The 72,089-nt window shown below is 41.2% G+C and overlaps 1 protein-coding gene across 2 annotated transcripts; it reads left to right on the forward strand.

Moving 5' to 3' along the window:
- The first annotated feature begins 10,287 nt into the window (after positions 1–10,287).
- On the forward strand, positions 10,288–13,208 carry LOC148038759 (peroxidase A2-like). 2 transcript variants are annotated; one of them, XM_087674604.1, is made up of 4 exons: positions 10,290–10,595; positions 11,841–12,032; positions 12,257–12,422; positions 12,588–13,208. In XM_087674604.1, exons 1-4 carry the CDS (start codon positions 10,362–10,364, stop codon positions 13,037–13,039), a joined length of 1,044 nt encoding a protein of 347 aa, XP_087530730.1. In that variant the 5' UTR covers positions 10,290–10,361; the 3' UTR covers positions 13,040–13,208. The 2 variants fall into 2 exon arrangements, with proteins under 2 accessions (XP_087530731.1, XP_087530730.1); XM_087674605.1 differs by lacking the exon at positions 11,841–12,032 and having other exon boundaries at positions 10,288–10,595.
- The last annotated feature ends 58,881 nt before the right edge of the window (positions 13,209–72,089 follow it).

Here is a 72,089-nt window from a genome sequence, read left to right on the forward strand (position 1 = left end):
GTGGTTTAGTGTTGTACTAGTGCATTCCCTCGACATGTACCATGAGATTGCTAATTTTATGTAGTAAAGAGAATCTAAGGTCGAGGAATCTCAACAAATAGAGTTGAGTGCTAAAGTATTTCGACAGAACGAAGAAAGGGCAGATTATTTTCATCAACTAGAGTTTTTGAGGGCCAAGGTATCTCGATTGACAAAGTTTATTGCTCATTTATTTCAGTAAAGAGAGAGTGGAGTTGTTCTTATGTAGTCAATAGAACAGAGGACTAAGAATCTTCAGCCAAAAGAGTTGAGTGCTATGCATATGCAACAAGTCTTGAGTTTTTCAAGGGAGCAAAGAGAGGCCACGGTTAACACTATAAAAACATGGATCTAGAACATGGCTTAAGGCGGAAGCTATGGAGGTTGGAAGAGTAAGAGTGAGTTCATGAAGACACTGACATGACTAAATGTTACACAAGTGAATTAGGTTCCAAGATGGAAGCTTGGACTCATAACACAATCTTGTGTATAGATTGACAATGACACAGAGGCTTTACTAAAGGACAAAAGTACTATGATATTGCATTCGAAAAGAGAGCAAGTACAATGCTTTATAGGAAATTGGATGGTAGCACTTCTCCTACTGTGCTTATGGGATTCTAGTCCTTAATCCTCATTGCTCCTTCCAGAGAGACTAAAGTAGGTGTGATTGTAAGCATCTCAACACCCTTCCTCAATCACAACCATCAGTACAAAGTGTGTAGAGGCTTTAGTGAGAGCAACACCTACAAAGTGTGGGCACACCATAGACATGGCAAAACACTAGAGACTATCGCAAAAAAGGATAAGTGTGGGTACCATAAACATGATGGACATCGAGAGGTTGTAACAGGGGCCTCACAAATTGTACAGAGGCTGTAGTACAAGGCTACATGAGGATTTTATAAGCTTATGTCAGAAGCATTAGGGCTAGGCAATACAAGGCTAAAAAAGTCTATCTGAATAGAATGACTGATGATGTTTGTCCTTCTCTTGGTGGTCTTCCTTGTCTTCTTTTGCTCCATGTTCTTCTCCTTCTTTAACAACAACTAGATAGGCCTTTTGGGACCTCTTTCCGGTGTGGCAAAACTTCTCGGTGTGTCTGGTCCTTTTACAAAAGTCATAGAAAAGCTTGTCCTTCTTGCCTTTGTACCTATTGCCAACATATAATGCTTGTTCATCTCTAGAGGTGCTTGGTTCTTCCTTAGTTTTTGTCTTCTTTTCCTCCTCTAATAGTGATGCTTGGATATCAACAAGCTCAGGGTTTTGGCATATTGATTAGGGTTGTTGACACATTATTATATTCAAGAGGCAAACTTTTGAGCAGAACACCAATGCAAACATCTTCTTCCATTTTAATGTTGATTCCTGCAAGCTGGGTTAGAAGTCCTTCCATGTAATTTAGATGTGTGGCAAGTGATGTGCTGGACTTCATTTCAAGCCTAAAAATTTTGATTAAGAGACCATACTTTGATGACTTAGACTGTGCACCAAACAAAGTCTCAAGTCTCTTCCATGTATCCTATGAAGTATCACAGTTATCCACAAGGTGGATATAGTTGTCATCTAGCTCCAGTTTGATAATGGCCTGAGGCCAAGTGACTGCAAGGTCCACATCACGAGGCTTCTTCTCTTTGCCAATGGTGATGGCCCAAAGACCCTTCTTCATTAGGATGAGTTTGATGTGGATCTGCTAGGTGTAAAACCCGACCCCTTTGAAGTGAACTGTCAGAGAGTCCTTGCCCATGCTAGAGTTGAAGAATCAACATCAAATCAGCCTTCAAAATTCTTTGATTTTAGTAGCAGAAGACTTGATCTTGAGTGTACTTGATAAGCACAAGTGCCAAAAGACACTAGATGAATAGTATCAAGAGATATTGATGCTTGTGGTTCGAAGCTTGAGACATTTAGAATTTCCCCTCCTTGATTTGATGCTAAAAAAATTGCTAGAAAAATTTAGATTCAGTGGATCAAAGTGGTAGAGGATTGGTTTGAGTGTCAGGAGAGAGAAAATAATTGAAAGATGAAGCTTTGAGTTCTTGGTTATGGCAGTCACACTTAGGGTTTGCAGGGCAGCCTAATTTTTCATAGATTGTAGAAGCTATACTGCATCATTTCCAAATTTTTTAAAATAGAAATGAAGCTTACTTCATGGGCTATCAATGCCCTATGATGGCATTCAACATTACTGTGAGGTGCCCGCCCATCGGCTTTCTAGGCACTCTTTTAGCGGTCTATCGAGAAACGAATCTAAGCGTCGCTGCCCGGCACTCCCAGGGAATGTTTCGAGTTTTGTCGCCTAGGGTTTCCCGAATCCGCCTCACAACGGAATATTCATGATCGAACCCACTAGGATCGACCTGAAATTCGGGTTCCTAGTTGTCAAGGTCTCCTGTTAGCATTCTAGCATTGGATCTTCGACATCCTACTTTACGCAGAGATACTCAATTCGAAGCAGATCCATGCCGCACTTGGTTCAAAGAGAATGGGAAACGAAAGGGATGCGTTGCTCAACCTCTCTGCCCATAGGGCATAGTCCCATTTCGGTCCCCTAAAATGGCATGAATCGAGGTTCTATCCTAACAATTTCTAAGGTCGAAGACGGTAAACCTTGTGAGAAGCCTCCCAGTTCTCTGGGACTACCCTGCCGTAGGATGGACCCGTCGGGGGTTCCGCCCACCCGCTTCCCTTAATAGCTTTAGTTTTCTAATTAGGTCCTACCACATTTATGTGTGACACTTAAAATCAGCTTCATTAATTAAGCCTTTTAGGGAACAGGGTTCGTTCGCATAACTTATAGCACAGACACGAAAACAGAGCAAAGCAGTCTATTGACAAACAAGTTCAAACAAGTTCCTTAACTTATCTTCAAGTTAATCTTTGTCTCCCGCCCATACATGAGAAATTATGTTTCCCTTTTCTCCAACAGAAGTATCCCTTCTGCCCAGCAGAAGTAACTGGTCCCATTCACATGGTACCACAAACTCAATCCTTTATCTAGAATAGGATCTCCCAACATGCCCAGATGTTGGGGGCCACGGAGGTCTTCAACTCCATTCTAGACCTAGCAAGGGGTGTCCAGAGCTCCAATTGACCCGCAAGCTGTCTAGGAGCGAAACATCACTCCCGTGGTTGGCCTTTTCACCACTCGACCTTCGGCCCATGAATCGAGCAGTGCCCTCTCGGGTTAATACGCGGCGTGACCATGGAGGTGATCCACCCGTACAATATATCATTCCTTAATTAAATCCTTTAAGAATCAAGCACAAACAAGGCATTCAGCCTAATATCATTTTCCAAGAAAACATTCCTTTATTCCCATGGCGACTTGTCATCACAGACCCTTGCCATGCATTTACCATAAATCACAAGCACTTGGAATAATCATCCAAACAACAACTAACAACCAGTTGAATGTAAAAGCATCTAGGATATTGTTCGATCAACCAACAAAACCAATTGCATTCTTTCCAAAACAATGCAAGAATAGGTGATATAATATTTTCCATTGCATATTTGCTCTCCCCCTTGGGATCTAAGAGCAATACTATGCAAAAATGTTTATTAACACTTCCTTCCTTCAGTTAGGGCATATGTTAAGGGTTCAGACACTATTCATGATGTAAGTTCTATAGGTCACTTACCTTGATTGATAACCCAACCCTGGATTTGGATTGGCAAAAGTCATCGTTATCCAACGGATCTCAAGGCATCCTAGCTTTAACCCTTATGATGAATTTCTTGTACTAGCTCCTAGTCAAGTCATGAGGCAACTAGAAAATTATCCTCATATATCAAACATGTTATAGGCATAATGTGTAAATACTTAATAAGATAAGAGCGAGATGATCTCAAGTAATTAGACTCCTAGGCTCTTAGGCTAAGTACTTTTGAAGTTTCTAAACTTTAAAACTAGTACTTTCTATTCATGAATCTCAATGTCATCTTCTTTTAGTAATTATGCCATTTGTAACCCTTGACTATACTTTAATCTAGCACTTGTATGCACAATCTTTTAATGTCGTTATTTTGAGGACTATGCCATTCATAACGCTTGACTGATTCTTCCTTGTAATCGCTCTACTAGCAAATAAGTCATATGTAACTAGGTGCAATTATCTTCCCTTGATATATGCACTTCACAAACTCCATCTTTCGAGTAGGCGAGATGAAATTTATCCTTTCCCATGACCTATTCTCGTGCAATAGTATGGGGCCTAACGTATCTCATACGAGAATCAAAGCAAGCATCTATCAATTTGAAAATACATTACTTACGATCGGAACCACAGTTGGATTGACAGTGATGCATTTGCCCGAAGCCTTGTTGCTAGTTGCAAGATTGTCATCCGCACGCGACATTCTTCGCTTGGAGGCCATCGTCCGCAAGTAGACACAAGAGATTAAGAAGGTAGAATAGATTCAAGATGGGAGAGCGTAAGAGAAGATGGTTAAGTCGAGGATCGAGATAGAGGGAATTGAGCTAATTCCCTTCCTTACAACCTCTCGGGGTGACTCTTCTCTCTCTCTCTCTCTCTCTCTCTCTCTCTCTCTCTCTCTCTCTCTCTCTCTCTCTCTCTCTCTCTCTCTCTCTCTCTCTCTCTCTCTCTCTCTCTCTCTCTCTCTCTCTCTCTCTCTCTCTCTCTCTCTCTCAAGCTCTCTTTCAAGCTCTTCCTCACAATCTCTTGGAGGAGTATCCTTCTCTCTACCTCTCTCTTACAGCCTCTCAGGGTCTCCTTATGCTTTCTATGCCTCTCCCATGCCTGATATTTATAGTGAATTAGAGAAGAGGGCTTGTGGTTGAGAAGTGGAGTTCTTTGTGGAGGGGGATTTTGGAAAGATCAGTGATCTGATGCTCAGATCATAAATCTGATGATTCCATTGGCTCCGAAAGGGGGATAAAACTCCAAGACACTTGTTTAGAAAGCTCTCAGTTCACTCCTTCTTCTTTTCTCTGTTCGAAGTGTTGTCTACTACTTGTAAACTGCGATTGCGGCGCGCGCAATTTTGCCAGTCACTTTTCTTTATTTTTCTTTTTATAAAATCTTCAAACTAACTAAAATATCACTTGTCTTTTCTTTTAAATGACATCCAGTTCTAAAAATCTCCATATCTTTTTTTTAAAGGATAATATCTAAAATATACTAGTTTTGCCCAAAATCTAATATTTTTAAACTATCCAAACTATACACATTTATCCTAGTGATTAATATAACTCATAAGTTTTGTTCACGTTGTAATTTACGTGAAGGGTGACTACGGTCCTTGCCAATTCGAGAAAAATATCGAATTTACGACTCTTGATTTTTCTAAATAAAAATTATTAATAATTAATGTTAGTTAGTTTTTACCTTAGTTAGTCTTTAGTTAGTAATTTTACTAACTTATTGATTGACTAACTAACTTTCAAACTAACCAACTAACTTTTATTGTGCGGAGATATTACAATTGCATTGCGTGGAGAGAGATCAGGGCGTACAATCAGCATAGGCATAGTTCTGGACAGCGTGACAAAATTTCAGCAATGCTGAAGCATATGATGGGCAATGTTGCACTCTAAGGTGCCAATAACCAGAACCTTGAGTAAAGAAACAAGTACCCAGAAGGAATCGTGAGTTGATATGGGCTGGATTTGGAGATATAAGAGCTCCAAGCAAGGTTGGTATTGCTTGGCTGGCTGCCATGGAAGGTTGGTGAAGATAGAGTAAGAAAATGAACTCATTGGTTCGACTTGAACTAAGTGGAGAGAGGTTGGAAGGGATGTTTACTAATTTGAACTGATGTATGCCATGCTCACCATGGCTCTGATACCGTGTAAAAACGTAGATCTAGAATATGGCTTGAGGTAGAAGCTATGGAGGTTGGAAGAGAAATAGTGAGTTCATGAAGACACTGACATGACTGATTGTTACACAAGTGAATTAGGTTCCAAGATGGAAGCTTGGACTTATAAACACAATCTTGTGTATAGACTGACAATGACACATAGACTTTACTGAAGGACAAAAGTACTATGATATTGCATTAGAAAAGAGAGCAAGTACAATGCTTTATAGAAAACTAGATGGTAGCACTTCTCCTATTGTGCTTATGGGATTCTAGTCATGAGCCCTCATTGCTCCTTACAAAGAGACTGAAGTAGGTGTGATTGCAAACATCTCAACAAACACTAAGTACAAGACAATGGACAAGAAGGTGAAACCGATTGTATATGTTTTTACATGTACAGTGATAAGGGGGTTAAGAGAGCTGATAAGTAGCCAAATTTGAGGGACTCCAAGAAGATTAAGCATAAGTTTTCAACATAGACATTAGCAAAATTAAATATTGGGAATGAAAATTTCTTATTGCCTATAGAGAGGTAGTGTTTCCTAGAGATTTTGGAGCAACATGGAAGAGCTTTTGCATTCTATCTGCATGAGATTGGTAGTGCTAGTCTAGAGATTGTTGCTCCTACATTGATTTTCACTATCCCTCATATTTCATGGAGCCTCCTATTCCAATTCCTAGAGCACATATTCCAAAATTGATTGATTTGCTTAATGAGAACATACAAATGGAAATTCTAGAGCCTCCTTCTGCACCTTATTGTAATCAATGGTTTATAGTACTAAAGAATAATGGGTCAGTCAAGTTTATACATGATATGCAACTATTAAATAGGGTGACTATTAGGAATTTTAGTACAAAGATTATTGTGGATGAATTTGTCGAGGCATTTGCAGGTGATGCTATCTATTCTCGAGGAGATCCTTATTTTGGTTATGATCAGTTTCAACTTGCTTTGGAAAGTAGAGATAAAGACCAATAGGACTTAAGAAGATGTATCGCAATAGGGACCTAGAACTCAGTAGTACACATGATGAACACTATGAATAAGGTCTACAAGAGTATATGCCTCAACTTACTATTCTCTTCCTTGATGATGTACCTATTAAAGGTTGTGCGGAGACAAAGAAGGATGAAAGCCTAAATGAACAAGGATATAGAAACTTTGTTGCAGATCATATTTCTAATTGTGAGAAGATCTTGATGAACCTAGAAGAGGTGAACTTGACTCTATCAGGACAAAAATCAATCTTTTGTATGAATGAGGTGCTTATTATGGGTCATATGTGTGGCTACTATGGTTGGAAGCCTTCTTCTCCTCACTTTTTCCGTATTACAGATGTATTATGTTAGTGAAAGGGGAAGAAGTTCTTTTGGGATGAGAAGCATGCTAGAGCTATGAGGAAATTGCGATGATTTACCCCGAAATTGAAGAAATTGCTACGATTTTCCTTGACTCTTAGAAAGATAGATTATACTTGCGAAAGACCTATTGTGATGACTATAGATACCAACCCTATTGGGATAGGTTGGGCTATAATTGGCCAAGATGATGGGGAAGGTAATAGGTATGCTATATGATTTGGGGAAAAAGTCCTAAACAAGAGATGAAGAAGGTACCCATAGATTAAAAGAGAACTTTTGGGGAATAGTGACAGCCCTTAAGAGTGATAAATAATACTTCATTGGGGCTTCAATAATAGTTGAGACTAACTATTTACCTTTGTTGAAAATGATTACTAGTTATTCTAATCTCGATATAGGAATGCTCAGGTTGATTGTTTATATAAAGTCCTTAAACCCAATGTTCAAGCATATTGCAGAGGTAAACAAAATCCAGTTGTTGTTGATATGCTCTCTAGAGCTAGGTATGATGATGAAGAGTCTCTTCTTGTAGATGATGATGAAGAGGCCGTGATTTCAATAGCTAGGGTGGATCATGTGTGTCATACACCTATTATTGAGGTATTCTCAAAAAAACTTTGGACAAATGAATGGTTGTGTATAGGATAGTATCTGAGTACACTGGCCAAGATAGAAGAATGGTCAGATGCAGACTAAGAGGATTAGGTGAAAATTCCATGGTTATTTCTTGAACACAAATGGATATGATGGACATGGACTACTTAAATGCATAGGGAAGTCATAGACTAGTCATGTCTTTGTATATGGACTAGTCTAGACTAGTATACTAGTCCATACCAGTCTAGGCTATATATATGCATTGGGTACACGTTCAAAAATTTGGGACACTATCTTATGGCTTTCAAAGTTTTGATCAAAATTGGCCGACAAAGTATTAAGCACATTCTTTTCCAATGTTTATTATAGAATGGGAATGTTTCATGCAATCTTTTTGTCCTTTGATTTACTATAAGCTAGAAGAAGCTAATTTAGTTACCAATGCATTAAATATATATAAAAATATTACTTACATATCTCTCATTGCTATAAAATCTTTTGATGTTATGCAGAGTAGTTTTATGTGATCTTGATTTTAGTGATGTGTGAAATTTGTACGAACTTGATATTTTTCTCCTTTTAATGGTTTCTCTACATTTTATGGTTTGTATATTTTTTGATAAATTTTCCTATCTAACTTATCCATCTAGAAATATCATTTTACGAGATATACATCAGCCACCTTATTCGGGACATAGCATATTAACCACTTTAAGAAGCATTGAAGAAGATGTTGATTTCATAACTAAATGCATTTTTTGTTAATGCATCAAGTGTCATCATGGAAGAGAACATGGTTTATTATTGATGGCTTTAGAACTTTTGGATGATCCCTAGAAACATATATCCATGGATTTTATCATCAGTTCTCAAATCACACCGCCAAATAATGACATGGACAACCATTGATATGTTTAGCAAACATGCTTACTTTATTATCTATTCAAAAAATATTAATGAAATCTCAAGTTGGTTCCCTTTATATAAACCAAATTTGTTCATGATGATATGTCTAAAGTCATCGTGTCTACTTAGTATAGTAATTTATATAATAATGTTTGAACACGCCCATTTCAAAACTTAGAAACTAATTAGAGCCACAAATACTACTCTCTAAATCTTATGTCTCACACAATTCATATAATAACGTTTGAACACACCCCTTTCAAAACTTAGAAACTAATTAGAGCCACAAATACTACTCTCTAAATCTTATGTCTCACACAATTTCAAATAGCTTTAATTCTAACCAACATCTATATCTTTTGCAATTTGCCTATAATAATACTCCTCACACCTCTAGAGGTAAGCACCATAGGAAGTCTTGTATAGCACTAGACTACCAATTCCTATCATGACCTTTCTTTGTATGCAATCATTAGACTACTAGTATTCTTTCTAGTTTTAATAATTCATAAAAAGCTAAACTCTCATGAACATGCCATTATATGCATGGCCAAGAATACATAAGCAACATTTTGCATGGAAGAAATGCCTTTTCTACAAAAAGTTATAATAGCCTTGTGGATATGGATGAAGCATAGAAAGCTTTGAAAATGATCATGGGAAAGTAATAAAGGTGATGATTAATAGGTGACACCTAAAACTTTAATGACAATAAAATTAAGAGCCACTAAGGTAATGTAAGAATGTTTGAGATCAATAAGGTGTTTTAAATATATAGATGATGTTACTACACACTGGATAAACACTATCTAGGTGCGCACATGGAAGTATTGCACATTGTGAGGCATGTGTGTTTGTGCAACTTGTGTTAGTGCACATTAACTAAGTGGCACCATTATGTGCATGTGGATTTAGTGCACATTGAGTGTCACTTTAATGTTAGCATGCCCCACTAGCTAAGATTAATGTTGTTCTTTATATTGGAAAGTTGTAGTGTGATGATAGCCCAAGTCTTTGTTATGAGCATTCATGGGCTTCAGCCTCCTTCATGTACCCACTTACACTTTATGATTAAAACGATCTGTGGTTCTTTCCTCCTTGGTATACCAATTAAGGTTGTAGTGCTGCCAAAAGCATTTATTAATACGAGGCATGTGGTGTAGAAGTGATCTCCTAGAGTGAAAGAAAAGACTATTGTGAATGGAGACTCCTAAAGGCATGTGGTGTAGAAGTGATCTCCTAGAGTCAAGGGACTCTTGAAAAAAGGAAAAGACTATTGTGAATGGAGACTTGGGACAACATAGAGTTGAGTGCTATTCCTTAGACTCTTGGAATGAGTATAGGCTATTGTTAGAGAGAGAGAGAGAGAGAGAGAGAGAGAGAGAGAGAGAGAGAGAGAGAGAGAGAGAGAGAGAATTGGACTTCATATTTGTTTGATGTTAAAGAAACAACCCAATATAAAATGATTGGATAGGAGCCATACTGCCATAGTTGGAGAGGCATGCAAAGGCTGAAAGCTGCAAAAGGGAGTGGAAGGAGAGATGAGTGGAAGGAGAGATGTGTATATAAGTAACAAGGGTGGGGGATGGGGATGAAGAGGGAGAGGTGTGGTAGGGGGCTAGGGAGAAAGGCTATAGACAGCTGGGATGGCGGCTATGGCGTCGGTGCTGGTGCTGGTGATGATGTTGGCGGCTCATCACGGGCTTGTGGCTGCTGCGCCTGCAGCAGGCTATGGAGCGACGCTGAGAGCAGGCTTCTATTGGAGTTCTTGTCCGCAGGCTCTCCAGATAGTAAGGTCCGTCCTCCAGCAAGAGGTCGCCAAGGACCCTCGCGTCCCGGCCTTCATGCTGCGGCTTCACTTCCACGACTGCTTCGTCAATGTAATGAAACACACACACACAAACACACACACTCTCTCTCTCTCTCTCCATCCATCCACACACACATTTTAGAAGATCAACTATACTAGTCTTGTATCTCCTCTCCTTTGTTTGATTGCCCTACTATCTAGTATCGTGCATACTTTTTGTCTCTTGTTTTGCAATGGCATGGTCCAACCACCCAAACATGCCACCCCATCAACCCTAATGTAAGAGCCTCCTATTTGTAATGTCATGGTATCCGCTACCGCCCATATATGCTACACCCTAAGAGCCTCCTATTTTCAATGTTGTGGTATATGCTGCCACCCATATATGCCGCATGCTTAACCCTCATGCAAGAGTCACACATGACTCTGGAACTACCACACTTGCTATCTTGAGGCATCTGCCACATTGGACAGTGAAAGGACATAGAATCTTATGCCTTGGGAGTTGTGCTAGACTAAAAAAGGACCTACAATCTTGTAGAAGCACAAACTAGGCAACAAGGCTAGTTAATAGAAGAGCCACACTTGACTAAGGAAGAACTTGCAATCACAAAGACTTCAATGGTAATGTCCTTTGAATCGAGGCAATGTTGGCACATACATACAACAAACTAGATTGTCCCTCTATGGGACCATAATAGGATTGCAATTGACATGAGGACATTTATAAATGCAAGCATTTAGTCACTTAAGCTATCACTTTGCACGCTACATTGCCTCCATTACTTTCCTTTAGAAGTAAGATTATCTATAATTTATGAGCTTAGTGATTAATAAACCTTTTAAAAGGGACAACAAGTATCTAATATTTTGCAAGTCAATAGTGGGGACAATAACTACTAGCATCCTATCTTTCCTCGCATACCAACCTTTTATCTATATTAAACAAGTTAGGGTTCTAGTAGATTACAATATTTCCCATTGTACATTTCAACTTAAGCATGTGTACATTAAGAGAATTCTAGTATCTTGTAGTTCCTTTACATAGTCAGGTATTGAGAAAATTGGTGTTAATTTACTTTTCATCTCAAAGTGAAACTATGTGTGGCATAGATTGGTTGCAATAACTCAAAACCTAGATAATAATTGTGTAGGCATCTAAAAATAACTAAAAATAATAACGACTTGGTTGAAGTGACTAAGTTGTTTTTCTATCATTCTTCATGTTTTAGAGCTATAATTAGTTCTAGTCCTATTCATGCTCTTAATAAGGGGTAAGGTCACTTTGGGTGTAAGTTCAAACATGTCTTGGCAGGGTTGTGATGGATCAATCTTACTAGATGATCAACCGAGTTTACTAGGGGAGAAATCAGCATTCCCAAATTTGAATTCCATTCAAGGTCTTGATGTTGTTGATAACATGAAGACTGCTTTGGAGGCCAAGTGTCCGGGCATAGTGTCATGTGCTGACATTCTTGCAATTGCAGCTCGAGATTCCGTTTATTTGGTAAGATAGATAGAGTAGATGGTCATAAATCATTGAAGCATATATTCAATAAAGACATAGTAGTTTTTTTTCATTATAAATGGATACTTTAATAATGTTAGTACCTCATTTTATAAGATTAAAATATTTTTAAAAATTCCATCTAGTTGTTTTATTATTCTAGCAGAATTAGTGAGACTTTACATGGATGAAGTAATGTTTATCTAGCTATATTGGCATGCTAGGCAGGAGGCCCATATTGGCAAGTTATGCTTGGAAGGAGGGATAGTTTGTCAGCTGATCAGAACAAAGCTAATGTCAACCTTCCAAGTCCTTTTGAAAATGTTACTACTATAATCTCAAAGTTTCAAGCAGTTGGCCTTTCAGTGCTAGATGTGCTGACCTTGTCAGGTAAGGACATTTTGAAAATTGGAAGCTATTTGTATGTAATTGCAAATGTAGGACCACCAATGCATCATAGCCTCACCATAGCTAGTGAGCACAATAATGATAAATGCATTTTTTCTTGATTATGCCATGTTGCATGATTTCTTTTAAAAACAATGGTTAATGTAGGTGGACATTCTATTGGTCGTGCAAGATGTCTACTTTTGAGATCTCGCTTATATAACTTTACTGGTAATGGGGAGCCTGATGCAACACTTGATAACAACTATCTTCAAATTCTTCGCCAAGCTTGTCCTGAAAATGGTGGTGACCCTAATGCAAGAGTGCCATTGGAGCCCATAAATATGAATATTTTTTCCAACCAATACTATAAAAACCTAATGAACAACATGGGATTACTCCAGTCCGATCAAGAGCTCTACTCCACAAATTTTTCGATTCCTAACTTAAATCACACATTTGCACAAACTTTCAACTTCCAATCCCTTGTGAGATTATATGCAACAAATCAAAACATATTCTTCACAAGGTTTAAGGACGCTATGGTTAGAATGGGTAACCTAAGCCCTTTGACAGGATCAGAAGGGCAAATTAGGAGAGATTGTAGAGTAGTTTCATAAACAAACTTTGAGATGCATAATCAAACTTCATAGAAAATATCTATGAAGGAAAAATGGATCCAAATGTTTTCCCTTTGGCCAACTTCAAGAGAGCAAAGTATCTCATTTAGAACCTCAAATGTCACAAGCTACAACAATTGGGAATATATTGTAAATCAATCTTTGAGTAGTATGATGATAGAAAAGTCTATTCATGCATGTGTATCTCATCAAACATATTCTCATTGATGATACACAATCTATCTAAACGCCCTTTAGGCATTGATTTAAGTGTATCCGTATAATTTCCATTCTCAATGTGAGAAATATTATCTATTATTATCTCGTAATTTCTACTAAATCTACAACTATTTTGATACATTGTTATTTATAATTGAATATACGATTTTGGCATCTATTTCTTTTTTATTGCAACAAAGTGGAAGTGGGAAATCTATTATGTATACAATTGAGCATTTGGAAAGAGATTACAAAAGATTGCAAAGTTATTGTTTAATTGCATTTGTATATGGTATCTTAGAATTTCTTCTTAATGGAGAACATCCATGCATAGTAGGTCATAGATAAGCTAAACTAAAATGCTAAAGGACATAGAATTATATTACACATTAAGCCCTTGACTATAGTCCCCAAGGGTGAGCTATATTCCCACAACCATATTGTTGTAGAAGTTGCACATTAGTGCATATAAATGGATGAGAGAGAGAGAGAGAGAGAGAGAGAGAGAGAGAGAGAGAGAGAGAGAGAGAGAGAGAGAGAGAGAGAGAGAGAGAGAGATGTGCATGAAGGACACTCAAGAATTAGATTAAGCAATGTATGATCAGACCCAACAAGAGTTACAAGTGTTAGCTATTGTTTATCTTTGAAAGTTGCATAACAAAAGAATTGAAATTTGTCTAATTTTTGAATTATTAAACTTACTCATTTAGATGCCAAAAATTTGAAACTTGCATAGCTAAAAATTTGAAAGTTGTTTACTTTTTGGATTATTCAACTTACTCATTTAGATGCCAAAAATATGATCAAATAATTTGGTGACACGTTTGGAATCTTGATAAAACAATTTTCCTTGAGAGAAATTTTTTCAATTGATTTGTTAAGATGGAAAAAACTTGATTGACTTATCTGATGGCACAATATATGTTGTCTTGGCTAAAAAAATCGTAGTGGTTATTCATAGGAATACTTTCCATATGTATGCCCTTTGTATGGATACTATAATACAAGTGCTTGTACATATAAATACCCTTTTTAAACTTAAATCAAGATCACATGGGTTCTTTGGTTGTGTTCCAATCCTTATCTACTCTATAATAAGAGAGAAGGATAGCAAAAAGAGAAGAAATCCCCTACAAGGGAAAAATTGAAGTTCTTTCATATTTTGACTTGTAAGAACATCAAACAATAGTGAAATATTGCATGTGAGTGTTACCCTTGCGATTTTCGTTTCTTTTCTTCTTCTTGCTTGTAATTCATATTTATGAAAGAAATAAAATAAGTTTTAGTGTTCTTGGGTTTCTATTGTGAAGAGCATTGGTAGCCAAGTTGATAGTAACCAATATGTGAAATAGTGAATAGGAATCCATATGTGTGAAATAATATTTATATGCAAGTGGAAGAGGTCTATGTGTTAGTAATCAAATGAATAGTTGTTAGTAATCTAACAAATACTAACATTGATATGTAAGAATATCAATATACAAGTAGGAGAGATCAAAGTACTCCTACTAAGCTTTGTTAAAAAGCATTGACATTCAAGAGAGTGATATTGTCCCTTGCTAAGCAAAATAAAAATCATTTTCTAGTGTAGATGTATATGAGCACTATTTTTTGTGTTAGTTTTGTAGAGAGTTGTCAATGGAGTTAGCTTTGATTTAACAATATTTGCTAGTCACTTGTTGTTTGTTATTTTTCTTGATAGTTTTGTAATGCTTTTAGTTGCTTGAATGTGAATGCATTATTATGTTTTGCAATTAATGTGGGGTTCTTTTTGGTTTATATTTGATTTTGAATATATTAAGGAAATCATGTTCGTTTGAGTTTGGGTTTCTAGAAATAAAAAAATATTAAATACAATACTTTGTAATTTTTTGCAAAATATATCTTTTTGGTGGATAAGGATTTTGTGCATGTTCACTCCTAGTTTCAAACTTTCATGCCTACACTCTAGGCAAGGGTTGGGCATCCATCATTTAGTGTGTAACTAGCCTAAGAGCTATGTTGCGCCATGGTTAAGGGGGGAAAATGGGAATCAAAGAGGCTCAAAACCTCATGGTTGCACCAATTGTGGATAAAAGTAAGGTCTAGAAGAATAATCCACTACTCTTGCTACATCATGAATGGTATTGGTGCATTATTGGTTGATCACTTGCAACCTTTTTGTGAATCAAAATATGGCTACAATTTGATTGGTAGGTTCCATTTAGCACTACTAGCACAATGTTAGCCTTCTCCTTTTCTAAAGGGCTAATAGTTGTAATAAAGGTTAGCATAGCATCACTCCTCGTGTAGGCGCTAAGTGTGACTAGGTTGTACCAAGTGTATCTCGCCCCTTCCCCCCATAGGTGTTGGGTGCAACTCAGCAAGCCCTAACTATCTTATGAAGCATGGGATTATGAAGCAGAGAAGTTGGAGCTTCCAAAAGAGATGGTTGATTAGAGGAGGACCTTGCTATAGAGAGGTTCATATTTTGCATATTAGCTTTGAGCTGACTAGCTTACAGAGCATGGGATTAATATGGAGAGAAGGAGCTTCAAAAAAATGTGGCTAACTATGGGACCATGCTAGGACCTCATGTCTATGATAGTGGGAAGGAGGGGGGGTGCACCGTCTCCTCCATGCACACCTCTCTCCTTCTCACTAGATACACCCCCTTTCTCCTGTAAAGAAGGACTATTCTACCATGAAAATTTATAGAAAACTAATGACCTAAACTAAGGAAATAACATGAAATGCCTCAATCATGGCCATGCCATAGACATCTTCCATTATACCATAGCACAATGTAGACATGGAAGCTGAAATCAAGATACAAGAAACAAAGCTTGGTACTCACCCCAAGATGGTGATGAACAAGAAATCTCTAAGAAAAATAGTGAAAGTGTCAAAAAGCCCCCTACATTAGCACTTCCTGCCTTTTTATAGTCACCCTAGTACTATCATGGCTAAGGTATTTACATGGTTTATGTTGCTTCATTACAAACCATCCTTTCTCAAAGATGGTTTTGTCCTAAAAAATGAAGATAATGGGACGATAGACACGTCACTAATGAAGAAAATTATGTCAATGAAGATCTAGAAGAATGTGGAAGCACTTTCCATGAAGAAATCTCATAATGAACCTGAAACAGTGAAATGAGTGCTCCCTGTCCAAATAGGGCTGAATTCATAAAATTGACATAACTTTTGACTGGAGTGTCCAAATTGAGTGTTTGAGGTATAGAAATGAAGTACAAAACCTATAGTATCAATCTATACCATCAAAACCACTTCATGATGTCGCTAAGACAATTTAATTCATGATAGTATTTTTATACATCAAGTTGTTCCTATACAAATTGTCATAATTCTTCTTGTAATAGCCATGGAAAAGCATCCAAGTATGAAGAGGGTTGTCAAGTGGACACTTCCATAGGTAGGCCCTTCCATTTAATAAAAAATTAAATAATTGTTCGATTCCTAAGAACCTTCTCACGCTTCCCAATGATTTTCTCAGGATCATAAACAATAAGTCCTTCTTCATCAAGTGGTGGAAGCTCTTCAATAACTTGTGTATTTGGCCCAACATATTTCTTCAATTGTGATACATGAAAAATATTATGTATGCGAGTAGTAGAAGGTAATTGGAGCTATACACAAGCTCTCCAATCTTTTCCAGCACCAAGTATGGGCCATTAAAATTTGTGAGCCAACTTGTTGTGCCCTCCTTTAAGGGTAACATAATGAGACTTGGGAACTTTCAAAAAGACCCAATCTCCAACATCAAATTCTATGTTCCTCCTCCTATCATCAGCATAGGATTTCATGAGACAAAGTTGAGCTTTTCTTATATTCTCTTTACATTGCTTCATAAGCATTTCCATTCTCTCTAGCTCATCCTTTGCTTGTGGATTAACCACTTCATGAAACATGGATGAAGGAATTTGAACCTTGTATCAATAGAGTGCCTCAAATGGAGCCATCCCAATACTCATATGATATGTATTGTTGTAACAAAATTCAGCAAGATGCAACCAATTATCCCAAGAGGATTGAGTATCATGACAAAAATATCTCAAGTAGACTTCCATCCAATGCTTAATCCTCTCAGTTTAGCCATCAGTTTGAGGGTGGTAAGTGGTACTTGGAGTGAGAGTAGTACCCATGGAAGTAAACAAACTCTTCCAAAAAATTCCCATGAATCTAATATCTCTATCCAACACAATCCTCAAAGGCATTACATGTAATTTGAATACACCTTCTATGAATTGATCGACTGGCTGAAAACTGAGTCTTTGTAGGAAGGAAATGGGCTGATTTGGTAAGTGTGTCCACAACAACAAAGATACTATTCCAACCATGCCTTGTGGTAGGGCGGCCCGTAATGAAATCCATAGAGATATCGGTCCACTTTCCTAGTGGAATTGGCAAGGGCTAAATGAGACTGGTTGGTAATAGAGAAGAATCTTTATTTTGTTTGCATTCTAAACAATGGGAAACATACTCCTTCACATCTCACCATAATCCCTTCCAATAGAAACTTTTGTGTACTTTGTCAAAGGTCTTGAAGAGGCCCAAGCCAAGGGCGAAGAATGCATTTCTTGAAGGATTATCAGCTTAAAATTACTTTGAGGGATCAAGTAGACCTTCCCTTAATACCATAAGAGACCATTATGCCATTTGAAATTTGGATGGTCTTCATTTTTCCCTTGCTATAATTTTTGCATAATTGTGGCATCATGCTCCTCCATCAAGTATTCTTCTTGTATGTCATTCATCCAATCTTTGTATATAGTAGAGATGGTAGATACATTATAAGCCCACATTCTAGAGAGCGCATCTGCCACTGTATTATCTTTTCCAGTCATATATGCAATCTCCAAATCATAATATTGAAGGGTTTCCAACCATCTTCTTTATTTAGGAGACAAGTTGAGCTGAGAAAGAAAGTATTTCAACACCCTATGGTCACTTTTCACCTTAAAGTGCCTCCCATAAAGATAATGATGCCACTTTTCCACCACATGTAATATAGCCAACATCTCTTGCTCATATACATACACTTTCCTTTATTTTTCATCAAATTTTCTACTCTCATAGGCTATGACACCATGTTCTTGGGCTAAAACAACTCCCAATCCTCTTCCACTACCATCTGCATAGATGGTAAAGACCTTAGAGAAGTTGGGGCATAACAATATAGGTGCTGAAATGAGGAGTTGCTTAAGCTCATTGAAACTTGTGCTGACTATTTCATCCCAAAATAAAGCTTTCTTCTTTAACCTATTAGTCAACGGGGCAGCCACATGTGCATAATTCCTTATGAACCTTTGGTAGAAAGAAGACAAGCCAAGAAAACCCCTCAATGATGTGGTATTTGTCGGTATAGGCCAATCCTTAACACATTGGACCTTCTTCAAATCAACCTTGATACCATTTTCCCCAACAATATGCCCCAAATACTCTATTTCCTTGGTCATAAATGTGCATTTAGATGCTTTGGCAAATAGTTTGTGCTTCCTCAAGATGTTAAACACCTCTTTAACATGCTATAAATGCTCTTCTTTGCTCTTACTATATATCAATATATCATCAAAGAAGGCCAAAATTTTCTTAAACAAGAGTGACTGAAGTATTTTATTCATCAATGCTTGAAATGTGGCTGGAGCATTTGAAAGACCAACGGGCATAACCATAAAATGCTATAGCCCCCTTTCAGTCCTAAAAGCTATTTTATATTCATCTCCCTCCTTCATACGTATTTGATAGTATCTCGATTGCAAATCAAATTTTGAAAAGACCTTGGCATCTTTCAGCTCATCCAAAAGATAATCGATTCTTGGTATTGGATACCTATTCTTGATTGTGGCCTTATTCAATTCATGATAATCTATGCACATACGGAATGATCCATCCTTCTTTACCAAAAAAACGGGAGAAGCAAATGGAGATTGACTTGGTTGTATGAGACCCATCTCAAGTAATTCTTTTACTTGGCGCTCGAATTCTTGTCTCTCCACCTTTGAGAGATGATACAGAAGCTTATTGATAGGATTGGTATTTGGAAGCAAATCAATGGGATGATCCACTTAACATTTAGGAGGAAGAGAAGAGGGAAGCTGAAATAGATCATCATAATCTTCCAACAATTTGCAAAGGCAAGGATCCATGTCGTTGGGAAGTGTAGAGGGTTGATTTGAAGAGGACTAATCCTCATCAACCTTAGACAAGAGAAGGGTGAACATACATTCCTTAGCATTGATTTCCCTTTTAATCTTCTTGGGACTAATCACCTCTAACTTCTTCTTCTCAATCCCTTGAAGAATAACTTGTTGTCCATGCCATTGGAATTCCATTTTCAGTCTTTCCAAATCCATGGTAAATTTGCTAATACTCTTCAGCCAATTACAACCAAGTATTACATTAGTGGGGCCCATTTCCAAAGCAATAAGACACATTGAAGTGGTATATGATGAAGATAAAGTGATAGGAACATTAGAGCATATTTGGTTACTACCCTTATAAGCTTCGTTTTCCACTTGAACCTGTAGAGAGGAAGGCATTTCTTGAATGCTCAATTTCAGCCCATCAGGAGACTTTGTGTTTATGAAACTATGAGTACTCCTAGTGTTGATAAGAATATGAATCATTCTTCCATTGATGTAGCCTTTAAGGCAAAGGGTATTATCCCCTTTAGAACCATTCCATGTGTCATGGGAAATAGAACATAACCTCAAAGAATCCATATCGGTCCAAGGATCAACCCTATAATATCCACCCGGGTCAAATGGAAAACCATCCATGGGATCATAAGACTCCTCATTCTTGTAATTTTGAACATACATTTCAGCCAATTGTATAGTTGCTTATAAGGAAGAAGGTTTCATGGCTTGTACTTCCAAAAATAGAGAAGATTCAAGCCCAAATATGTATTTATTTAGCTTGGCATTGTCGGATACTCCATCCACATACGAAGAGAAGTTAAGGAACTGGTTAGAATAGTCTCTAACCGATAATCCCCTTTGTTCAAGAGCATACCACTTCTTTTCTAGCCTCTCTTTTTTGATTGGAGATACAAATACTTCGATCATTGCTCTCTTTAATGCTTCCCATGCCAAGAACTCATGACCGATCCTTGACATATACCTCCAACAAGTGTGTGCATATCCCCCCAAGTGTAGGGCTACAAACTTTATCTTAGCATTTTCCGGTCTAGGATACAAAGAGAAATACATATCAAGTTTGTCAAACCATTCTTTTTATTCAGTTGGGGATGGATTATTTCCCTTAAAATTAGAAATGGTAATCTTCTCCTTGTATTCCCTCTCAAATTGATGAGGTTGGCTATTATAATGCCCTTAAGTATTTGTATCAAATGAGTTTTGCCTTTGAGTATCATTGATCCATGTTCCATGAGCATATGGTTGTTGCTATTCATGGGGGTTACTAAATCCATGTGGCTCATTATTTTGTCCTTATGGTTGAGAAAAAAAAAAACCATGGCATGTGGTTGTCCATATACTGCTTGATGCTATCCATACATATGAGACTGATTATTTGTTGTGGCATTTAGTTGTGGTTGTTGCCCACTAATTTGATGAGGCCAAAACTAATTAGAATGAGGAAATTGCTTACAGGAGTGATTGTAAGCATGATTATTGTTGACATGCTGCTGCTACCCATGAAAATTTCGGGTTGAATTGACATGACCATGTCCATTATAATGGTGCTATCCTTGAGAATTATTGCCTCCACTTGCTTGACCATGATATGATTTTTTGTCCTTAAAAATTCTCTTCATGGATAGGTTTTGGGATGGTTGATAGTTGAACATAGAAAGATTTGTAGAAAGGATCACACCCATGTGTGTCTTCATCATGATTAGAGTTAGCATGGATCCTCTCTTGTGGGTCTTGACCATGAGAGTTTGTGTAAACCTTGAGCTAATAATGAGGCTGAAATTGAGGTTGAAATTAAGATGGTAGAGCTCTAGATGGTTCTCCAACCTCATAATGCCACACAACCTTAGGCATTGTGATCCTTGGCTGCTCCTAAACAATGGGAGGGCTTGGAACATTTGAAACTACTGTAGGTAATATTCTCTTGCTTAAGAGGGCCACAAGTTTTTCAATGCTTGACTTCATTTCTCTTATATCATTGGATAGTTGCTGAAAGTTATTAGAATTTGTAGATACACGAGTTGTGTCAGCCCCATTCACTTGATTGTTGATTGCAACACGATTTGAACTCATTTTCACCTCCTCATTATCAGGCTCACATGGTAAATAGCTTATTGGGAGGTTTCATGCTCTCTTTCCTACTAGTAATCCTTTAATCCTTCATTGATAGTATCCATAATGGGATCCTTAATTTTGTATTTGGCCATAGTTGATGATATGTCTTGAATATACAACAGTAGTAAAACTCACATATCTTGAGCTTCAGTGATCCAAATGATGAACTTCTTGGCTCTGTTTGAAAGTAAGAATGTCTTCTTTCTAATGAAATATCAAATGTTGAAATTAGTTCAGTACAAAAATTTCTGTAGGCAATTTTCAGTGACCGTCTGCAATTCCCTGCATCCTGCAAGTACATAATAATCTCTGCAAATACGCAAAACAAGTTGACTAATCCCAGTGTGACTGTAGAAAAGTAATCCAACAATGAATCCCTATTTGCATTTGCTGCCAAATTCTTCAAATGCTAATTTGAAGTACATCAATGCATCAATTAGCTTACAAGTTGCTATGCATATCTCTGTCCATATTTGCTAAGTGTTTCATGCCACTTTTGTGTCGATTTTAAGGAATTGAACAAGTAGACGGTGAAGGATTATTATCTTGTGCCCTTTATCAATTAGATTTTAGATAAGTTGGCAGGACGAGAGATATACCTTTCATGGACTATTTCGTGGGTTATAATCAGATGACCATTATTGAAGAGGATAAGTCAAAGATAACATTCATTACAATTTTTGATACTTTTGTGTACCATGTGATGGCTTTTGGCCTATGTAATGCTCCTTGGTCTTGGCAAAGAGTGATTGACAAGATCTTTGATGATATATCTCCTGAAGAGCTAAAGGTTTTCATAGATGGTTTTGGGGTAGCTACCATGACCTGTCATAGACAATTGATTGTTCTATGCACATGCTTTGAGTGATGTCATAAGTATTGCATAGTGATGAATCCATGAAAGTGTGTATTCAGGGTGCCTTATGGTTTGCTATTGGGTTATGTTGTGAATGCGGCTAGTATTTTCTGACCCTGAAAAGGTGGTTGTTATTGTGGCCCTAAGACCACCCACTTGCCTTGGGAAAGTTCACTGTTTTGTTTCATCTATGGTTACTATTATCGATTCATTAATTCATTGGCTGAATGTTCATTACCCTTGACAAATATTTAGTCTCATAGCTATGTTTTTGAATGGATAGAAGCTGTTGAGGGGCTGAAATGCTCATTACCCTTGACGAATCTTTAGTCTCATAGCTATGTTTTTGAATGGACAGAAACTGTTGAGGATAATTATGAGGGAAATACTACCCACCACACCACTTATAACTATTTCATGATGGGCCCCCCTCATTGGGCTTTCTAGTACCCATCATATTTTGCTGACGCTTTAAGAAATTAACATCCACCGTGATTTGGTAGTATTGCTCAGTAATCATATCCATATAATGTTTCATCATATCTTTTACTTCCTGTACAATGTTTGATGCAGAGGACCCATAACCAATGGGTTCAGGAGCTATCCTCTCACTAGGTTGCACAATTTGGAAAGGGGTTGCAACCTATATTGACCCTTGGTTTTCAAAAGGAGCTCTTTGATCCATAGATGGCTTAATGATATTTATAGGAGTTGGCAACAAAGGTAAATTTTGCATCATGCTTCCTCTACCATTCGGGTTGGTCATAGGGGTATTGATTGCACCTTGATCTCTATTGACCAATCCCAAATTATTTCTAGAATAAGGCTCAATTTAAAATTTCCCCTCGAGGCGTAGGCCGCTTGTAAGTGGGACTCTACTTCCTTTTCTTGAGTTATAGCAGTATCTATGTCTGCTAAAGGGACAATACTCAACTACACTTGGATATTAAAGTCCAACTCTTGGAAGAAGTATTGCAATTAGGTAGCACATGGAATAGGGATAGAGGCTTTCAACTTACGAAAAACCTCTTTCATCTTCTTGGCATATGCTCAGGCATTTTCATGGAGCTCTTGACGTATCACATTTAGCACATGTAGCGATATTGACCACCTCTTTTAGGGGAAAGTTCTCTTCAAAGGACTGCAAAGAATAGATCAATTGTGGTTATGGTACCCACTTCTAAGTCATGATACCACATTGTATCCCTCCCTTTCAGGGTCATATTAAAGAACATGATTAGATGTCCCTCGTTCTAAATTTGACAATTAAACATGAGTTTTTGGAACTCACTAATATGAAGCTTTGCATCCTCCTCTGGTAACCCATTGAAGATGGGTAGGGGGAACCCTAAAGCTGGAAAATTTGTCGTGCCTACAGGAATGGCAATAGATTGCGCCATGACGATGGCTGGATTTGTTGTAGGATTTTGTGATGATGCGATAACAACTCCACTCGAACTGGGATGACTTACTAGGAGAAGGGGAGCACTAGAGCTTCCTCGTCCTCCTAATGGACTGTTTATGCTACTAGGGTCAATAAGACATTGCCCTCGTAGGGGTATTGGGCTACTAGGTTGAGGGGAATACCTTCTAATGATTTTAGCCCACCATCTAGCCCTTTTGGCGCATTCTTGTTTTTGAATCTCAACTTGATGATGTTTATAAAAAAATAATGGATCAATCTCGGTGCTCTTTGACATAAACTAAGTGACAAGTCCCAAATTAACCAAGATTCAAAAACCACCACTTATTAGCAGCTCTTGGTAAACACACCACCTACATAAAAAATGGGCTCGATGCTAGCTCTAAGGCTCTAGCCAAGCCTCCTAAACTTACCTAAATAATCCCATGGACTCACGGCCAAGAGTGTATAGACATTATGAACTGATTTAACCAAAGAATGCATTTCTAGACACTATTTCTAAAGTGTACTCTAACATGTTGCCTTTCCCAACTCCATGCAATTGGAGTTTTCAAATAAATCAATGTCTAGCACCTCATATCACCACACACAAGGAGCACCCCCTAGAGCTGATTTTGCTGTGGCCCCAGTATGACTCCCTTACACCCTATGGATTAGCCCCAGGATGTGCCATTCCAACATAAAGCGCATACACAACATAGTCCTCTATTTTAATATTCATTCCAGGAGATAATTCCAATCCTTACCAAATCAAGCCCTAAAAGAAACAATTATCTAAACCTACAGCTTAGGGAACCTCACACTCAACGTGGATCAAATATTCGCAAAAAGTGCTATGCATCTAGAAGATAATTCTCATGATATCACGTGTAAAATGTGAATGCAAAGTGAATGCCTTTAAGTGCACAAACAAGTAACCTTATAGATAAAACTGAGTTGATTGTGCACAAATAATTCTTTTCATAATTCCACCCTAATGTAATGTGTCATTGCTAAGGCAGCATTGCAGTAATTCGTGCTACTGCCACTCTTTAAAAACTTAAAACGAATGAATCCTAAATGTCAAGATATACATAAAACCAGATTTCAATGGATTCTTAATGGTACGTAGATCGGTCACTGTATGCTCACGTAGTGAATCCCGAAAGCTCCCCAAGAACAATGAACTCTACCTTTTTGCACAAATTACAAATGTAAAAAGCATGAACGACAAGAGCAAGAGACCAATTGGGTTCTATCTCCCCCCATGCCTTGTGTGAGCGCTTCACAAAGCATGTATTTTATGTATATTCCATCTTCATGCTCAATAATAGCCCAATTTACAAAAATATGACAAGCTTTTAGCTTTTGAGTTTGCTTTTACAAAAATAGGAGATAAAGCTAATGGACGGTGCCCAAAGAGTCTGGCACGCCCAACACAATGTCCAAATAGAAATAACATATCCGTGCGCATAGACGCATACAAAATAATAATAAATAATCAATGCCTCAATAGACATAACAAAATATAGGCGTGGCACCTATCAAAATATGATCCATAGGTCGAATACTCGCTAAACTCCAATGCTTTCCTCCGCCACTACTGCTATCTCTACACATCAACTGAAGCATTCACAATCGTTAGTAAAATAATACAATTAAACAGACAAAAGTGAATACCTAGCAGTCTTCAGCTACATAAATAAATCAACTGGTTAGAAATAAATCCTAACCTTAATTTATTATGAGTGCGCACTCTAAACTCATAAACGTTTATTAATTTAATATGTATTTTGCGGAATCACCTGCTATGGAATCACCCATGTACACACTAAATTAATGAAACGCCCGAAAAGGACAAGCGTCCCCATCAACTTCTCGCACAAAGAATCCACTTTGTGTATGAGCCCCGGTCATCAAAGTTTACGGAATCCACTTAGTGATGGGCGACTACCACCTATGTGTAATAGTCTACAAGCAGTAAGTACAAGTAAATATAAGTGGCTAGGCACATTAAACTTTCAACCTCCAACAAAAGTAGCTCTAGATTGGAACTACCTTTATCAAGTGTCACACTAGATAGACTACCCTGGACCAAAATTGTCTTTGCCAAGTTTCACCCTAAGCCAAAAATTATTTGAATAGATCCTTTGATACAGAGCAACCCACTATGGACTGGAACTATCAATACCAAGCCTCCACCATCCATCCCTCAACTACTATGGTGTTCTTCCAAATCCTATCTAGGCTTGCAATTCATTAATATTGTGCTAAATCTTGTGAAATTTCTCCTAGGGCCCCACTAGTTATCATAATCACTCATCAGTAATCAATTGTACCTTGCAAAGAGGCCTCTCATCACAATGGGGCTCAATCCAATGCCCAAGATGGCACCACTTGTATCATCTGTGTGGATCCTCTTTTCTTTTAATAATAGTTTTTTCAACCTTCTATCCTTAATTAAAAGAAAACACAACATCCAAATATTCCTTTAAAGGCAAGTTCTTTTCTATTGTATTCATAAGACAACTAACAATAATAAAACCATGATTCTTTAATAATTTCAAGGTGTTGTAAAAATCATATATATAATAGTCAGATTGACATGAGTCAAATCCAAGGTTCTCAAATAAGGATTTACGTCTACTTGTTTAAAACAATCCCAAGTTAGTTAGCATCCAATTTTTATGACACAAATCAGCTACTAAGAGTGATCAAATAGTTATAACTTTATTGATCTCTTAAGTATGTGATAGCAGTCGAGTTCATTGAATAATTGTAGAATACTTAATTATTAAATATTTCTTGTAAAGTATACTACTTTTTCACAAAATATTATTATTATATAAATATAATAATCAATAAAATATATAAAAAATTAGCACTCAAAGCAGTACAAAATGTATCCCAAGACTCTAATAGTATGACAAGCAAAAATGAGGACCTTATGTTGTCCTCAAATTTAAAGCCATAAAAAATACGTTGGCTAAAAATGGAATGAAACTCATTTTAATGAGAGGATATAGCAACCCCTTTCTTCATGAGAAGGTCCATGAGCTTTTTCAACCAATACAATTGTGATGCAAGACTTTGTTGTCATAGAGAAAACATATTTTATCCCATAATTTCCAAGCACCACCCTCAATCTCAATGACATTGAAATAAACTTGCTTAGGCAAAGACAAGATAATGGTGGATTTGCATACCTCATCAAGCTCATCCCAATCATCTCTATGCCAATATTTTGGCTTTATTACCTTGGTTTTCAATGGCCTAACTTGTTTCTTTTGCACCAATGCTTGCCAAATTTGGGTCTTTCAATACTAGAAGTTATTGCCATCCAACTTCTCTATGTTAAAGATAACACTTTCACTGAAAGCATTTGAAACACCTTTAATTATGTCTACCACCAAAGAGAGTATGGGTTATTGTAATATCAATAAATCAGCCCCAAAACTAAGTTAGATAGTATAAAACAAGAGGAATATTGAGTCAATACATTGTTGTCCCATAAGCTATTCAATGGGAGCTATCCATAAAATTGTAGTACATGTAATTGTAGGCAAAAATAAAAATCCAAAGCTCCCATTGCTAGGGATATCTAGTAGCAACCAAGATATACAATGCAACTAGCAATGTAAGTTAGAGCCTATATCACCAAGGTATCAAATGTTGTCAAAGAACCAACGATGTCATATATGTAGATGGAATCTTGAGCAAAATATTAGCATGTACATAAGCCAACTGTGCATAAGATATCTCTAGAAAAGCAAGAGAGATCCACCAATCTACAAGGAGCTTGCTGCATATGAATAATGAAGCTCAAGTACATAATCAATAGTGCATCCAAAGGTAATAAATCTATTTGATAGGAGGAAGTATCATGTCTACAAAGCAACGCTAAATCAGTCCACAATCATCAATGTCTACAAGGACAGTGTACACCAAAACCAACTGAGCATATGTACATAAACAAGAGACTCCCATTGTCTTGAATATACCAAGATCTACACGAAAAATATTGAAGTGCTTCCACAAAAGTAAATCTAGAATGTCTAAGAGCAAAGCAAATCTCGATACATGTGTCTCATAACATTCATGTGCCCAAAGACATGAATCAATACACCAAGAACATATACCAACAACAATAGGTCTTCAAGCTCGCAAATGGGAAACCACTAAAGGAAATATTCACTACAAGTATGTATCCAAAAAAGCTCAAATCCAAATCTTAAAGCTCAAAATAAGCATATTTGGGCATAATAAGTAATGCCAAGCGTCAAGACATCCATGTAGCATTCCCAAAGCACTTGTAAGCATTCAATACATAAGCCTTCAACATATAAAAAAACCTTCATTGATGGAGCTATTTGATCTTTAATGGATCCAAATGCCTTTCCAAACCATCAAAGCATCAATTGGGAAGCATCCGTGATGCCTATTGCATTCAAATACATGTTGGGAAAAGAGTATACAATAGGTCTATCATGAATAGTAGATCAATGGCTAATGTCAACCACTTGGAAAAAAATTCCAATGGAAGCCTTTGATGTTAAGGAGGATACCAAATATGTGGCCAATGATCTTGGAGATCAAGTAGGAGAGCTACAAAAGTTAGAGTATGTCAAGAACTACGTTGCCCAAATTGGCACAAATTGTGCTGGCTATCTTGATGCCTACTACTACTATGGTTGAGCTTAAAGCTCATTTGGAATTGATGGAAGGTGTGGAGTTGATACGGGGAGAGATGGAATTGATGCATACCTCAATGAGTGGCTATTATGAAAGCTATAGGTGAAGCTCTATTCTTGGCTTTAAGAAAAGGCCAGTGAAGCTTCTTACATGCCCGCTCTGATACTAGTTGAAAGGTGGAGAAAGAGTGAGAGTAGAAGCGCAAGCAAGAAGAGACAAGAGCTATGGAGGTGAGAGAGAGAGAGAGGTTCAAGCAAGGAAGAGAGGTTCAAGCAAGGAAGAGAGCAAGATGGTATGTGGGAACTCCAATAGTCACAATGTGTGACCTATCTTCCCTTATTCTATTATCATAGAAAGAATAAAGAATAAAGTGACAATGATGGGTAATCGCTACCTTTAGTGTATGGGTGTGTAGGCAATGTGTACCAAAGTAAATGCAAGTGGCTAGGCATAGGTAGCCTTTAACCCCCAATAGTAAGGTTAGCTTCGAGTACTCTTTCTATGTTCGCATTGGCTCCTAGTCCAATATACCCAGCAAATGCCAAGATGCACTGAGCCTAGTTAAGCTTGATCTCTTTCCTTTGTCTATCAATCCTTTGTGCTTATATAAATCTAGAAACTTATTATAGTAGGTCTTTCCCTAGCCTTCTCTCTTCTTTCCCCCCAAGATGACTACTCCCTCTTGTTACATTGGGGTGTAAGTTCACTGTGTTACTGGGCACCAATGGCCAATCATTATACAAAGTAACAATGTTTTCAATTGTTCACAAAGCAACATGATAAAATGTTAATGTTTGTAGTCTCAAGGTGTTAGGTGTTCATTTGGAACTTGTCTTTTCTCACCATGATCTTAGCTCTTCAAATGTGGCTCAATGTTTTCGCTCCCTTTTGAGCTTAGGTAGGTAGCTCTACCCAATGGGTGGTTACTTCCTAACTCTCTATGTGCATTCTCATAGAATTTTTTGTCCTACTTTACCACGTCCTGGTAAAGGAAAAAGTTAGGAAAAACTAAGCGGAATTGAATCCCAACACACTTGTTTAGTGCATGTATCAAAGGAGTTTACCTAAAAATAAAAACAAATATATATTAGAAACAAATATGGTCTTCTTGTTCTATGTGCACCATGCTACCCCTACCTTAATTATTCTTCAAAACCCAACACTCCTATCGTAAGATATGCCATGGTCACAACTCCTATCTAGTCTCATGGGCTAGTCTTTCTCAATTCTCTTTAGCTTGCACACCCCTTTTACTCTCTCTAGCTTGCTAGAGCATGATGAGGTCCCCTTTCCATTAGCTTCAGTACTTGTTCACCAAAGTTGGACTATTCTTTCTCCATTCTCTCTATCTTGGGTACCTTTTTACTCTCTCTAGCTTGTAGGAGCATGATGAGGTCCCCTTTTCATTGGATTCACTACTTGTTTGTCAAATTTGGACTTTGTTTCAAGTAGTATGAGGCTGGAACTCTGCCTCCCTTCCTCTCTCTATATATATGCAATCTCTATCTTTTGTGGAGAGCAATTGTGTGCATGTGTTCTCTTACTATCACTATTTCTAAATTTCAAGAGGTAAACATAGGGTATCTCATGTCCATGTGATTTAGTGAACTGAAATAGGCACTCTCCAACCAACCACGAAACAAAAGAAATATAACTACTCAAGTGTCTATGTGATTCCATAAATTGAAATAGGCATGTTCTCAAACCCATCATGTTAAGATTTCTAAGAACATGGCAAATCCTTAGTGTTGCTTGAGGGCATGCACTCAAGTATGCATAATGAAAAATCAATTCCTAAATAGTCTGCGGACATATATGATCTTCCATCGGGCATTGATAAGTGCTCAATCTATCACATCCTAATGGAAGTAGGTGTTAGAATATTAGAGTGGTAGCATGGGAAAGTGTGCACAAGAGGGAGAAGAGAGCTCGAAGTACAAGAACAAAATCTTGCTTAGTAAGTTTCTCACAAGTACAAGTGGGGTACTTTAACATACATTGAGAGTAACCCTTAGGTCTATCTAAATAGCCTATGGGATTTCTAGGGTTAGGGTTTCCCCTACCCTCCAATCTTTTCACACTCGTCTACCCTTATACACCCTTGGATACAGTGGGTTCACATGCCTATCTCTCAGTACCCCCCCCAATGCCAAAGTGGCATTAGATTACAAGATATGTTAATGTTCTCTCCCTCAATCAAATCGGATGCCTTTATAAATTTGGCTACAAGAGTGCTTATGGGTAGAGGATTTATAGATTTAGAAGAGTCGATCAACAAGTGTTGTGGAGACAAAGTTGGCCTCCAATTCTTTTGGTACTTCATGGGTGGTAAGGCATTTATTGTTGATATGTCATGTCTTCTTACAATTTTTGCACTTCATTTTGTCATGATATTTTTCCAATAGTTGCTTATAACATGTTCCTTTTAATTGCAAAAAGAGTATTTAGTAGAAACAATTTGAACCAAGAGTTTCTCACTGGGTATTGAAGTAGATGACTATTGTTGCCTTCTTTTTTATTTATTTCCTCCTCATCCAAACAAGATTAGATGGTGCTTTCCAAGGCCGGATTAGGGATATTTGTAAGAGTAGCTGCAAGGGTTGGGAATACCTTTTTTTGTAGCTTTCAAAAGAATGGCAATCAAAACTTTGTCATGATTTGGAGCTTAAACTAAGGATAGCTATACCATGAGCCCCTTCATATGAGAGATGAACTTGCCAAGTCTTCTCCTTGCTTATACTCTAGACTTAAAAAGTTGATCTTGAGGAAAATTTTAGAGTTCTTTCCTCTAGCCCCATAAATCTTTTCAATCTTATCCCATTTCTCCATGGCAGTGGAGAGTTGTTCAATGTGATGAATCAAAGATTCATCAAGATGAAGCATGATTATGGCTTGGGCTCTTTCATCATCTTCTACATCAATCAGGTTGGATGGGTCAATAACTTTGGTCCCTTTGATGAAGGGCCAATAACCCCACTCCATCATTTTGTACATCACAAATACTTGCCATGGATGAAAGTCATTTCCATCAACCTTACAAGTTTGAGGTCTAACATTGTCATAGGCCATGGCCATGATAGAAAGGTCTTATCGATTTTACTAGGCAATGGTAGTGTCTAATCCTTTACACAATAGCCAATAAGTGTGGAAGAAAATGAAATGAAGTTGGCATTAATAAGTAGTAGGCTCAAATGTGATGTTCTACAAAAGATGAGATAAGAGATGATGGCAATGGTCTATGTGTTTATAACTAACACATAGCCTTACAATGGACAATTGGATGGTGATACTTAAGCACTTATTATATCATGCTTAAAGTTTGAACATTTTAAAATCTTTGAAAATAATCAATAGATTGTGATAAACAAATTTATTATTAGTGCACTGATTGCCAAGCATAGATGAAGCACTTGATGTTAACCCAATTATAACTGGCTTAAGGAGTCCCCTTTGGTTTAAGACACTCTGAGTTTGTAGCTTTTAGTTCTACAACAAACTCCACAAAATCTTAATCAATTATTAAAATTAATGTTGATGACTCTAATGAGTAGAAAACTCAAAAAACCAAGCTTTGAAGCTTTGGTTATGGCTACCATAAAAACCCACAGTTAGCATTTTTCTTGATATGAGCAATAGAGAAGAAACATTTGGGAGCCCTCTTGGGTGATGGGAGCCCACTTGGGAGGCTAACAAAGCCCCATGGTGGCACACATGATTACACCCCCCCCCCCCCCACACACACACTTTTAGTAACTAACCAAACTCCATGTTGTCCAAATCTACACCATTTTTGGAGAACACACAATGCGACCCTTCTGCATACCCAATGTTAGGGTTCAAAGTGATGTGTTGAAGCATCCTGAGCTAGAAAACAATCTCTAGAAGAGAGCTAGACAAGATATGCTCTCTTTGTTCTCCCTAGATCCTCCAATAGAGGTGGGTATGGCAGGCAGCTACGAAGGTTAAGAGGTATGATGAAGATATGACACACTCATGTGCACTTAGTGTGAGATGGAGTTGAAGCAAGCTTGTTGGATAAGAGATGGCTCTCATACCATGTCATAATATTAGAGTAGTAGCATGAAAAAACATGCACAAGGGGGAGAAGAGAACTCAAAGTACAAGAACAAAATCTTGCTTAATAAGTTGCTCACAAGTACAACTGGGGTACTCTCTTACACATTGAGAGTGAGCCATAGGGTTGTTTAGATGGCCTCTAGATTGCTAAGGTTAAGGTTTTCCCTACCCTCTAGTCTAGTCACACTCATCTATCCTTATCCACCCTTGGATACATTGGGTTTGCATATCTCTCAACATTGAAGAAATTTCTAGTCTTATTGGATTTACGGGCACACGGACTGAGAAGGTTGTATTAGGAAAAATGGAGTATGCATCTATCTATTGGACCCATAATGAATTAGGGGTAGATGTCTACCAAAATGTTGCTAGACCTTGTTGGAAATAGAGACACATTTACATATTGGAATATATTAGACAAAGTAAAGTGTATTTTTAAATACCTTTGGAAATTTGAACCCCAACAAAATGTCTAACAAAATGCTATGACCAGTTAGGCTACATATAGGCTAACTAACACATAAATCAAGCAAATGTTTAGACACATAGATGGGTGAACATGCAAACAAATAGCCTAGGTAGCCCACACACATGACAAAGGATCACATACATGACCGAGCAACCAAAGAAATTAAGGACAAACACACATCGGAACTTATGCAAATGCAACAAACCATATAATAAAATGACTTTTAAAAAATAAACCTTGAAACAAACTAGCACATCATCAATCCCATGAATTTTCATCATAAAGAATGAAAGAGCTCTTAAGCAAAACAATCCATTTCAATCTTCATCCATTTGTACATATTCTTCTCCTTCACTATTGCTACATTGTTCATCATCCTCTTCTTCTTTGCTTTTCTTCACAAGCTCTTGGTTTAGTACGATCCCACAATATCTAATGGTAAAATCTCTAAACAAAGCTCCTCTTAATCTTCACAATCTCTTGGTTTAGTACAACCCCACAGGATCTAATGGCAAAATCTCTAAACAAAGCTCCTCTTAATCGAGTACCATTTTCTATCTACTATTTTCAACCTTCTCGCACTACCTCCCTATTATTTGGCTACACAATTTGATGGCTCTATCTCTCATTTCTTTGTTACGAAGTTATGTAACACACCAACATGTAACTATATTGTGAGGTGCCAAAGAAGAATGAGATGTAATCTCTCTGCGAATGTACCCTCTATTTTTCAAAATGTTGAATATATTCTAAACAATGACTCTACCCTTACTAACTTGACAATCAAAAACATTTTTCTCATCTAAGTATAATCCACCTTTTACTCTAAATTCTTTTAGCACTTGTGATTAAGCCTTATATGCTGAGTTTGCAATGCTATATAATCAAATCTTATCATCTTGACTTGGATCCCTAACTCTCTTGCAACACTTCTTTCCTAATTATTTTCTTGTATAGTCTAGACTCCTTAGAGTATGTTGGATCATGCACACCTTTGGGGGGCACTACATACAACACCTCAAAAGATCTTCTTAGATCTACTATACCATATAATAACACATTAGTAAAACCATGTCTACATATGTGATGCAAAGGGGTTTCATGTTTACCCAATTGTCAATGAAGAATGTGACACCAATCTATCCCACAACCCGTGTTTAGCAAAACAAAGTCAACACTTTGAATTCAGAGATAATCTCACCTAAATGGTCACATGAAGGAATTTTTAGTTGCCAACATTCTTTTTTGACAAAGAATTTCCACAATGGCCTCAATATACTTTTTAATAGTCATACAACCTAATGCAAAGATTTATGAAATCATTTTGACCAAGTGACCATGAGTAAAGTGTCGTAAGACACTCGTAAGTGCCAAATTGCTAGGGATTAGACTTCTTACAAATTGTGTTGCCTCTACAAATAGTCGAAACAACTCTATTTGTGACCTAAATAAATGGAAGTTATCATAACCCGTTCAATAAACATTTAATGCCTATGTTAGTTTCCAAATGCATACACAAGCCTTGGGGGGATGTTCTTATTTTTATGTTGATCATTGACAACTATAGTAGGAAGATGTGGGTGTACTTCTAGTGATAAGGCTCAAGCTTTTGGTAAGTTTAAAGAATAGCTAAAACTTGTTGAGAATGAAACATTATAAAGTGTGAAGAATTTTAGAATAGATACAATGGTGAGTTCAACTCAAAGGAGTTTGAAGACTTTTTCGAGAGCAAAGGGATTAAGCATCAATTAATGATACCTCATATACCTTAGTAAAATGGAATTATTGAATGCCAAAATCACACCATAGTGGAAATGGCAAGATGCATTCTTAAGGGCAAGGCATTACCTAACCAAATTTGGGTAGAAGCTATTACTATTGCAATCCACATTCTCAATCAAAGTTATACAAAGGCTCTTAAGGGTAAAACTCCTCATGAAGCCTATTCTAGTAAGAAACCATCTGTCTTGCACTTTAGAACTTTTGGATGTGAATGTTACGTACGTGTTCCAAAGGATAAGAGAAACAAGTTAAAACCAAAAAGTATAAAATGTATCTTCTTGGGTTATAGTGATGAGCAAAAGGCTTACAAATTGTATGACCAAGATCCAAAGAAGATCATAGTAAGTCATGATGTGGTGTTCAAGGAGCAGCCACATATAGTGGAGGAGGAGGAGAATATAAGCTCTTCCTCTTTATCATACAGTAAAGAAGTAGTCCACTGTGAGCCTCTCCCAAGATTTGTCCCTGTCCTCAAGGAAGAGGGTGCATCATCTTTGAATAATGAGGAGAATTTTTATCACCCTACAATCACACCATTAGAAATGCCATTGCTATGATCGGTGAAGTAGCTCGATGATCACAGTAATCCTATGCCTACCACTATTGAGGAAAAGGTAGATGGACCAAGGAGGTCTCAAAGAATAGAGGAGCAAAGAAAGGATTCTATTTCAATGTGGCCTTGATGGTGGCTAAGATTATGAGAGAAGTAAAGAAGCCAAAAAATTTGGAAGAAACACTTACCGATGCAACATGGAGAGTAGATATGCAAGCTAAGTATGATAGTATAATGAAGAATGATACTTGGGAGCTAGTCGATCAACCAAAAAAAGAGGAAGATAATTGGCATTAAGTGGGTCTGGAAGGTAAAGTATAAGGCTATTGGAAGCTCTTAATGTATAAATCTCGATTGCACAAGGATTTTCATAGGTTGAAGGATTTGATTTTTTCATAATCATTTGTTGCAACTGCTAGAATGACCATTATTCACATAGTATTTGTAGTGGTTGCACATAAGAAGTGACCAATTTATCGAATGGATATTAAATCAAGGTTTTTGAATGGTGACCTCAAAGAGGAGGTGTACTTGGCTTAACCAACCAAGATTTGAGACCCCGCATTTTGAGAACAAAGTTTGCAAGCTAAAAAAGGCATTGTATGGGTTGAAAAAAGCCCCTAGAGCATGGCACTAGTGGATAGATAAATTTTGTTTAGCCTTGAATTTCAAAAGATGTGCCTCAAATGCTAACTTGTATATTTATAGCGATGGTAAAAAGTCTATAGTGATTGTCCTATATGTGGACGACCTATTTATTATAGGTGACTATGAAAATATGATCCATTAGACTCAAAAGGCTTTGAGCTTTGAGTTTGAAATGACAAACTTAGGCTTATTACACTATTATTTGGGGATTGAAGCTTGGCAAAATCTTCATCTCTCAAAAGAAGTATGTATGGGATATCTTAAAATCATTTGGCATGAATGAGGGTAAGGAGATAGCTACACCTATAGAGGTGAATGTGAAGTTCTCCATTGAGGATATGTTAGCACTAGCAAACATACATTGGGAGGTATAGGAGGTTGGTTGGGAGCCTCATCTACTTATGCAACATTAAGCTAGATATCAATTTTGTTATTGGTGTTTTGAGCAGTTTTCAAAAAAATCACAAGAAAGTCATTGGAAACCTAGGATGATGCAGGTGCTCAAATCCTTGAAGGGAACTCTTGATTGTTGTAATATCTCCACGCAATAAAAGTTAGTTGGTTAGTACAAAAGTTAGTTAGTCAATTAATAAGTTAGTAAGATTACTAACTAAGGTAAAAACTAACTAACATTAATAACTAATAATTTTTATTTAATTAAAAATATATTTTAAAATAAACCGAGAGTTGTAATCCGATATTTTTCTCGGATTGACAAGGATCATAGCCACCCTTCACAGAAGTTACAACGTGAATGAAACTTATGAGCCATATTAATCACTTGTATTAATGTGTATAGTTTGGATGGTCCCAAAATATTAGATTTTTGGACCAAAAAAAATAGTATATTTTAGATATTATCCTAAAAAGATAGAAATGAAAGTCATTTAAAAGAAAAGACAAGTGATGTTTTAGTTAGTTTTGGAGATTTTATAAAAATAAAAAAATAAAAAAAAAGTGACTAGCGAAATTGCGTGTGCCACGATCGCAGTCTACAGGCAGTAGACAGAACTTCGAAACAGAGAAAAGAAGGAGTGAACTGAGAGCTTTCTAAGTAAGTGTCTTGGAGTTTTACCCCCCTTTTGGAGCCAATACAACCATCAGATTTATGATCTAAGCATCAGATCACTAAGTCTTCCAAGAGCCCCTCCACTCTTGTTCTCAGCCTTATCCCCTCCTCTCTAATTCATTATAAATATGAGGCATGGGGAGGCACAAGAAAGCATAAGGAGACCCTGAGAGGCCGCAAGAGAGAGGTAGAGAGAAGGATACCCCTCCAAGAGATTGTGAGAGAGAGAGCTTGAGAGAGAGGAGAGAGAGAGGGGGAGAGAGAGAAAGAGAGAAAGAGAGAAAGAGAGAGAGAGAGAAGAGTTACCTCGAGAGGCTGCACAATTCTCTCCATCTCGATCCTCGACTTAACCCATCTTCTCTTACACTCTCCCATCTTGAATCTATTCTACCTTCTTAATCTCTTGAGTCTATTTGCAGATGATGGCCTCCAAGCAAAGAATGTCGTGTGTGGATGGCAATTCTACAGCCGGCAACGAAGCTTTGGGCGAAAACATCACTGTCAATCCAACTGCAGTTCCGGTCGTAAGTAATGTATTTTCTAAATTATTAGATGCTTGCTTTGGTTCTTGCATGAGATACATTAGGCCCATGCTATGACATACGAGAATAGGTCATGGGAAGGGATAAACCTCTTCTCACATATTCAGAAGATGAAGTTTGCAAAGTGCATGTATCAAGGGAAGTTAATTGCACTAGTTGCATATGGCTTATTAGTTGATAGAGCAATCATTCAGGGGCTATGAATAGCATAATTGTAAAAAGAATGACATTAAGAATTGTGCATACAAGTATTAAGAAAATTTTGCATAGAATCGCTCTTTAACCCCAAGGGGGAGAGAAAATATGAGATGAAATTATTAGTGCGTCCATTCTTGTATTGTTTGGGAAAAATATAATTAGTTTGTTGGTTTGATTGAACAACACCCTAAATGCTTTTTACAATCAAGTGATTGTTGTATTGTGATTTTGGATTAATATTCCAAGTGCTTATGTTTGATGAAAAAAGCATGGAAAGGGTCTGAAATGACAAGTAGCCATGGGAAATAAAGGAATGTTTCACTAGAAGATGATATTAGGCTAATTGCCTTGATTGTGCTTGATTCTTAAATAAATTAATTAAGGAAGGATATTTTTTGCAGGTGGATCATCTCCAAGATCGCACTGCAGATTACCCCAAGAGGGCACTGCTCGATTCACAAGCTGAAGGTCAAGTAGTGAAAAGGCCAACCACAGAAAGTGTGTCTCACTCCTAGGTCGCTTGGGGTCAGTGGAGCTCTGGACACCCCTTGCTGAGTCCCGACAAACGAAGATGTAGACTGCCGCGAGCCCAACATCTAGGGCATTGGAAGATCCTATCCTAGATAAAGGATGGAAAATTTGGTGCCATGTGATTTGGACTAGGTACTTCTGTTGGACAGAAGGGATACATAATTCTCCTGTATGGGCAGGAGACAAAGATTAACTTGAAGATAAGTCAAGGTACTTGTTTGTCAAAAGGACTGCTTGTTTTGTTTTCATGTATGTGCTGTAAATTACGCAAACGAACCATGTTTCCTAAAAGGCTTAATTAATGAAGCTGATTGGTAGGACCTAATTAGAAAACTAAAGCTATCAAGGGAAGTAGGTGGGCGGAATCCCCGACAGGTCCATCCTATGACTGGGTGGTCCCAGAGGACTGGGAGGCTTCTCACAAGGTTTTACCAACAATGACTTTAGGTATTGTTAAGTTAAAACCCGATTCATGCCATTTTAGGGCACCAGAATGGAACTATGCCCTACGGGCAAAGGGGTTGAGCGACGCATCCCTCTCTTTTCCCATTCTCTTTGAACCAAGTGTGATATGGATCTGCTTCGGATTGGGTGTCTCTACATAAAGTAGGATGTCCCAAACCCGATGCTAGGATGCTGTCACGAGACTTTGTCTACTAGGATCCCTACTAGGAACCCAAATTTCAGGTCAATCCTAGTGGGTCATTCCATTGCAAGGTGGACTTGGGAAACCCTAGGCGATAAACCCCGAAACATTCCATGGGAGTACCGGGTGATGACACCTAGAATCGTTTCTCAATGGACCGCTAAAACATGCTTGGACAGCCGATAGGCGGACACGTTACAATTATGGTATCATATACAATTTTGAAAGTGCTCTTACTATGGGAAATTTTGATTCAGATTGGACAGGTGATAATGATTCTAGGAAAATAGCTCTGGATATTATTTCTCTTTGGGTTGAGGAATCTTCTCTTATATTAGCAAGAAGTAATGAACTGTGGCATTGTCTTCTACCAAAGCAGAGTACAAGGTAGCTTGTTTTGCTATATGTTAATCGATATGGTTGAGAATTATTCAATGGCATATGGAAGTATAGGATGAAGATATGACAATCAAATGTGCATCGCCATTGCCAAAATTCTGTATTTTCATTCATGCACAAAACATATTGAGATCTAATATCACAATGTATGTGACGATTGGGATAGTAGAGCTTGTCTAGTGTCTAATAGAGAAGGATGAAGTAGATATCCTTCCAAAACCCTTATAAAGGATCTGCTTCAAGTTCATCTTTGGAGACTCAAGGTTGGGTTGAGGATGTATTTCACTTGTGGATTAACATTCAGAGGGGGTGCTAGGTATGCTCAATGCCCCACCCTCGTAAGGTGCCACTAGTGATTCATGGTACTCTAAGGTGTAAGGCTCCCATTATGAGGAGAAGCCATGTGTGAGCGTGGATATTGATTGCATATTGACTTGTATATTAGATGAGGTCTATGTGATCAAATGGTAAAAAGATGACCTTCATGGATCTAGCCTTTGGGTTAGATAGATTAGTTATATTGGTAGCAATTCAAGACACAATGCATTGAGTTTCGGGATGCCAGAGTTATCAGGGACTCTTATTTTGGGATTCAAGGGCAGTGCCCCCAGCTCGACAATAAAGGAAATATTCCATGGATGACTTTGGAAGGTTCTTAATATGGTCAAGCAAGTCAACTAGACTACCTTTCTATGCTATAAAAGGAAGACCCCTGCAAAGCCATTGTTAATCTATATTTCATAGTTAGAGTTCTTTCAGCTAGCCTTTAGCTCTTCACCATCCAAACCTCACAATGGAAGTGCATGGGTGGACAAAGCCATCTTTATATCAGTTCATTTGAAATTAAAGTAGATTCTATTCTTCTCATAATTTAATGTGTATTCTCTACTCCTTGCTTAGATTCTATCCACTATTTTACACCTCTCTCTCTCTCTCTCTCTCTCTCTCTCTCTCTCTCTCTCTCTCTCTCTCTCTCTCTCTCTCTCTCTCTCTCTCTCTCTCTCTCTCTCTCTCTCTCTCTCTCTCTCTCTCTCTCTCTCTCTCTCTCTCTCTCTCTCTCTCTCTCTCTCTCTCTCTCTTTGTGGCTTGAGTGGGTGATTAGTGGACATGCACACTAGCAAATTTGTGAACAAGAACACATGAGGCAAAAGCATCAGATAGCACCAAATAGGAGCATGTGGGAGATTAGAAGGAGGCAAAGGCTAGTGGGTGAGGTGGTGCTACATTCAAGTCAAGGTTGGTGTGAAAGTAGTAGAGTAGTGGGGTATAGGAAAATGGGGAGGAGTGGGTGTAGTGGTTCTTTGCTAGTAGGTGATAGTGGCCAAAAGGAGCACGCATAAAGAAAGAGAGAGAGAGAGAGAGAGAGAGAGAGAGAGAGAGAGCATGCATGAACACACACACAAAGAGAGGGGGGGGAAGATAGAGAGAGAGAGAAGTCTTAACATGATAGGATTAATCCCAAATCCTAAGAGCCTTAAATGTATATCTCACAAATTCAAGACGTAAATCCCAATGGAGCTTCACAATATCATGCAAAGTTGCCACAAAATGGCTTAATATTTCTTGAGCCACACCACTTATCTTCACCAGATATGGTGAGCCTTACGGTCACAAAGCTTACAATTTTTATGACCCATAGCACAAAGTTTTTATTTATGGTAGGAGTGCTATCTTTAATGAACTCATATCTTTCCATCCTTCTCAACCACCAAAATTTCTCAATCTCTCACTCTCTATCCAATTACATCCTTTGCAACAACATCTTCAAGTTTATCCCTTGCAACACACACATCCAATGCTAGTTCCACAATTTCAAGTTCATTCCCTACTACTCACATATCTAATGTTGAGCCCACATCTTCAAGTTTCTCCCCTACCACTTACATGTCCAATTCCGGGTCCCGCCTCTTATCTATCCACTTTCCTCCACATTAAACGTCCAACTCACTTGCCACATGGGACACCACTCTAAAACCCTAAGGATTTAATATCCATAATTCAATTACTAATTGCCAAATCATATTATCTTCTTGCTCTCGCAACTCACAACTTGTTAGGCCATGGCCATATCTCTATGTCAAATTCAATGCCATCTCCTCCTCCTTCCCTCACAATTCCTCCCCATTAATTTTTTACTAAAGCAAGTCCAATCCAAAATACAATGCAAGTTATTCATGGCTCCAATCAAGACCACACAGGAGGCCACGATAATAGCTTGTCACTCTCTTGTTGTTACAGCTCTCCTCCCAACTCCTCCTATCTCATCCACTAATCCTTTCACAAGTCCCTACCAAACCAGCTCATCAATTGTATCTTCAAAGTTCCCTCCATTTCAGTTGCCCAATGGTGCTCAAACCTCACTAGCTCATCAATTGTATCTTCAAAGTTCCCTCCATTTTAGTTGCCCAATGGTGCTCAAACCTCAGCTATATCAGTAAGTCATACTCAGCACATAGTCATGCCAGACTTATCCAATCCATCCTCATTGGCTTCTACTCTCCAGCAATCTCCTTTGTCATCTTCCACTCTTGAGCAACTCCATTTAATTAAAATAATAAATCCAAGAAGAAAAGAAATCTCTAACTCTATCATCAATATTCACAGGTCAGCAAGGATAACTACCATGTCTTCAACTTTCAATAACTCACCTATTGTTGCCCTCATTGTCACTACTCTCAAACCTCCATTTAGCTCCTCAAACTTTGAAGACAATGAACTCATGTCCTTACCTACTCCATGCTACAAGAGCTTGGATGACCTCTATGTCCAAGCTAATATTGTAGTTGGGCAAGCAAAAATCTACCTCATGACATCATTCTTGAGCACCAAATTGTCCCTCTGTCACTCAAGCACTCTGAGGTCATGAAGCTCATGATTGGCAAGCTACCATGCTTGAGGAATACAAGGCTCTTTTTTGAACCCACACTTGGACATTGGTCCCTCTTCCTCCTAGGCAATCAACAATTAGCTGCAAATGGGTGCTTCGAAAAAAGCTCAAACCAGACGGTGCCATTGACAAGTATAAAGCTTGCCTAGTAGCTCATAGTTTCAAAGATATTGAAGGCCTCCACTATAGGAGTACATTCTCTCCAGTACTCTCCATGACTTCCTTATGGATATAAGTTTCCACGACTACTCATTACAAATTACTTCTACATCATGTTGATGTCAACATTGCCTTCGTGCATGGTCACTTAGATGAATAAATTTATATATCCCAACCTCCAAATTTTATGGATCCCAAATTTCCTACCCATGTTTGTCTTTTACATAAAGCTCCATCTGGCTTGAAATAGGCCCCAAAGTAATGGTACACTTGCATTCATACTCACTTAGTATACCATGGATTTAGAAGGTTAAATATAGATCATAACATCTATGTTCTCATTCAAGGTAATACAATCATTATCCTAGACCTCTATGTTGATGACATTCCTATCCTAGCTAACTCTTATTATGCAATGTCCAAGGCCAAATATATAATATCCTCCCAATTTTCTATAACAAATTATGGTCATATGCATTATTGTATTGGCATTGAAATTGAAGAGTCGCCTACATCCATAAAAATGCGTCAACATACCTATATCATGTCTATTCTCTCCTACTATGCCATGCAAAATTGTAATCCAATGGTCACTCCTCTTACTCAAAATCTCCAGCTCAATCAATCTTCATCTCATTCTCTCTCCAACAAATAGGCTCGTGAAATGGAAGATACATATATGGAATTGCAACCACATATATATATTCAACCAAGGGATATAAAGTGCCAGACTTGCCACCACGTGCCAGAACAAGGCTCCCATGGGTGATCTTCCCATAAGAATCCCCAAAGGAAACAAAGTAACCCTCATCATCCAATGTGCCAGTAGAGATAAGACTCTTCATGAGAGCTGATACATGTCGAACATTATGCAAAGTAAACATACTACATGAACTAGAGCGAATATCACCAATACCAACTATCTACAATGCCAAGTCATTCCCTTGTGCCCAAGGACAAACGCAATAAGCTGGATCCTAAAAGTGTTAAATGCATTTTCATTGGATATGGAGATGCAAGAGAGATGGGTCACCATCTATGGGATCCGCAGGAGCGGAAAGTGATCCGTAGTCATGATGTCATGTTTCGTGAGGACAAAATGCATATGCAGCCTGAGAAAGTGGTTAAGGTATGCAGATTTATCTTTCAGGAGGAGCCACCTGCTCCCATTCAGCCCACTCCCCAGCTAGACAACACGTAGCATCACCTGATGCTCATGACCTAGATGTTAGACAGGATGTCGGTCAGGCAGCAAAGCCTGGGTTGAGGCATTCTACTAGAGATAGATGACCTCCTAACTGTTTTGCACCCTCTATGGATTTTGTACTGGTTACAGATGCAGGAGAGACTCTTACTTATGATGAGGCTATGCGCAGCGGTGATTGTCACTCTTGGGAGAGGGCTATGTGCAACAGTGATTGTCACTCTTGGGAGAGGGCTATGCAGTCTGAGCTTGGCTCATTGCTTAAGAATAAGACTTGGAATTTGGTTTCCTTGCCTCAAGGTAAGAAGGCTTTGCCATGCAAGTGGGTGTACAAGCTGAAAAGTGCCCTTGGACACCCCAAGCCGGCATACAAGGCTCGATTGGTTGCTAAGGGTTTTAAGCAAGAGCATGGTGTTGACTTTGATAAAGTATTTTCTCTTGTGGTCAAGATGACCACCCTACACTTAGTCTTGGCCTTGGTTGCACAGCTTGACCTAGACTTATACTAGATGGATGTCACAGTGGCTTTTTTACATGGGGACTTGCATGATGAGATTTACATGGAGCAGCCTAAGGGCTTTGCAAACCCTCGCAAGGAACACCTAGTGTGCAAACTAAAGAAGAGTCTATATGGCTTAAATCAGGTACCTAGGGAATGGTACCATAAGTTTGATGCATTCATGCAGTCACAGGGCTACAGGCGCAATGCCATGGATCCGTGCTTGTACACAAAGAAATCCTGTGACGGTTCTTTACTGATTTTGGTACTCTATGTGGATGACATGCTTTTAGCAGGGACAGCTCATGAGGAGCTAGATGCTCTTAAGGCTCAGCTCAAAAAGACCTTTGAGATGAAAGATCTGGGAAGTGCCTCTCATATACTTGGTATGTTCATTACGCATGATAGATCTCAGGGATTACTCTAACTTTCACAGAGGGAGTACATTCATAAAGTCCTTGAGCGCTTCTGCATGCAGGACGTTAAGCCTATTGGTTGTGCATTACCTTCTCATGTGAAGGTTTCACATGCCGATTGTCCACAGACAGATGAGAAGAGGGCCGAGATGGCCAAGATTCCCTATGCATCAGTGGTGGGCAGTCTTATGTATGCCATGATAGCCACCCGTCCAGACATTGCTTTTGCAATTGGAATTTGTAGCTGGACTTTATAAGTTTTTCTTTTGTTTTGCTTGCTTTTTTTTTTTGCTATATCCCTTGTATTAACAATAATGGCTACACTTGGCAAGAAACATTGGGATGCCGTGAAGGATATCATGAGGTACCTAAAGGGCACAGAGATATGTGTCTTTCTTATAGCAGCCAGGATACATGAGTTGTGGGGTATACTGACTCTAATTATGTAGGACATGCAGATAGTAGGAAGTCCACTTTTGGCTATGTGTTCATTTATGCTAGAGGGGCTATCTCTTGGATGTCCAGGGCGCAGAAGTGTACGCCATTTCTACTATAGAGGTTGAGTATATTGCAGCCACAGAGGCTTGCAAGGAGGCTATCTGGTTAGGCCGTTTGATTGCTGACCTTGGTATGGCAAATGCTATGCCTACACTGCATTCGGATTCTATGAGAGCCATTCAGTTGGGCAAGAATCCGTGGCCAAGAATCTGGTCTTCCATGCAAAGATGAAACATATTGAGGTGAGGTATCACTTCATTCGCAGGGTCGTTGAGGATAGGTCCGTTGACCTTGTTAAGATTCCGACTGAGCAGAATCCTGCAAACTTGCTCACAAAGAGCCTCACTACCGAGCGCTTTGCCTTCCTCAGGAGATTGATGGGCATTGGATGAGATGACATCTTTTTCCTCATCCTGTTGTACATGTGTACATGTTGTACTTTCTTTTCTTTTTTCTCTCTCACTGGGGCAGATTCGCCTTTAAGTGGGAGGTTGTTGGGGGTAAAGGTGCCTCAGCCTAGCCACCCGTGTATTACTACACTGACAGTACCCGCCACTGCACACTATAGGTGGCGAGTGCCCATCACAGTCACGTATTCTTTATTCTTTTAGTGGCAGTTTGAATAAAGGAAGGCCCGGCCATACATTGTGGCTGTTGGAGTTCCCATTTGTATCTCTCTCTCTCTCTTCTTACTCTTGCTCTCCGCCATAGCTTGCTTTTCGATCCTTCTCACCTTTCACTTTTGTGATCTCAAATATGTCCAGAGTGCATACATGTATGACATAATTTTCAGCCATATTTTTAGCATTTATTATTACTGTAATTTTAGCCAACGTATTAGCAATAATGAACCCATTAAAAAACCCTAAAATACAGTCATCTAGAGATATAATTCCATATTTCTTAAGCTCATTTTCAAGTTTATGCATATACATTCTTTTAGCCCTGCACATAGCTTCAATTTTCTTGAATCTTCTTGAACAATTTGTTGTCCATACATGAAAACTAGTAGTAAAAATATTTTTCATTTATCAAGAGACACAAACATCCTTCAAATAGCACTACCATAGCCTCCTTTTATAGTAGTGCCATCTAAAAACCATTAAATTTCTTGGCATTTGATAGGACTCAAGAATCCTTGAGACTCTCTCCATTACGTTGATGATTAAACACATATACAGTCAAGAATTGCATTGCTCTTCTGCCATCTCTACTCCTCCCAACATGAGCATATGAAGACCCATCATCAATCACTTTCATTTCCATCCTTGTTACCACAATCTATAACTATCCCAAGTAACCAGATAACTGCAAGTATCCTGTATGAAGAAATGTTGGTCATCATGTACATCTCCAATAGTCACCCATACATTAGGGCATGTTGCATAAAGGTCACCATGCAAATTATTTACAACCTGCATTCTCCAACCATGGTCTACATCCATTGGCCAACTGCCACTTTCATACAAACTATGTGTGATAATATTGAATTCAAACCCATGATCCAATAATGCAATACATGGAGTTTCCTACTTACATATCTTCACAAACCATTTTAGTTGTAGCTCTTTCCCATTGTTTGTGTAAATAATGACTTCTAGGAATAAAATTTCATTTCTCTTCTTCACATGAGACTAATGTTGCATAACATCTCTATGAGTATTGCTACCCACAATGACATTTTCAATCAATATATCACTCTTTCCATCCTTAAGCATCTCCTCTTTAGCTTTAGCTTGCGTAGATTCCCAATGAATGACTTGTGAATCCCTTTACCCATCAACATGCATTAGTGCTACCTAACTAGGCTCTCTCACAAATTGTCTTTTTCTTGTAATGATATCAATTATTTCATCAAAAATTTTATGCTTAGCAATCCCAAGTATCTCACCAAGTGTAAACTCGACCTTGCTACCAAGGATGCACTCCTCAAGTATCGTTTTAATAGATATAGTAGTCTCAATGTTGTCTGACTATAGCTTATACCTAGGTTACTTACCTTTCTTCTTTCCATCCAACTTTTTATCAGATACTACATCTTCCATTATGTGTTCAGGAATGGATTTTTTAGTATCCTTTTGATGCTTTGTTTTACTCCATGTCATGTGCTTTGAAGTACATGCATCTTCATCATTTCTTCTCCTCCTTTCCTCTATAATAGTATCCATATTATGCACTTTTGCCAAATATGCATAGGTTGTAAATGAATCTACCAGAGCATCACATCCTATCATACTCTATGTATTCTAACTAGCACATGAAAATTTATTCTTAGCTATCTTTCGCTTCTCTACGCAATCCAAAGCATGAGACCAAACTTCAAATTTCATGACAACCTTGCATGTACCAAGAGAACCAAGCCAATTCCTCAAGAGCTGCTTCTACATAACCACTTTATCAAATTTTGGTTTGAGAGGCAATCCTATCTCTCTTGCATGAATTTAACCATCTTTCCAAAAGGCCAATTTTTTTTCATTTGCATCATGATAAGCCATATAGCCACACTTTTCATAATGAAGACTATCACACCATATATACATGTGTTTCCATCCTTCTCTGCATGCTTTTGTGATGTTTCTCGTCCCCTTTCCTCCACTTTTTGATCCCCATTTATAACCTTCAAACTAAGATCACACAATCCCTTTGCTAATTTGTCCATTATATCCTCTTTCACAGATGGACAAATAGGCATAACTGGTAGATTAGCCATAAAAATAGTTGGCTTTGTTGCAATTTTTGGTGCTTTCATAGACATAGTAGAAATATTCCTTAAACCTAATTTCAATTTCATTCTTTCCCTCTTTACAATCATATTTACAACTTCTTGATATGTACCCAATCATTTTTCAACCCTATCTTTGATATCTCATCTTCCATTTGGTCAATCAATTGCTCCTACAAGACTGGATCTGCAACTTTCAAGAACAATTTAATTTTATTTCCCTCTAGTGGCTACTGATCATCAACATCCAATTGAGCATATCAGCTCTTTCAAATTCATGCAACAAAGCTATAGGGCCCTTTATTGGGTCTATCTACCCAACCCTTGAAAGTTTTGCATGTTACTAAATGAGTGTCTTCAAGGAAAAACTCTTCTCTAAGAGCTTTCTTAAAAACAATCCAATCCGGATCTTTTCTATACAAATCTCCAAGCCGCTCTTTTAGTGCTTGTACAACAAGACGAGAAAAATACAAGATCCATGCATATTGAGGAACACCATAAATTTCCATTTTTATGCATATACCCATACATAAGCTAATACATTTTGCCCATTAAATTGCTACATATCTTGTTCAACTACCTGCAAAGCATTAATAGTTGCAATCTCAAGCTTCATAGAATCATGCCTTCTTTGTTGTTGTTGTCACTATTGCTGTTATTGTTGATACTACCATTGCTATGTCTAACACAACAAAGTCAAATATACAGCCACTTGTTGCAATAGGTCACTTGCACCTGACCTTGAAGCTCTTGAAGAATCACCCATTTGATACTCCTTCCACTGAAATTTATGTCAAGTTCACCAATGTTAGAGTGTGTAAGGTAGAAGATCTATCACAAGGGTATAAGACAAAAGGGTTTAGAGTGTGTAAGGTAGAAGATCTATCACAAGGGTATAAGACAAAAGGGTTTAGAGAGAGTGGATGTTAACCCGAAGTCAAGATGGCGAAAAATGGAGGGAAAGCAAAGGAAGATTGAGAAAGAGCAAAGACACGCAAGCGTCCTCTAAAGATGAACCAAGGCAAAAAGCGCAATCTTGAAAGAAAAGGCGCCTCAAAAAACTCAGAAAATCCTTGTAAAAGAGTGCCAGGCTCCCTCCTGTGCCCATTGTAAAATATTAGACAGGTGTAGGCTAGAGGCACAGGGCTAAAAGAGGAAAATGGAAAAAGGACCTTGCCACAATGGCCGGTCATGTAAAAAAGGGATGGGTGCCCATGGGATTTTAGGGTTTGTATATATAAAGTTAAAAAAGTGAATAAGAGATCATTCTTTGGTGTGTGGCAAAAGGAGTCTTCTTCTTCTTCTCTCCTTCTAACCTTCTTGCTTGTGTGTGCTCTTGAGAGAGGGAGTGTGAGAGTGTGAGGGAGTGAGTGTGTGAGAGAATGAGGAATCAAGAGGGTGAAGCTCTTCACCATCTCCTCTTCTTCTTCTTCTCTTCCCTTCTCTCTTCTTGCGCGTGCGGCTATGGAGGATGGAGCTTGGAGGTGGAGGAGGCTTGAGGATGCTTGAGCTAGCATCTAGGATCGTGGAGCTATCGGTGTGTGGAAGAGAGGAGGCAACTCATATCGGCACTAAGGTAAGCTCACTACACTCGTAGAATCGATGGCGCGTCGGCTAGGTGAGAGATAGCCATTAGAGCTCGCTTGGAACACTTAAACAATAAACGGTCCGTGGGTCTTGGCGATTGAGCGAAAGCTCCCACATTTTGGTTCTGTTCCTGGGACCAACGAATTCAAGCTTGAGCACTTGCGCGCCTCATATCGAGCATCGAAGTAAGGGACATCCCCGAACCGGAGCTTGAGATAGGTAGGAAGTTGGGTGTTTTTTATCTTCAAAACAAGTAAGTATTTTGGGTTATTTTTTTTGTTTGATGATTACGAAACATGGAGAAATCATTTCAATATTTTGCTTTCAATTCTTGTTGCATTTAGAGTAGGATAGGATTAGGAAATCGCACCAGAGAAGGGTAGGGTTTACTGTTGCAAAACAGGGCAAACAGGGCAAAAACATCGTGCAAAAATGGCAAAAAGCTCGCTTGCAATGCTTAAGATTGGTAAGTGAGTAATTGGGGGCATCCACACCATACCCAGGAAGGGATATAAGAGCCAAAAGGCCAAGGAAACACTCATTTGCAACAATTCAATGTGAAAGAGAGAGAGAGAGAGAGAGAGAGAGATACCAACCGATTCGATTCGATCGCACCAATGACGAGTCCGTCACTCCATCCACGTATATGAATCCCTTCTCTTACTCCCTTAAGTAGGATCTAGAGGGTTATGCCTGGTATGATTGAGTGAAGCACGAGAAACTATCAAAATCGAGTTTGCGCCATTTACGTGCGCCGTGCTCGGCCCGTCCGAGTGACCACTCTTGGGCCGAGTCCCAAAATCGACCCTCGGTCCCTCGCCATTCGGCCCATCCGACCAAAACCCTAATCGGCCCGTCTGAGTCTATAATTCAGATTGTGGACAAACTCGGCCCTCAGCCATGTATCAAATTCAGCCCTCGGCCCACTTGCCTTGGCCCGTCCAAACAACCTTGTCCGAGTCAACCACTCGGCCCGTCCGAGTGACTCTGTCCGAGTCCACCCTGTCCAAGTCCCAGATTCATCCCTTGGCCCATGCGCCTCGGCTCGTCCGAGTAACCCACTCGAACCCTGTAATTCGGACCAGTTGGGCCGAGTGTAGATTTTTACCAAATTTTCAAAAAATTGACCTGACCCGACTAGGACTTAGCAGCTCAAACTGTCGAAATCCCGTAGGGCGCTCAGAACTTGATTCTGGCACACGGAATAGGCAAAATCGCAAGGTGCCGCTGCTTAGCAGTAGCTAGAAGTGGGCAGTTGCAAGACTCGGAGGCTTAGACGCAACCTACTGAGCTGTAAGGCCTGATCGGACCAAAAACGAACAAGGCAACATCTTAGGGAAACCCAAATCCCTGACAAGATGGCCAGGAAGTTGACCACCAACAAGCCTATTCGGCCCAAAACAACGCGAGAGTGTGTAAGACGACTAGGAAGTGGTTGCTGTACTCACCCTCAATTTTCGCACTTGAAGTACACATAAGGAAACTGAAAGCCTGATTGAGCACGAGTGCATGAGGAAAGACACATTGAGTGGCCATAAATTGAGGATTGTATTAAATAACTGAAGGAACTCACCCAGATAAACCACTCAAGGAACCCACCAATAGGAGAGAACCCCATACATAGAAAAACCATCAACGCGCAGGAGCAGGACCAAGCAAGGGACGCTGATGAAGTGGATCTAACAAGCCTGCTGAACCTTATTGATAGCTTGGTGGAGCACAACAACTCAACAATGGCAGAAGAAAGTCCAGACCACAGATATAGCGAGAAATTCGACTTAGGAGCCTTTTCAGATTCAGTTCAGCAGCAGCTGGTCAGCAGTTACGACGCTCATGCTCAGTATGAGCACCGCGGTAGGACGGCAGACGCTATCATTGCAGATCTAGAAGAGGAGAGAAAGCTGGCCCGCAAAGCATTGCAAAGCATGGTTGAGTACAATAGGGATCAGCATGCTAGGAACCAAACGCAAGGCATGGAGTTGCGAGAGGTGCAGCGGGTACTGAACTTGGCTGGCAGGAATCGAACAGACCATGACAGGGCACTAGAAGGAGACTTAACGCTGAGTGAGCTTCTTACAAAGCGACTGCTCGATAACACGGTTGCAGAGCAAAGTGCCATGACTCTAGCAACATCGTTGCTCGCAGGATTAGGAGCAAACCAGGGCTCAAAGAGCCAGGCTAAAATCCCCATTGTTGCCAAACAACTCGATAAGTACCAGCCCCATGACGATCCCTACAGCTTTGTCGAGCAGTTCGAGCAAGTCTACGAAGCCAACGGCCTCAATGACCTAACTCAACGCTCTCAATCATTCGGGCTTTGCTTGGGTGACAAAGGTAGGATGTGGTATACGAGCTTAGATAACGCAGAGCGAGCCAACTTCGATGGCCTCAAGGATCTCTTCATTAAGAGATTTACCAACGAGCCCGGATACTCTGATAATCTACTAGTACGCTTGATGAACGTCAAGTAGAAAGAGAAGGAGGACATTCACGATTAGGTGACCCATGTACGTGTTAGATATGATCAATGCCCCACCCTCATTAGGTGCTACCAATGATCCATGGTGCTCAAAGTTGTAAGGCCCCCATTATGAGGAGAAGCCAAATGTGAGCCCGGACATTGGTTGAGTCCTGACTTGTATATCAGATGAGGTCTATGTGACCGGATGGCAAAAAAAAAAGGTGACTATTGTGGGTCTAATCTTTGGGTTAGACGGAGTGGTTAAGCTGGTAGCAACTCGAGGCACATTGCATTGAGTTGCGTGGTAAGGGAGTTAAAAGGGGCCCCTATTGTGGGGTCCGGGGGCCGCGGAAGCGGCCCCTGGCTGGGGGGTCCCAGGGGGGCCAGCGGCCCCCCTGGCGGGGGTCCGGGGCCAGCGCCCCCAGCTCGATGGTAAAGGGAATATTCCTTGGAATATTCCCTGGCCGACTAGTGGAGGGTCATATGGTAGGTCGGTCAGCAGGCCGACCTAACGACTTTCGCAGGCTATAAAAGCTAAACCCCTTCGCAGCCATCACACACTCATCTTTCACCCAGTCAGAGTTGTTGTTCCAGCTAGCCTTAAGCTCTTCACCTATCTTCTGTCTAGATCGCCATCTAAGCTTCACTTAGTGGAAGCGCACGGGTGGACAGAGCCATCTTTGTATCAGTTGTTTGGAGTTAAAGAATTTACTGATTCTCCTCTTATCTGTTGTGTACTCTCTATCTCTTTCTCAGATTCTGTTCGCTGCGCCGTGTAATATTTTACATGGTATCAGAGCCCAGGGGGCTCTAGAGATCGGAGAGCGTGCAAGAGGCAAAGGCTTCAACAGCAAAGAGAAACGATGTCGACTCCGGGAAGCAGTTCTGGCGCATCAGGAAGCGGTGCAGGAGGTGGTGCTGCTGTACAGCCTATTCAAACACTGAGGATTCGTCCACCAACCTTCAGCGAAGGCAAGTTAGATGGTACAAACTACACCTTGTGGAAGTTCAAAATTACAACTATCCTTGATTCTTATGAGCTTCTGGAGACTGTGCTGGGGACTGATGCAGAACCACAGCCTACCCCCGACCCATCAAATCCTAATGTGATGATTCCTCCGAATGTAGATCTTCTACGAGCTTGGAAACGAAGGAATGCAGATGCATTGTGTGCCTTAGTTACAAGCTGTTCTGACAGTGTTTTGACTCTGATTCAGCATACAGCCAAAGCGTCAGAGGCTTGGAATGTACTAAGGAGTCAGTATGAAACACGAAACCAAACAAGGATTCAAAACTTGGAGAATCAACTAGCAGCGGAGAAGTTTGCTGAAGGAGAGACGGTTGAAGCATTCATCACTCGGATTAAGAATCTGCGCGACCAGATGGCTGGCGCTGGGATACAAAAGACTAGCGAAGAGCTAGCTCGGAGGTGTCTTCGGATTTGTCCACAAAAGTTTGATGGACTAGTAACTGCCCTTAATACTCAGGTGAGACCTCAAGCTTTGACTTTTGAGGAGTTTTGTGCATTATTAATGGAGGAGGAGTTGAGGCTGAAAGCCCGAGAAGGAAGCAACAATGGAGATGCTGCATTCTCTGCCAATGCAAAAGGCAAAGGTGTTTCCTCCACCAAAAATGATGGTGACAAAAAGAAGAAGGGCGGCAAGAAGAAGTTTCAAGGAGAGTGCTTCTACTGTAAGAAGAAAGGACATGCAATTGCAGATTGTCGTGTCAAGAAGGCAGATGAAAAGAATGGTACCCTTAAAAGTAAAGGGAAAGAGACAGCCAATACCGCTGAAGCAGAGTTGGAATTATTCATGGCGACCATTGAGGAAGTGTGCTCCTCGGCGCAAGAAGAATCTACCACTGACTTTTGGGTGTTGGATAGTGGGGCCTCCCGTCACATGACCAACAAGAAAGGTCTATACAGTTCTATGCAGCCTCTACAAGAATCCATCACTGTGACGGTTGGAAATGATGCTAAATGCCTTGCTGCGAGCACAGGTACTATTTCTTTTGTTGCTGCAAATGGTGAAGTCAAAAAGCTTTCAAATGTGTTGTATGTTCCCGAAATCAGGAGAAATCTCTTATCAGTTGCTGCCATAACTGATCTTGGTCATGAAGTGAGGTTCAAGAAGACAGGTGCAGAAATTATTGATAGTGCTGGCACAATTGTTGGCAAAGGAGAAAGAAGGAACAACTTGTATGAGCTAAGTGCTCTTACAGCCACCGCTGGAGTGGGCACAAGTAAGCTTTGGCATGAAAGGTTTGGACACATCGGATTTGCAGTATTGAAGGAGATGCAAAAGCAAGGTATGGTTGCTCACCTACCTACAATAACTGAATTGAAGGAATCATGTGAAGCTTGTATGATGGGCAAGCAAAAAAGAAAGGCATTTCCACAAGAAATCAAGAATAGAGCACAGGCTTCTCTAGAGTTGGTGCATGCTGACTTGTGTGGTAAGATGCCTACACAGGCCTTGGGGGGATCTTCTTATTTTATGTTGATTGTCGACGACTACAGTAGGAAGATGTGGGTGTACTTCCTTCGTGATAAGGCTCAAGCTTTTGGTAAGTTTAAAGAATGGCTAATACTTGTTGAGAATGAAACAGGGAAAAGTGTGAAGAAATTTAGAACAGATGGTGGTGGTGAGTTCAACTCAAAGGAGTTTGAAGGCTTTTGCAAGAGCAAAGGGATCAAGCGTCAATTGACGACGCCTCACACACCTCAGCAGAACGGAGTTGTGGAACGCAGGAATCGCACCATTGTGGAGATGGTAAGATGCATGCTAAAGGGCAAGGGATTGCCTAACCATTTTTGGGCTGAAGCTGTTAATACTGCAGTCTACATTCTAAATCGGAGCTATACAAAGGCTCTCAAGGGAAAAACACCTCATGAGGCTTACACTGGTAAGAAACCATCTGTCTCACATTTCAGAATTTTTGGATGTGAATGTTATGCACATGTTCCAGATGAGAAGAGAAATAAGTTACAACCAAAAAGCAGAAAATATATCTTCTTGGGTTATAGTGATGAGCAGAAGGCTTACAAATTATATGACCAAGAGGCAAAGAAGATCATCGCGAGCCGTGATGTTGTGTTCAAGGAGGAGCCACATACAGTGGAGGAGGAGAAGGCAAGTTCTTCCACTTTATCATCAAGCGAAGAAGTAGTCCACTATGAACCTGTCCCGAGAGCTATCCCTATCCTTAAGGAGGAGGAAGCATCATCTTCAGATGATGAGGAAAAAGTTCACCAACCTGACATCACCCCACCGGAAAAGCCATTGCCGCGCTGGGTGAAGCAGCTCTATGACCACAATAATCCTATGCCTGCATCTGTTGAGGAGAAGGCAGACGGACCAAGGAGGTCTCAGAGAATAGAGGAGCAAAGGAGGGCTTCTGCTCACATAGTCAATATGGCCTTGATGGTTGAGATTATGAGAGAAGTAAAGGAGCCAACTGACTTAGAAGAAGCACTTGCAGATCCATCATGGAAGGATGCTATGCAGGCGGAGTATGACAGCATAATGAAGAATGACACTTGGGAGCTAGTGGATCGACCAACAAAGCGGAAGGTTATTGGCACCAAGTGGATCTGGAAGGTAAAGTATAAGGCTGATGGTACCTTAGAAAAGTACAAAGCTAGACTAGTTGCCCAAGGATTTTCACAAGTTGAAGGGTTTGATTTTCAAGAGTCATTTGCCCCAACTGCCAGAATGACCACTATTCGCACAGTACTTGCAGTGGCTGCCCACAAGAAGTGGCCAGTGTACCAAATGGATGTTAAGTCAGCGTTCTTAAATGGTGACCTCAAGGAGGAGGTGTACGTGGCTCAGCCACCAGGGTTTGAGGCCCCCCATTCTGAGAACAAAGTGTGTAAACTGAAGAAGGCATTGTATGGGCTGAAACAAGCCCCCAGAGCATGGTACCAGCGGATAGATAGGTTCTTTTTAAACCTAAACTTCAAAAGATGTGCCTCAGATGCTAACTTGTATGTTTACAGGGATGGTAAAAAGTCTGTAGTGATTGTCCTATATGTGGACGACCTTCTTATTACAGGTGACTATGAAGATATGATCAACCAAACTCGAAAGGCTTTGAGTTCTGAGTTTGAAATGACAGACTTGGGCTTGCTGCACTATTGTTTGGGGATTGAAGTCTGGCAAGAGCCAAGAAAGATCTTCATCTCTCAGAAGAAGTATGCATGGGAGATCTTGAAGGCATTTGGCATGACCGAGTGCAAGGAGATAGCTACACCTATGGAGGTGAATGCAAAGTTATCCGTCGAGGATACATCAGCATTAGCAGACATTGGGAGGTATAGGAGGTTGGTCGGCAGTCTGATCTACTTGTGTAACACCAGACCAGATATTAGTTTTGTTGTTGGTGTTTTGAGCAGGTTCTCAAACAAACCTCATGAGAGTCATTGGAAGGCTGGGATGCGGGTGCTCAGATACTTGAAGAAAACTCTTGACTATGGTATCACATACAGTTTCGGAACTTCTCTTGTGGGGAACTGTGACTCAGATTGGGCAGGAGACATTGATTCCAGGAAGTCAGTTTCTGGTTATTGTTTCTCTTTGGGTTCAGGAATTTTCTCTTGGATTAGTAAGAAGCAACCAACAGTGGCATTGTCTTCTACCGAAGCAGAGTACAAGGCAGCTTGTTTTGCTGCATGTGAGGCCGTATGGTTGAGAAGGATTCTATGGCATATGGGAGTGCAGGATGAAGAACCAACTGTGCTAAGATGTGACAATCAGAGTTGCATCGCCATTGCCAAAAATCCAGTGTTTCATGCACACACCAAACATATAGAGATCCAGTATCACTATGTGCGTGATTTGATGGAGGATGGGATAGTGGAATTGGTCTACTGTCCAACAGAGGAGAATGGAGCAGATATCTTCACCAAAGCACTTACGAAGGATCTGCTTCAAGTTCATCTTCAGAGACTCGGCATTGGGCCGAGAAGATAGTTCACCTATGGGTGGACATTGAGGGGGGGTGTTAGATATGATCAATGCCCCACCCTCATTAGGTGCTACCAATGATCCATGGTGCTCAAAGTTGTAAGGCCCCCATTATGAGGAGAAGCCAAATGTGAGCCCGAATATTGGTTGAGTCCTGACTTGTATATCAGATGAGGTCTATGTGACCGGATGGCAAAAAAAAAAGATGACTATTGTGGGTCTAATCTTTGGGTTAGACGGAGTGGTTAAGCTGGTAGCAACTCGAGGCACATTGCATTGAGTTGCGTGGTAAGGGAGTTAAAAGGGGCCCCTATTGTGGGGTCCGGGGGCCGCGGAAGCGGCCCCTGGCTGGGGGGTCCCAGGGGGGCCAGCGGCCCCCCTGGCGGGGGTCCGGGGCCAGCGCCCCCGGCCCGATGGTAAAGGGAATATTCCTTGGAATATTCCCTGGCCGACTAGTGGAGGCTCATATGGTAGGTCGGTCAGCAGGCCGACCTAACGACCTTCGCAGGCTATAAAAGCTAAACCCCTTCACAGCCATCACACACTCATCTTTCACCCAGTCAGAGTTGTTGTTCCAGCTAGCCTTAAGCTCTTCACCTATCTTCTATCTAGATCGCCATCTAAGCTTCACTTAGTGGAAGCACACGGGTGGACAGAGCCATCTTTGTATCAGTTGTTTGGAGTTAAAGAATTTACTGATTCTCCTCTTATCTATTGTGTACTCTCTATCTCTTTCTCAGATTCTGTTCGCTGCGCCGTGTAATATTTTACAGTACGGAGTCTCTTCAAGAGAATCCCTACTGGAGAGTGACCGACTGAAAGAGCAGTGTCAACTATATTCATCAGCGGAATTCAGAACGAGGAACTATACAAAGCTTTGGCAGGCAACTCGAGCTTGCAGGGAGATGCACTAGCCAGGGTCTTTGAGGAGGCCATCCGAGTTGATGATCAGCTGAAGGAGTGGAGCTCCAGAGGCGTGAACCTAGAGGAGACCAACTCACGGAGCTCATAGAGAGCGTCAGCCTCGAGTGAGCAATCAGCACCATCATCCCAGGATAAGGGGAAAACCACTGAAACGAATCAAGACTTGGATGACGTTAGAATGGAACTAGCCAAGTTGCAAGATATGTTGAGACGACCAACGCGCCCACACATCCAATGCGTGTATTGTGGCGGAAACCACTTGCCAACCGAGTGTTAAGACCCTAGGTCACAACCTTTGAGCTAACTGCAGTAGGTTCGGTCATGACGTCGCGCATTGTAGACTGCCAAGGAGACTTCCATACTCACAACCATATGGCCAGCCTTACCTAGTGAACAAGCCACAGCCATTTTTCAAAAGGGGAGCCCCATTGGCCCTCCCTGTGCCCAACAACATTAAGCCAGTCGTTCCTAGGATGGAAATAAATCCTACAGGCATTCCTAGGTCACCCGGTCCTTACATAACCCACCCACCAAGTGACGCTCCTGTCCACTATATGGAAGAACCAAACAAGGAGGAAGCTTACATATCCCCTTACGTTTTGCATGAGACGAGGGCAATGCTGTCCTCATGGACTATCGCCCCGTCCCGGTGATGGCATTAAGAAGAGGACGAGGTAAGGGCCTAGGAGGGTAGGCGCAGGATCCAATCACCTGTTGGACCTGTGGCCACCCAGGTCATGTCTCATCGCGCTGCCCTGAGAGGGAGCAGCAAAATAGAGATAAGACTGACCAAAGGTGTGCTGAGTGCGGAATCACCCATCTTTTCGTCGACTCCCCAAGGTGAAAACCGTCATCTAGCTCAACCAATGAACCATCCATCCCATTGGGGATGTTCGGCGTTAAGAACCACGACGGGGAGGCCACGCCTATCCCCTTGCGGGTCATGACCTGTGCCCAAACAAAGCAGGCTAACATCTCTCTACCAAGACCTAGCAATCTTGATGCAGCCTCGATAGGGAAGAAGAGCCGTAGACGGTGGAAGAGGAAGTCGGAAGCTAAAATCGCACTAAAAACGGAGAGTGTTACAACTCTGCCCGCTGGAAAGAAGGTCTCCGACGCAGAAGTAGAGACGTCAATCCCTAAGACGTCCGAAAAGGAAAGCGCTAAGGTAGGGGAATACCCGCACCCAAAGCGACAATTAGAGGCCATAGAAAAGGTGAGAGAATGGGTGAGGGAAGCCCAAGAACACCTAAAGAACGTTGAGCCCATCATATAGGATGGGATCGATGATCTCTCCAGCATAAGTACGCCAACCTCACTCCCACAACCAAAGTCAAGAGAAGCAACTGCACCACAAGCGGTACCGCTAAGGCCAAGCCTCAACACTGCTATAGGGCCGCGGTTTAGTCACGGCCACTGGCCAAGACAATCCAAGTTAGGAGAGAGACGAACACCCAACGATCTCCTAACCACACTAGTGACTACCCCTGTAACACTCAACCTGGGAGATCTGCTTAGGCAGCACCCCACCCTATGGCAGGATCTTAAGCAGTGGGTTGAAGGGTCACAAGAGCAAGTCACGACAGACCCTCATGACCATGAGGCAAAAACGCAAATACCGAGTTTAACGCTGTACTCTACGCCTAAGTCCTTGCACGTCAATGCCTTTTGGGAAGGCTCCGAGATGCATGTAGTCTTACTAGTCTTAGCCCTAGGCGATACAACAAGGAAGGGAATCGTAGACACGGGGGCCGGGGTTAGTGTACTTAGCCATACAGTGCTTCAAACTTGGGGAAACCCACCTGTTGAGACGGCTAGGTTTAATGTCACACTAGTGAACGGTATGAGAGTTAAGCCATTCGAGGTGCTTAAGAATTGGCCAGTGAAGATCGCAGGTGTCCAGTTCTCCGTTGACTTTATAGTCATGAAGGGAGTGGACTATGACATCCTATTAGGCTGCCCCTGGATGCGCAACACTAGGGTCATCGAAGATTGGGGTAACGACTTAATCTTCCTTGGCAATAGGACAGACGCTGTGAGAGTAGAGATGGACACCTGGAAGACCTCATCCGTCGACTTAGATGCCATCTCTGCTATGCTCAAGGGTAATGCTCAGGCTAAGAAGTCCTACGGGCCCTTGACCATGTATATCCCATGCCTAGAGGACGAGTGGGATTGGATGCATGTCCTTGCTACAATCGACCTGTCGTTCTCTAATCACGAAGCATATGAGCAAGCCATCAAAACAATCGGCAAGGCTGATGACACACCCTCGTGCCAGTCTACATGATGGCAGGAAGCCTTCAAGGGAAGACGAAGCCCGTCAACTCCCACGTCCCAACCAACAAAAGGGAACTCCAGGAGATACTGGAATATCTATTGGACAAGCTAGCTGGCAATCCAGCTGCAAATCTCAAACCACTCCAGGATCTCTTAGATGAATCCAAGTGGAAATGGACCAGAGTGCATGACTTAAACCTCATGTATAACTGGGCCCTGGTGCCTGACCAACGACCAGGGATAGACCGAGTCCTAGGAGATGATGAACAGTCTGATGAAGAAAATTCAAACGACGAATACAAAGACTGCCAGTCCTTCAGTGATGAAAGTGAGGGTGAGGTAGATATCGTGGAATAAGACACTGAAGGACAAGAAATAGAGCAAATACGAGCAGACTCCAAGCCGCAGAGAAAGAGTACCTTCCAGATGGAGCGAGGAGTCATGAGCGTGGAATGTGATCGCGCCTGGTTGGAACATGTAGGAGCCATAGACCTTGAGCAAGCAGGACTAGCCTAGCCATGAATGACATCAATGTTTATAACCGAATCCCCATCTAAACTGTGCCCACCAAGAGAGACCACCTCTTTTAGCGAAGGAGGGGGATTCGACTCTGAATCAGAGGCTAGTTCGGATAGTGATCCAGAGATCCCTAGGCCACCCACAACCAAATGCACCAAGGGGGACCTACCTGTCCACCTGAGGCACAGACAATTGAGACAGGAAAAGGCAAAACAACCCAGGGATGCTCAAACGGAAGAACATTGAAAATCGCAGGACCTCCCTAAGAGATTTATGAAATTCAAAGAGGGGGATAGGGTAGTAGTTTTGCTAGGTGCCAAACGTCAAGCACAGGCAAGCGAACCAATTGAGGAACCAACCAAGGTCAAAGAGGTGGACCTAGTTCAAGAAGGGGAACAACCCCGACCAGTCTTCATTGCTAATGACTTGACTAATGAAGAAGAAACGAGTCTCATCGCTCTCTTGCGAGAGTACATAGATGTGTTTGCCTGGTCCTTAGGAGAGCTTAAGGGGGTAGATCCGAGTGTCGTGACCCACAACATACCCATGACGCCAGACGCAATACCGGTCAAGCAGCGACCATACCCTATGAATCCAAAACATGCTCATGCTGTCAAGGAGGAGATTGATAAGCTGATGAGAGCAGGATTCATTTATGAAATTGAGCACATAGACTAGGTATCGCCCATAGTCATCGTGATGAAGAAGAATGGAAAAATCTGAATGTGCGTCAATTGCAAGAAGGTAAACGCTGCCACCAAGAGGGACAAATATCCGTTGCCGTACACCGAGCACATGATCGAGAGAGTGGCAGGCAAGGAAGCCTACAGTTTCCTAGATGACTTCTCAGGGTATAACCAGGTGCAAGTGCATCCTGCGAATAGGTATAAGACTGCCTTCGCCACTGAGTGGGGCATCTTTGCTTACATAGTCATGCCCTTTGGGTTGACTAATGCCCTGCAACTTTCCAACGCCTCATGTGCACCATCTTTAAGGACATGCTTCGCAAGGAGTTAGAAGTCTTTGTCGATGACCTCTGTGTCCACTCGACCTGGATCAAACACTTAGATAAACTCCGAGTAGTCTTTAAGCGGTGTCGTTTATACCGCCTCTCCTTGAACCCCTTAAAGTGCCAGTTTTGGGTGAAGCATGGATGCATTCTAGGGCACGTGGTGTCGAAGAACGGCATTGCCACTAACTTCTCAAAGGTCAGGGTCATTGTTGACCTTCCACCCCCGAGCAACTACAAAGGAGTTCAATGCTTCCTAGGCCATACCGGGTACTATCGGCGGTTTGTACTCAATTATGCGTTGATTGCCAGACCATTGTACAAGCTGCTTATAGTCTTCGAATGGACTGAAGCATGCCAAAGGGCATACGAAGAGTTGAAGAAGGCTCTAACCACAGCACCAATCCTACGAGTCCCAGATTGGACCATCACCTTCCACGTGCATATCGACGCTTCTAAGTTTGCCGTGGGGGCAGTGTTGTGCCAGCCTGGCGAACATAATTTAGACTATCCAATGAGCTTTGCTAGCAGAAAACTCACTGAGACGGAAATGAATTACTCAACGACGGAAAGAGAGGGACTAGCCATGGTATTTGCAGTAAAGAAATTCCGGCATTACCTTTTTGCCACGCCCTTCACCTTCTTTGTGGACCATCAAACCTTGCTATATCTAGTAAAAAAAACCTTGTGCTACAGGACGCATAGCTCGATGGCTCCTTCTGCTTTTAGAGTTCATCTTCTCCGTAGTGGTACGGAAGGGAAAACAACATTACATGGCTGATCACATGTCACGCATTCCCACTGGAGAAGCCGTTGGACAAGGTGTTATTGATGAATTGCCCGACGCCCATCTGTTTAACCTCTCCAGCGAGAGAGACCTATTTAAGGCCGATCTAACGCCGTATTGGGCTGATGACATAGTCCAAGTGCTTGAGCACGGACTGCCTGACCGACCAATAGAAAAATCCCAGCTTAGGCGATTAATCCTTAAGATCCAACCCTATCAGTTGATTGCAGGCCAACTCTATAGGCTGGGGCAAGACGGATTGTTGTGTAGATGCATGTGCGAATATGAGATGCACAATGTGCTCTCAGAAGCGCATGGTGGCATTGTCGGAGGGCACTTTAGCGGAGACACAACAGCACAAAAAGTGTTGCAGTCTCAACTGTGGTGGCCCACGCTTTTCTGCGACGCAGCACGATTCGTCAAGCACTGTGATGAGTGCCAGCGGACGAAGTTCCCAATTCGCAAAGATCAAATGGAATTAACCCTAGTTATTGCTCGACAACCCTTTGAAAAATGGAGAATTGATTTCATTGGGACCATCGTCAGTCCTGCGGCACAGTATTCGCAGGCTAAGTACATCATTGTGGCCACGGATTACCTCACTAAGTGGGCAGAAGCGAGAGCCACACAAAAAAATGACGCTAGAACGACGGCTAAGTTCTTATGGGAGCAAGTAATCTCACGATTTGGTTGCCCCATCGAACTAGTCAGTGAGACCAAGGTATGCACTTCATCAATGAAGTGATCCCGCATCTCCTGTCCACCTTCCTTATCATCCATCGCAAATCCTCGCCATACTACCCTCAGGCAAACGGCCAGGCCGAATCAACAAATAAGATTCTTGTCAATGTCCTACTAACCAAGGTCATCTCTGCTTCACGCAGTGACTGGGACAACAAGTTGATGGCAGCTCTGTGGGCTTACCAAACCGCTTATAAAATGGCTGTCAGGTCAAACCCCCTTTAGGCTGACGTATGGGACAGACGCAATTCTACCATTAGAGTTCTTCATTCCTAGCCTGAGAATAGCGCTTGAAGAGTGATGGGAAGGGAAGGAGGCATGGACGCAACGACTAGTTGAGCTCGAACGTCTCTCCGAGACTCGTCTTCTTGCCACCCATGCACTGATCTGTGAGAAAGCCCGACGCAAGAGCTGGTTTGACAAGCACGTCAAGCAGTGCGAATTCGAACAGGGTGACTTAGTGCTCCTCTACTCAGTTAAAGGGCATAAGCAAAAGATGAAATTTAGAGGTCTTGGACCCTTCAAAGTTCATGCAATCAGCCAATCAGCCAAAGTTCATGCGATCAGCCAAACTCGAGACCCTAAATGGTGAAGGAATAGGCTTCTTCAATGGCAGTCATGTCAAGAAGTACTACCCTCCTACGCATCCTTTGCACGAACCACCAATGTTAGAACTGCCTATCAAGGTACGAGTAGCCACAATCACTGAAGTCGACGACGAGGACGAGGAAGCCGTGGAACCCGCATACCTTCGTATCACGGTCACGGCAAAACAAACATGTGCTTTCACCACCTTGATCGACAAGGGAGCAGACTTCAATGTCCTGACCTACAATCATTGGACTCAACTTGGCCAGCCACAACTTCAACCCACCACTACAAAATGCAACTTGGCTCATTCCTATGCACTACTCGGCAAGTGCAAGGCAATCATTTCTATCAAGTCTGAGACTATTCCAATGATTTTTTACGTGCTGCCAAATGCTAAAAATGCAGGCACAGAGTCACTGTTGGTGCGCACCTTCAAAAAGCAGACCCACTGCAATGTCGACTATGCGTTGGGGCACATCCACCTAGCAATAGGCAATGTTCGCATTGCTATAGCTTTCAACAAGGGCCGTGCAACCTCATCACGGGACACCCAGCCACCAATAGAAACACATGTAGGTAATTCTAAGGAGGGGGTAGTGTGCGGCCGCCACTCCCCGAGTCTCACCGCCCGCAACCCATACCAGCCAAAGCTAAGGCCCCACAGCCTCGCCTTCAATGGGTGCCTAAACAACCGCAACAGCTGCCTAGGAGTCGACGCTCCTACCCTCATAAGACCAGAAACTCTAAACCTAGGAGGCCCAAACGCAGTCACAAGAATAGACGTGTAATCAGTCAAAGATGGGTTCCCAAGGCTCTCTTGCACGCACAAGGCTACTATGAGGGCAATGCTTGGCTATGGATACCTAAGGCCCACACGGCCAGAGGCACCACTCGTACGCCAACCTCAAGCTCGATCATCCCAAAAATTATAGGACCTCGAAACTACAAGCCGCAGAGCTTCCCCGACCCACAACCATCGAGTTCATCCACGTGCGAACCTATGCGAATCGCCCAAGCCTATTGGACCAATCAACAACTGCCAGCTCGAGCATCATCACAAGCAGAAAACGATCCAGCTTTCCAAATCCATCCTGAAAGCAATAGGCCCTCACTTGATGCCACTGCTAACCTAGCCTCCGTCCCAGCGACCCAATCGCAAGCTCTTAAAGTCCTACCACAGTAACTCTCCGTCGTCAAAGGCTCAAGTCCTACCAAACCCCAACCACCCGCAAGCCTTAGGCCCTCTTACGAGAGGAAATCCTTTCTCTCACTAGCAACTGATTTAGCTGAGGAAACAAGGAATGACATGGTGGATTGCATTAAGCGACTGGATGCCACTTTTGTGTCACTAGCTCTGAGCGATGATCACCTCAACTTAGTCCTATTGGATGAATCCTTCGCAACCGAAGTTCAAACGATGCCTTGTTCTTGGGAAATGTTTGAATTTGCATTTGCAAAAGCCCCTACCTCCGCTGCTAAGTTGCTCAGCGGTGAGATCTCAAAAGAGCAAGCGATCAAACAACGCCTCATCGCGTCATATGATCAGCGAACCACCTCTGCCATCACTGACCAAGAAGTGGCAGATTTGTCAAAACTTGCTGAGACAAAATCCCAGTTCTTAAGGCATTGGTACGATCTTAGACTGAATGGGAAGCTGAAGGATGCCGAGTAATGACCAATGTCGAGCAACGACGCGCTATCAAAATGGCCGAGTACGACCCCACATACGTCGCGCTAACATCATATCGAGTATTAACCACGCTGCGGGGCCGTCCTATAGAAGACCACATCAAGGGACACCCCTACCTCGACCGCCTGTTGACCGAAGAGGAGTTGCACATTGCTAGCCGAGTCAACTCGGGCGACTTCCTAACTGATGTTCTCACATACATCACCCAAGTGGGGATTAAACCCTCTGACCTGGACCGCGAAGCCCATTTGGAATACAACCCCAATTTCTATACTTGGCTCCTTCACAAGTAGCCCCTACACCTCCATGCCGGAAGCCCTACACCTTCTAATCCTCATCCTAAGAAGGATTCTTCTCAAATTGGAAGGGGAGGGGGTAAGGTGAATCAGATCAGAAGTAATAAAGCAAATCAAAGTCAGTGAAGTACGTAGACATACATTGTGAAAAATGGATGGGGTAGAAAAAGGGCACAAAAACTTTGAATTAAAAGGAAAAAAGTCAAAGTCTGAAAAGGGAATCTACACTAGACCTTAATGAATTCATTCAGAAGCATAGAGTTTTTTCTTTTTCAATGATTACTATGTCGTAAGCACTAATGAAAATTACGGTTATGACAGGAACAAAAAATGTCGCAGCAGGATCGAGCCCACCGACTCCCCTTCACGGAGGAAGAGAGAACACGGTACAACATCAACATGGAGAGTCGCGCCTATAATCAGTTGAAATTCCGAACTATTCACAATTTGGAAGAATTAGTGGCCAAGGAAGAGGTGGCCAGGAGTGTCGTGGAAAGCTACAACCTCAAGAAGTACTTGGAAAGTTTCGCACGAGAACCTAAGCACACGAGCTGTGTGGAATTTCTCAGGTCCTACAATCCCGACAGCGAATGCGGCACTGTCATAGTGGGAAGAGGACAAAATGCTAAGCAGGTACTCGTTCGTCGTCTAACCTCGGCCTTGGTGGAGAAGGCACTGGGGTTGGAACCGAAGGTGGAAAAGAAGAAAAAGAGGGACGTATATGCCATGCTGGGGATGAGAAAGGAGGATGTGCTGACGAACGATGGCATCAGTATCAGGACATCCCCAATGCAAAGACCAGGCTATAGGCAAAGCTCATACATGCACTCTTTTCAAGCCAGCGCTATAACGCATTGATGCACCAAATCAGCATACCAATACTGGAAAATGTAGCGGCCCAGACCCTCCACGAAGTCGACTGGAACGGCTACATGCACAAGACTATCGACCAGACAGCTCGAGCGCTAGCCTTAGGAAGCATGCCAGCAGGAGGAGAATCCCCGATGTCGAAGACCGCAGAAAGAAAAAGGGCCTCCTCCAAAGCCTCATTCATCGCATACGGGGGCATCTTAACGGTACTTATCGAGGAGGCCGTGAAGGAAGCAGAAGAGGGGGAGGGAGAAACACCCAACCGATCACCTCCCCATCAACACCAGGAGAGGTCTAGTGATAGGACGGAGACCAAGGAAGAAGGGGAAGAGCAAAAGAACAAAAAGCAGGTTAAGGAGACTAAGAAAAAAGCAGCGCAGAAGAAAAAGAAATAGGATGAAGGCCATAGAAAGGAGAGGGAGGACTTGGAGAAAGCGAAACGACAATCCCTCAGGGAAGCAGAGGAGAGAGAAAGGAAGAGGAAACAGGAAGAAGAAGAGACAACAGAACAAGTCAGGCAGGCTAAAAAGGCGTCCAAGCAAGAGGCAGAAAGGAGAAGGAAAGAAGAGCAGGAGGAAAAAGAAAAACTAGAGGAAGAATGCAAAAAGGCCGAGGAGAAAAGGAAAAGAAGAGTCGCGGAGGAGGACGAGGAGTTAAGAAGAAAAGAGGAGGAGGACCTGGCCAAAGCTACACGCCGGTCCATCGAGCAGCAGTGCAGGGCGGATGACCCAGAAGCCTAGAATCAGCCCAGGGAAGAGAGGCCTAGCTCCAGTATGCAGGCCCCAGAACCCGCACCCCGTGCAGTTCCAGAAGGAAAAGGCAAAGCACCCCTGCATCCCATCCCCACCCTCATGGCGCCCCCCGCTGAACCCACTATGCCCACCCCTAGCATCCCCACCAGCTTGGAAGTGTCCGACCTGGTGGCCTGGATGCAATACTTCATCAGCAAGGAAATGGCCCAAGGGAAAAGCATGGAAACTATGACCACGGGACCAAAAAGGCCAACTGTAGATGCTAAATCAAGGCAGGATCAAAAGCATCCATGCATGGAGGCCTCAACCACCCCCACCCACACAACAATGACGCCACCAGCCAGTTACGATGAATACGTCACTGAGCTACTCTCCCAACTGGAGAAAGCAGAGGAAAAAAGGATGGCTGGGGCTGAGTTGATGACAGAAAAAGAGTCACTGGCGGCTTTCCAATTGGAAAAAACCCGCATCATCGCCATGTGGCAACGCCAAATATTCGAACTCAAGCAAGAGTTGAAAGCCAAAGAGGACATGGAAGAAAGTTACAAGCAACGGCTAGAGGATGAGAATCAAGAACTCGTACAGATGTAGTAGGAGTACAAGCTCCTCTTGATGCAATATAAGGAACTGGAGTCAAAGTATAAGGAACTGGAGTCAGAGACCACCACCATTGAGCAGATGATGGAGGAGCTGAATGCCAAGGAAGAGGAGAGGAGCCAAGAGAGGGAGGAACAATGAAAGGAGATCGATTCTATGACTGATCAGCTACATCTCGGGAAGAAAGAACAAGACAACATGACCAAAGAGCTCAGGGCCCAGGAGCAGAAGCTCGTAACCCTAGCTCAAAAGTAGGGGGAGAGTATGGAAGGAATGAGCAAAAGGGCCGAGGAATGGGCTACGCAGAATGAGACACGGGTGAAGGCACTGGCACGGTGCCTCGCCTTGGTGGAGAAGGAAAAAATCTTGGCAAAAAGCAAAGCGGACGCCGCCCAGACAGCCTTCACTGCCCAACAACAAGCCTTCCTCAATACGCTGTTGGATACAACTCAACCAAAGGTAACGGAGCCGTTGGAGGTGGTGAAGAAGAAATTAAGCATAGCATGCCGAGCCCTGCATGCGGAGCTGCAGATGCCACCCCAACCTGCAGAGATAAGGCTGGGTCTAGAGGAGCAACAAAAGTATCTACTACCAGGAGGCAGATGCCCTCGGCTTTGAAAAAAGAGCACTACAAGAAAACCGGCAGGGGGAGGAAGTCAAATTCGAAATCGACATGAACAGATTCAGAGAAAATGTAATCCCGCAGCCCCCCTCGCCACACGAACAAGATCAGCACAACAACCCGACCCGCCCCTGGACAGACAGGCCATCCTCAAGGAGCTGTGGAAAAAGCTAGTGGAAGAGGCCAGAAAAAGGCTACAAGCTAAGCCAGTTGTGCAGCCATCCGCTCCCCTCCCACCATGCCCCGAAGACCTCCCAATGCAATTCCACACAGAACTAGTGGTCTGGGAATGGCAAGAAATGGAAAAGGACCCTTTCTCCTTCAGTTTCCTTATGCCTGATAGCCTGAGAAGGGTCTTTCCGATCAAACCAATGGAGGAGTTGATCGCGGCCCAGCCGACTAGGCCAGAGATGGCTAGAGGACAAGGCAAGGACCCCCACTTTGTGGGGCATGGAAGAGGCCGAATTCTGGCAAGACAAAATATACGAAGTGCCACACACGGTAAGGGGCTACGATTGCCAACCCCTCTGGAGGAGACGAATATGTAATACCAACATGCTCGCCTGGATGGCATTTTGTAACACCCTACCCTACGAGCGGAACGACCCCACGTTTATGGCGTATCCCCGTAGGGTAGGCGTGGATTTTATCGCCACCCTCCATGGGAGGCATGACTTCCCCGTCATCTACAATGCCAACGCCACTTCCTTTGAGGATGCTCTACTTTTTTATCTAGGAATCCTGCCCGCCTCCATGACATGTTTCCTCGCTGAGTTCTCCTCCTGCCCAGATCCCACATTCATAACCACCTATAATTACCTTAGGCTCCTTAAACTCCTACTTAAGCAAGATCCGGCACTGCAAGAAAGTGGCTTGCCTTCCCTCTTTTTTGATCCTAATGCTATCGATAGTTGCACTATGACCCTCTTAATGATGAAGCCAGCCTACTACCTTCATTTTTCCTAGCGCTCCTAGAGGATATGAGCGATAGCCAATTCACTAGGTGCAATCACCCCTTCCTATCCACCACCTCTCTCCATTCTGCATGAACCTGAAAGGGTACATGTAGAGCCACCAATTTTTACGCAAATCCATCCGCCCGCCCTCCCCCCTCATTCCGACGACAAGAACTAGACTTGGCTGTCCTGCTCCTCATGTAATACTATCCCGAAATGTATCCAAAAAAAAAATGCACGAGCACTGCACCTAGGGGTCCTTAAGTTAGGCGTGTCCAGTGACCTTGGTCAATTGGCTCCGCTCCTAACCCCCTAGCCCTTTTTGATCCCCCACATCATGCTTAGGGCACATCAACGAAAGGACACACCTAGGGAGGTAACACCTATGGTTTGACCTGTCACCCTAAGCCACTGGCACCACACCCCCTTGGCACAAATGGGGTCCTCAAGTGTGGGACATCACCCGGGTTCGCCTGCAGTTAGACCCACTTCCCCATTTCACTAGCATGAGCACATTGCACCAACACGCTGAGGACAGCACCCCCCCTAGGTAGAGCACTGCACCTTCTTCTTCAGGCACACCACAAACTCCCAACCACCAACTTCAGAGGCCCTCATCCACCCATGCAATCCACTGAGCTACTCCGACGAACCTCGTTCTTGAGCTTCCACAAGCACGTGAGTCTACATGTGGCCCTCACCCTTACACCCACACCAAAGTGCCATGGGACTAGCACTCATCTCAGAGGGAGGTAATGTTAACCCCAAGTCAAGATGGCAAAAAATGGAGGGAAAGCAAAGGAAGATTGAGAAAGAGCAAAGACATGCAAGCGGCCTCTAAATATGAACCGGGACAAAAAGCGCAACCTTAAAAGAAAAGGCACCTCAAAAAACTCAAAAAATCCTTGTAAAAGAGCGTCAGGCTCCCTCCTATGCCCATTGTAAAATATTAGACGGGTGTAGGCTAGAGGCACGGGGCTAAAAGAGGAAAATGAAAAAAGGACCTTGCCACAATGGCCGGTCATGTAAAAAAGGGATGGGTGCCCATGGGATTTTAGGGTTTGTATATATAAAGTTCAAAAAGTGAATAAGAAATCATTCTTTGGTGTGTGGCAAAAGGAGTCTTCTTCTTCTTCTCTCCTTCTCGCCTTATTGCTTGTGTGTGCTCTTGAGAGAGGGAGTGTGAGAGTGTGAGGGAGTGAGTGTGTGAGAGAATGAGGGATCAAGAGGGTGAACCTCTTCACCATCTCCTCTTCTTCTTCTTCCCTTCCCTTCTCTCTTCTTGCGCGCGCGGCTATGGAGGATGGAGCTTGGAGGTGGAGGAGGCTTGAGGATGCTTGAGCTAGCATCTAGGATCATGGAGCTACCAGTGTGTGGAAGAGAGGAGGAAACTCATATCGGCACTAAGGTAATCTCACTACACTCGTAGGATCAATGGCGCGTCGGCTAGGTGAGAGATAGCCATTAGAGCTCGCTTGGAACGCTTGAACAATAAGCGGTCTGTGGGTCTTGGCGGTTGAGCGAAAGCTCCCACAATGGAATAGGGAACTAGAAGAAAGAATGAGTGTTAAGTATTTGGATAAAGAGAAAGACAATAATAGAGGTGCAATCCCAATATTCTATTCCATACATGGTCTAGTAGTACATCTCAATACAACCATATAAGATGCCCAAATCCTAGGCCTGCAAATACACTTGGAATGATTGCCCAACATGCAATTTGAGACTATAGCTTAGAAATCGTCTAACATGCATCAAGATCTCTACTATACATAGACCAAAATCAAAGCCATGCATCTCATAAATCCATACATGTGTCTAGATCTCCATAGTAGGTGATACATATTAATGCCATAAAGTGATACCGAGTATCAAAAACCATCAAAACCACTATTTAACCATTATTGGGGCTCAAAAACTACTTCTACCCTATGTGACACTTTTATTATGGCAAGAAAAAAATACTCTTGCTAGCCACCATAAATCCACTCTGAACTTGAGTTTTGATAGTACTCGAACCTTTTCTAGTGTTAAAGAGTTTGATTCCATCAACAGATACATTCAAAAGTCAGTTTTGAAGCTCATGAACTCATGGACAGCATACTATCTTATTATTTCCTATCAAAGTCTGCCCATAAACATCACAATAAACTTAGTTCTTATTGCCCAAATGCATCCAAAACAAAGACTTTGTATTCATCATGCCTTTGTCTCCTATGGACAACAATGAGTCATCATCTATAACTTCTACATGATGCAACTAGTATGTTGAACTTTTTATCATAGCACTATATACTTTGTTGTATACCCTGTTTTGACTTTCAATTCCAACCCCAAATCATCCACAAACGCTTCCATTTGATGTCCCAAGTCAAGCCTAAGGTGCATCCAGGATTGTCTTCAATCCCAAAACATCATGAATTTTGATATAAGAGATGAAGAAAATTCATAAGTGTTATAGTACCCTATTCTAGATAGCAAAGACACTTCAAAGATCACTCCTAAAACCCTCCTTCAATTCCTTTTCTCATAAGCTTTGATGGCTTCCCCTTCTACCCTGTCTTGGGAGCTTCTTTCTGAGCATAGAAAGTATATATTTCTCTTTTCCAATCTCTCCACGTTTTTTCCAAAGTAGGTTGTCCATGACTAGCTTAACA

This window comes from Lygodium microphyllum, chromosome 3 (genome assembly GCF_053477565.2).
Source record: "Lygodium microphyllum isolate KBCC chromosome 3, Lygodium_microphyllum_v1.1.10, whole genome shotgun sequence".
In the NCBI taxonomy this organism is placed as follows: domain Eukaryota; kingdom Viridiplantae; phylum Streptophyta; class Polypodiopsida; order Schizaeales; family Lygodiaceae; genus Lygodium; species Lygodium microphyllum.

Coding starts and splice junctions, on each gene's coding strand:
- LOC148038759 (XM_087674604.1), top strand. CDS start 10,362: ATGGCGGCTATGGCGTCGGTGCTGGTGCTGGTGATGATGTTGGCGGCT. Junction 10,596..11,840: donor TCCACGACTGCTTCGTCAAT/GTAATGAAACAC, acceptor ATGTCTTGGCAG/GGTTGTGATGGATCAATCTT. Junction 12,033..12,256: donor CTCGAGATTCCGTTTATTTG/GTAAGATAGATA, acceptor TTGGCATGCTAG/GCAGGAGGCCCATATTGGCA.